The sequence below is a fragment of the Emydura macquarii genome, unplaced genomic scaffold (genome assembly GCF_026122565.2).
Source record: "Emydura macquarii macquarii isolate MOO-44397 ecotype Brisbane River unplaced genomic scaffold, CSIRO-AGI_Emac_v2 contig_302, whole genome shotgun sequence".
Taxonomy (NCBI): Eukaryota; Metazoa; Chordata; order Testudines; family Chelidae; genus Emydura; species Emydura macquarii.
Window position 1 is genome coordinate 1,441,128 of NW_027130439.1, and position 72,089 is coordinate 1,513,216.

Below are 72,089 nucleotides of genomic sequence, written 5' to 3' on the forward strand. Positions count from 1 at the left end.
ATTATTGCCAGTGGAAAAAGAGAAGATATATAAATGGAGAGAATTTGACTCTTTAAATTGCTTTCAACCTAGACAACATTATGGCAAGTTCCTAGCTGAAGTCTGAAGTTGATTACATTACAGAATGCTGTGAGCTTGGGATTTAAGGACAAAAAATACAGCAAAATTGCTCTGAGAATTGCACTAACTGTGTGTTGCACAAGGATAAAATTTAATTAGATGCAAATCATGTGAGAAGGGACTGTTTGAAACCTTTGAATACCAAAGTTTGTAACTCATTGACAAGCATTTGCATCATGGTTTTTTGAATGTTACGACAAATGAAATGTATTTTTCAGTAAAAGACACATTGCAAACAAGCATAAACTGTTTGACCTTGTTTTTGTCCATAAAAATGCAATGATGTTATTTAACATGTAAAATACCAAATAACAGAAGGAAAGTTTATACTGTGTAGCAAGCTCAAAATGTACACCCACACATTCAAAAGCAAATTCAGAACATGATTTTCCTGTCCGAACTCTTCAGTCATTTGAATTAGGGTGTGACTTCACTGTATTAGTTCTCATATTGTGGTTCGTGGGCCACCAGCTGTCTACTTCCCATGTCAACCACAGACTCGGGTATTTTGAGAGTCATATAATTATTGGGGGTATCGGGGAGGTGGGCTCTATTGAAAGGATCATTCTCTTATGAAGTGATTTGCAGGATATATAGGAGAAAATCTGCTTTATAGCAAAGGATCCAGCTTTCCCTATGGACCCGATTCTGCAAGATGCCATTTCTTCCCAGTCTGAGATTCCTTCTGCATTGAAAAAATGTTTTTGTATGGAAAGGATATTTGGTGGGAACAGTAATATTTGGGGCCAGTGATTTTCTATCTAGCCTCACTGACTTTAGAACGGATGTAAGTGATATAAGTCAGGGCAGAATTTGGTCTTTTGAGGCATTTTCTTGGTTTTTGATGTTTAGGATATAAATCAAGTAGAAAATACTGTGGCTTTTATGTATATATGTAATCAGGAGACTAAGAAGGGGCACATCCCTGGTCCCTGTTGAAGTCAATAGCAAAACTCCAATTTACTGCCATTGTGGCTGATCAGGTCTTAAGATAAACTGCTCTATTATAATAGAGTAGGAAAAACACTGACTGACCGCATAAGAAAATCTCTGCCTAGGTTTCCACAGAGCCAACCCAATAAGGTCCTTATCCTGTACCATTAATGTCAGTGGGAACTTTGCCATTGACTTAAATATATACCGGATCAGGCCCTAAATGAGCAGTGAAAAGGCTCTATTTTCTCCTGGGCATCTCAGGACATCTGAGACTCATGCTGTACATCATCAGGAGCCTGATTCAGCTCCCACTGAAGTCAGTGGGCATTTTCCCATTAACTTTCTGGGGCAGGAGATTGAGCTTTAAAGCTGTGTCTACACTGCAATTAAAAATCTGTGGTTTGCCCACGTGGGGCTCAGGCTAAGAAGTTATTTAATTGCGGTGTAGACATTCTGGCTTGGGCTGGAGTCCAGGCTCTGGGATCCAGAGAGCTGGGAGGATCCCAGAGCTCAGGCTGCAGGCCAAGCCCAAATTTCTACACCACAATTAAACCCCTTTATCCCATACCCCTTAGCCCAAGTCAGCTAGCATAGGCTAGCCACAGGGGTCTAATTGCACTGTAGACACACCCAAAATGATCAAAGTCCTCCTTTAAAGATGCTAGAATGTATGATATGCTCTATGGACCCCGTCCTGTGAGGAGTATGTTGGTTTTAATGGACATTCAGGGCACTGGGCACCTTGCAAATTTTGGGGCTTTGTGCATGTTCATGTTTAGCATGCTACATCACCCTTTGTCATGGAGCTATGCTACTCTTCTTTAAACATTTGCCTTTATGGGAGCTTGTGAAGTACCCATGCTTCCTGTCTTGAACTTTTTAAAAACGGATGGGCCTGATGGTCTTCTCCCACCTGTTTTATACCTGTGTAACTTCATTGACATCTACAGAGTTAAACTAGCTGGAAAAGAAATCAGGCCCAAACCTGTTTTTACACATATCAAATAAATTGGGTCTGAATGAGTGTGTGATTGAACAGATGGCAGGCATGTACAGAAGTAGAATGGGGGAGAGTAAGGGACAAAAATTGTGCCTATTTCTACCAAAGGAAAAGCAGCCCATTTGAAAAAAAAAATCCCCGCCTCCCCCACAAATGTCTTTCCTTACCTGATAAATGAAGTATGTTTTGAATTGAGAGAGCAAGAGACAAGATGATGGCCACCTGGCTTTATGCAGGTCACACAGAAGCATATGGTAAATTTAAACAGTTATTAGAAAGTTAGCAATGGAGTTTTAGAAGGTTGCTTTCTCAAGTCGTTTCAGATTAACCATACTACAGTTGAAAAGCAAGTGATTAAAAAACCTCCCCAACCCCGCCCCTAATCCCTTAAATTGTTCTTGATTAAATTTGACATGATTATGGATATCACAAAAGCCATGTCAATTTACCTCTCCACAACATATCCTCTGTGAATACACAGATTAGTGAAGTTCATAATTCTTTTCCAGACGCTCTCTTTGTTGTTGCAGTTGTCTAATGTCGGGCCATGATCACAAGCCATATTGGTTTGCTGGAATATAGTGGTATTGCTTGAATTATCGGTGGGCAAAATCTTCTGCTATTCCCTTGTGTTCATTATATCCCAAAGAAAGCCTGTTTTCCAGTATTGCCAACCCAAAATGTTTAAAAAATCACAAGTCAGGAACCAAAAAAAAAATTAGATTAGTTTAAAAATCATGATACTTTAAAATAAAAAAGTTTCTTTTAATTTTCCTTTTTGTTTTGAGTTTTTAGGATGCACATAGGTCATATTTTTCAAGCTTTTCTTTCAACCATGTGGGCTAGAAACTATTGTTTTAATGAAAGCTGATATTCTCACCTACTCAGTTGTTTCCAAGATCTGGGCATTTGTCAAACACCAAATATTACAAGACACAGTAAAATCATGGAAGATGACAACACTGCTACCCCCCTGCTTGATTCAAATGACCTAAAACTTACTCCTTCCACAAAGCTCACTAATACTAACCTAAAAAGTGTTGTCACCTCCCACATTGAACAAGAAAAAATGGTTCAGTCAAAGACAGAGCCATTTACCTCAGCTTTGCTGTCATCTTAGATTTTAAACTGTTCAGGGCAGAGACCATATAGTCCTTTGTGCCTCTTACAGAAGCATTCAGCACATGATTAACATTTAACAAACAACACACTATAATCATAAGGCTGGAAGGGACCTTGAGAGGTCATCTAGTCCAGTCCCCTGCACTCATGGCAGGACTAAGTAATATCTAGCCCATCCCTGACAGGTGTTTGTCTAACCTGCTCTTAAAAATCTCCAATGATGCAGATTCCACAACCTCTTTAGGTAATTTATTCCAGTGATTAACCACCCTAACAGTTAGGAAGATTTTCTTAATGTCCAACCTAAACTTCCCTTGCTGCAGTTTAAGCCCATTGCTTCTTGTCCTCAGAGGTTAAGAAGAACAATTTTTCTCCCTCCTCCTTGTAACAACCTTTTATGTACTTGAAAGCTGTTATCATGTCCCCTCTCAGTCTTCTCTTCTCCAGGCTAAACAAACCCAGTTCCTTCAGTCTTGCCTCATAGGTCATGTTTTCTAGACATTTAATCATTTTTGTTGCTCTTCTCTGGACTTTCTCCAATTTGTCCACATCTTTCCTGAAATGTGGCACCCAGAACTGGACACAATACTCCAGTTGAGGCCTAGTCAGCGCGGAGTAGAGCGGAAGAATTACTACTTGTGTCTTTCTTACAACACTCCTGCTAATACATCCCAGAATCATGTTTGCTTTTTTTGCAACAGCATTTCACTCATATTTAGCTTGTGGTCCACTATGACCCCCAGATCCCTGTCTGCAGTACTCCTTCCTAGGCAGTCATTTCCCATTTTGTATGTGTGCAACTGATTGTTCCTTCCTAAGTGGAGTACTTTGCAATTGTCCTTATGAATTTCATCCTGTTTACCTCAGACCAATTCTCCAGTTTGTCCAGATCATTCTGAATTATAATCCTATCCTCCAAAGCACTTGTAACCCCTCCCAGCTTGGTATTATCCACAAACTTAATAAGCGTACTCTTTATGCCATTATCTAAATCATTGATGAAAATATTGAACAGAACCAGACCCAGAACTGATCCCTGCGGAGCCCCACTTGTTATGCCCTTTCAGCTTGACTGTGAACCATTGATAACTACTCTTTGGGAACGGTTTTCCAACCAGTTTTGCACCCATCTTCTAGTAGCTCCATCTAGGTTGTATTTTCCTAGTTTGTCTAAGAGAAGGTCATGCGGGACAGTATCAAAAGCTTTACTAACGTCAAGATATACTCACATAATGTCCCATACTTGAATAGAAATGCAGTTTAAGACTCAAAATCCAAAGAACCCAAAATGTGAAAGGCTAATATTTTAATCAACAAGCCACCTAGACCACTAATCGTCATTAAATTGCACTTGTTGCAAGAGAGAATCCCACCAGCAATGGGAAGGAGTTCCAAGCATACAGGGCAGGATGGAAGAAGGTATGAAGATGAAAATGGGAGAAGGATTTGAGGGGCGTGGTGAAGCCAGAGCTATTGAGGGAAGAAAGCACTGAGAGGGGAGTTAAGATGAAAAAGAAATCAGAGCTATAAGCAAATGGAGTCATGCAGAGTGTTGAAGAAGAGAAGCTTGAATTGAATATGGAAAATTAGATGAAGCCAGTGGAGGAATTAAAAAAGGGATGATGTCTAAAAAGCAGCCACAGATGATTATTTTAATACAGCCCTGTGACAGGGTGCTGGGGGGGTGAACCCCCTTGTCAGTCCCCTGTCACATTAGCATAGCTAGCAGAAGGGCAGCAGAGCAGGTAGCTGGGTTGGGGTTGATTGCCTGAGGGGAGGCAGCTGGGCAGAGGCACAGCTTGAGCAGCTTCCCAGGGGAGTAATTAGCCCATGAGCAGCAGCTGTCTGTGAAGCCCTAGATGGCTTATAAGCCAAGCTGGAGGGTTTGGGAAAGGAGTCAGAGGAGGGACAGAGGGATTGCCTGTCTCCCTGACCCTGAGCAGCCTCTGCAAGGACTGACCCAGCCAGAGCACTGTGCAGTGGTGGGTACTTCAGATGCACACTGTAAACAAACCATGGGTGACTGCAAGTCTGTGGGTCCTTGCCTCCTTTTTGGGCCAGAGGAGAGCCAAAAGAGGGAGGTGGCAGGACTGGAACTGTTAAAAGCACCTTGGAGAGAGTGGAGGGTAGGGAGATGAGAATCAGGGCTATGGGGGGGGAGGGGAGGAGATTTCTTTTTCAAGTCTAGTAGATAATCAAGGTGTGGACAAACATTTTATCCAGAGGGACAGAAAGGAAATGTCAGATTTTTGAAATGTGGAGAAATAATCAATGAAATTGGGTGACAACATGGATGTGTAGGGAGGAAAAAGCAGAGTTGTCACCCTGGGTGATGGGGAGAATGGTTTTGTCAGTAGGAAACAAGAATCTCCCACCATCACCAAAATACTCCATTATACACACAATTCTCCCTTTGGAGAGCAAGAAGAAGCCAGATGCGACAGGTTTGTTAGTCTTGTCACTTAATGCACTGGTGCTCAGATGCTATGGTGATGAATGTGGTATAAGGACCTCTATAGAATAGAAAAGTAATGGAGAAGGGAAGGAGAGAGGACCTGGGAAGAAAAAATAGGTCAGTATTAGCCAGCTTGCACTAGATATCCCACAGGATACTGCAGAAAAACAGATAAGTGGCTGGATTGAAGGGGGAAGGTCAGGAGAGAGAGATTTGTGAATCCTTGGTACAGAAATGACTGCTTGAAGCCATGTGAGCCATGTACAAGGTGGCCCAGGGTAATAATATAGGGGGGGGAGGGAGCAAAAAACTTATCTAAACCCTAGTCCCAGTTTTAAGCTCCGCTGTGATCCACTAAACTCCTGACAAACCCTGTAGGCCCCTAAGTTTCTGTCTCTGGGCACATGCACTGCTGCCTTGCTCTAAGCCTCTGAATACCTGTGTCCTGCCTATGCCCCAGAGCAATCCCTGACTTGACAGAAGACAGGTGCTCACCCATAATCTTGCGTGCACTGCCTGATCTGATAGGCATTCTCCCTCTCGCTCTCTGGCCCAATGATGATTTAAATATTTATCCAGAGGGGAGCAGTCATTGGACTAGAAAAAGAGAGACTGACTCAGTGGTTAGGGCTCCCACTTAGGGAGTGGGAGACCCTAGGTCTAGTCCCCCTGTTCAGATCACTCTTTCATTATTTATCTGCAGTGAAACAGCTTTAACAGGAGAGACTAAGGATGCCCCACATAAGAATAACCCATAGCTCAGTGGTTTGAGCACCTCCCTAGGTGTGAGACCCATATTCAAATTCTTTTTCCCTTTCAGGCGAGGGGGGCTGAACCTAGTTTTAGATGCCAGATAATCGCTCTAATCACTGGGCTAGTAGTTACATGGTGGGCATCACCACCTCCTCCAGCCTTTTGTGTGTGGAGTAAGGTCTGTGCCTAACTCATTCCCACAAGAACAGCTTAGGCACCTAAGCTGCATGACTCCAGGAGAAGGGTTCCCATTCATGGATCGCTAAGCAGAGAAAGTGCCTTCCTGTAGCCTGGATTTAGGGAGCTATCTCCATGAGAGTTCTTAACTCACACCCCTTTCATCAGGATCTCCCATTGGCTATCTTAGGTGGCTCCCCACCTAGCATACTGGCTTTGTGGATCCCATTCCCAGGTGCCTGTCTCTCACCAGTCATTGTACAGGCACCCTAAACATCATGACTTTCAGTGTTGTAATGCCTAAGTCCCCTTGTGGTTCCGGGCCAAAGTCCTGTGGGATTCTGACATGGGTTACAAGAAGAGTCACCAGAGGGGAGACAGACAGAATGGCCTGATCTATAGAAGAAGAACCAAGAGAGAATGGAGCCACGGACTCTGCTAAGAAGGAGCAAGTGTGCAGCTGTACAAAGGCACAGACTATTCAGGGATGTTTAGATGGGAGAAGAAATCCCGAGATTTCTCCAGAAGAAAATTACTGGAGACATTAGAGCAATTTCAATGAAAACTGTACAATGCTTTAGTACTCTACTCTGTACCGCATCTCAAAATAATTCTAAATTTAAAACTTTTAAACCATATTTCTGACCTTTCCTTTGTAGAGACTTCATTTTAAAAGAGTTATAAAATATATTGCTTCCAAAACTTCATATAATCTCTTTTTAGCTTTGCCAGAAATTGCTTCTGCTGAACTTGCCGGCTGAAGCAATTTCCTGCAGGCAATTCAGGGGTGTTTAGAGAAATTCTTCAACTTTTGTTCCATCACATTCTATAGGTTTAAGATTCCATGCTGTACAATCTCAGTTGGCTGGAAGATGTGCTCTTTGGGAATGATTGGACGTGCAGGCTCCGATGAAACTTATCTGTGATTTTTAAAGGACTATTAGAGGAAATCCTGAAATCTCTGAATAATCTCTTAACAAATGAAGATGGGGTGAGAGAGAGATTGAGTGACTGAAAACATAGGCGTGTGTTGTACCTATCTGTCCAAAGGGTAAAATGAAAATAGAAATAGGAGACAACTGCCTAATGTCTGTTCCGAGCAAACAATTCAGGCATAGAGTAAGCAAAACAGTATTGTATGTTTTTGGAAGCAATATATTTTATAACCGCCAAAAAATTGGATTATCATAAATAAGAAAATAATTTGTCTGGCAAGGCCTAATCTATCTCTGTCTAATCCACCTAGCTCTAGTATTTCTAAGGCATCTATCACCTAAGTACCAAATTAGGCCCTGATCCTACAATATGTTATGCATGGGCAAATCCCTGTTTTTATTCAGATCAATGGGACAACTCCATGTGCTTAAAGTTTGGTATATGCTTAAATACCTAGCTGAACTGGGGCCTAAATCAGCATTGTTGCTTATTTTACAATCTGTGCATATCCTGTCTTCTAAGATACACAGATCTTGCAATATACATGTAATAATAAGTGTTTATGGATCCTGAAAAGCGTGTGTTGAAGAATTATTTAAAGACCACAGATAGTTTCTCCTCTGCTGCAATCCTTACAAAACAGATATGAACTCTTATTAGATGGTTACAGCAAGTTACAATTGACTTTGTAGGTAGAAATGTATTCCTTGGAAACTTTTGCTAAGTGTTTTTAATAGTTTTTCGCATTGCTACAGGTATGTTAATTCAGATCTTTCACCAACACTAATTAAATTCACTTATATATATAATCTCTCTATATCTATATAATCTCACAGGAAAAAAGTTTTGTGATCCTGCTCCTATCTAACCATAAAGGAAATGGGGATGGTTCTAACACTATCAGGGCCTCTTGCTGATCCCCAGATTGGGAACCTTTTAACTGAAGGGTATTCTGTGCTCACACTATTTTTACACCTACGTAATTCCATTGATTTACACTGTGTAACTCCTGTTTTTAAACTCATGCCAGTGAGGACAGAATTGGGTATTTATACTGTCAGCTCTTTGTGAGAGGGACATCTGTATTGCGCTCTGCATCATTTTGGCACTGTATATACAGTGATTATAACGTTTAGACTTTTGAGAGACTGAAGTTTAAATTCTGCCATCATTTACATCTGTTCAGCCTCACTGAATTCATCTCCCCTCTGAAAACTAATGCTTCTCAGGTTGCGTGGATGCAAAAAAAATTATATTAATTGGCCCTTACTGGGCTAATTAGATCTCTTTTTAAATTCCACTACTCTTTGATGTTTTTCTTTTCAGAGGTGTTGATCACCTACAACTACAACTAGTTTCAGTGGGAGCTGTGATTGGTCAGCACCACTGAAAATCAGACCCTAAATGTCTCAGATTTCAAGGTGGCCAGCTATAATTAGTTCACAGTCTTGAAAATGAAGGGACACTTGTTACATTTATGTAAGCCACATAGTGAATCTATGGCAGAGCCAGGAATAGACCCCACAAGTCTTGACTCCTGACCCCATCACTTGCACTCCCTCTTGTTTCAAATAAGCTTGCACTGCATGACGTTTCCACCCAACAATGCCAGGGAAATTCTAGGATTTCTACTCCTGGGCCAAACACTTGGCTAGAGTAAATTGGCATAGTTTATTGACATCAGTAGTAGAGTTATGCAATTTTATACCGCTTGAAGATCTGGCCCAGTGAAATCCGATCACTGGAGCTATGCTAATTTATATAGTGGAGAATCTGGTCACGAGTCAGTGTCTTAAATGCAGAATTACCGTATTGCCTCAATAAAGAACATTCCTTGAAAAACAATTTTAAAATATATATATATATATAATTTGTTTATATATATATGATATCTTGATGTGACATATACTGAAAAAAATAGCAGATCACTTGATTTTTTTTTAAGCATTTCATCTTTCAAATACCCATTTAATGCAATGTAGAAACAGAGTTTTGTGCCTGTCAAACTAATTGTTTTTTATATTTCACCATGTGTACATGAAGGTACTATTAGGCCTGGTGCAAAAAGCTTTTAAAAAATAGACTAGATAGAATTTTAGGGAGATAAATTTTTTTAAACTATTATTTAATCATGGCTTGTGGAGTCTTTTTTGTTTTTTCCCCCCTGACTTAGCTGCGTTTATAGTGGTCCCACTTTCCTTAACAGGAATTGATACTGCATGCATACAATTCTGCATAAAGGAAAAAATGTATTATTTAACTTCCACAATTTGTCATTTGAAAAAATGATTATTTGTAACTATTTCAAAGGCTTTATAAAAATAAATACATGAAAAAATCTATTAGCCCCAAATTATTTCATAAGTGTAGAAAATGTTTGCTTTGATTGTAACTAAGTATGTTTTTATTTCAAATACAGGCTTAGGCAGTGTATTACTTTCACCTTATTTTTAGAAGATTGTCAGTTTTGTTGTTTCTGTAACTATGGTTTCAATGTAAGTAAGCCATTACCTTCTGTTACCCAGCTGTTGGGCTAAAACCCTTTAGGAATTCCCATTATGTCCAGCTGTTAGGGTAAAATATCTTCAGAAACAAGTGTACTGGAATGATACCATGTAGTATCCATTAGGACATTTATCACTTCTGGAGTAACACTGGCCTCAGAGGCTTTCTTTTGCTGACATTTAATTCAAACGGTCAAAGTTGTTGAAATCTAAAACTTGACCTAGTGGGACAGTTGTCCCATCTCAAAAGAAATATTTTCAATAATGCAGCTACATAGACTTTCTCAATCTATGCTAATGCCAGATGAGTAGTTGTTGTTGGTTTGTTTTTTTCAAATAATCATGGGACTGACCTACTCATGGTAAATAAATGTGTGCACATTCTTCTGACGAAGGATAGAAGAACTTCACATTATTGTATTTTGGGGTCCTTAGCTCCTCCCATTGTGTGGCAATAATTAGGTGATCCTGCACAATTGTAAAACATTTTATTTTAGTGTTCCTGTTTTGTTTTTTTTAAAAGAGGGCATGTGTTATGCTACATTTCCATACAAAGGGCCCAATCTTACAGGCACGTGTAGGCCCCAACTTTGGGCGCGGGAAAAGTTCTTAACAGTTATATATTATAAATTTGAGAGAGAGGGTGGTCTGGTAGTTTAGATCTTGGTCTGGGACATGGAACAACTATTCAGATCTCTGCTGTGTCACAGACATCCTGCATTGAGAAGTCAGTGGTGCTCTAAGTAGATGGTGTTGGCTGCTGTGCTGATCACAATACAGTGGGGTCTTAATCTCTCTGATCTCCATCTGTAAAATGGGGATAATAATCCTTCCCTTCTGCCACCCTTTGTCTTGTCTACTTAGATTTAAGATCTTCAGAATAGGGACTGTCTCTTCATATATATATATATATATATATATATATATATATATATATATATATATATGTAAATGCATAGCACAAGAGTTTTCTGATCTCATTTTTGATCAGTAGGTGTTACAAATACAAATAATAAACAGAGAGAGTGGGTGAGGTAATAGCTTTTATTGGACCTACTTCTGTTGGTGAGAGACAAGTTTTGAGCTTACACGGAGCTCTTCTTCAGACCTGGGAACACCACCACAGCTCCAACACCGCTGACGAATAATAAATGGTAATAATCAGACATAGAAATAAAAAAAGTTATCTAAAAACAACTAAGGTTGCTAATACAGCAGTGTAGTTACCTGACACATCATTTACAAAACCAAAGCATTTAAAACCAGGGACATGAGTACACATCCTAAAACTTACACTGCCCACATAATAAATGCATTATTCTTCTAAAAGAAAAGCATTTCTCATCACAACACAACAGCCTTAACTCTGCCCCCCTAGATTATTGGGGTTTTAATATATTTTTATCTTGATATTGATATCTAAATATTTTCCTTTAGGACAGTGGTTCTCGACCACGGGTACGCGTACCCCTGGGGGTACTCAGAGGTCTTCCAGGGGGTACATCAACTCATCTAGATATTTGTTTAGTTTTACAACAGGCTACATAAGCACTAGTGAAGTCAGTACAAACTAAAATTTCATACAGATGACTTGTTTATACTGCTCTATATACTATACACTGAAATGTAAGTACAATATCTATATTCCAATTGATTTATTTTATAATTATATGGTAAAAATGAGAAAGTAAGCAATTTTTCAGTAATAGTGTTCTGTGACACTAATGTATTTTTATATCTGATTTTGTGAGCAAGTAGTTTTTAACTGAGGTGAAACTTGGGGTACTCAAGACAAATCAGATTATGAAAAGGGTACAGTAGTCAGGAAAGGTTGAGAGCCACTTTATTAGGGGAATACTGTAAATTGGGGAACTATATTGGTTAAGATATTTATCAATTGACAGGACAGTTTTTTGGCAATTAACATTTATAATGATTGTTTCTTGAGAAAATGCTGGAGAGATGATTTAACTGGAAACGTGTCTAATAATAATAATGTCACTGACTTATGGGAAAATGATATATGTCCTGTGTGGATTTGCATTTGAGGCTGATTAAGCTGCATCATGAATATATATATATGTAGTATTCATTTAATTGCTTGGGTTTTGTAAATGACTTGATGGGTAACTTTGTTATATTCATTTAGCAACCTAAACAGGTCCCTGAGCTGAAACTTTATGTTTGGGAATTTATCAGGGGTTTTTAATATCTTTTTTTTTTTTTTGGTAGGACACAAAGAGACCCAGTGTTGTAAATTTCAAGTAAATGGGGATGGATGATTCACCAGATAATTAAGTTCAAGGAGTGAGCAGCACTGGCCATGCTAATAATAGCTCTTGCAGAACCCTGTCTCATTCAATGCATGCCTGTCAAGATATGCTGGTTCACTGTGTAGCTAAGCTAGCTATAAACACACCGCACAGCCAAACTAAACTCAGATTCCTGGTTAAAAGCACTAAAACTTAGAGCAAACTAAGTGTCAGAGTTACCTCCCTTGGTACTGCTACTAATGCCTGCTGCGCTAGGTCCTCAGCCTTTTCCATACTGAGACTCCATTTTACGTTTTGAAGCTTGTTGAGTCCCTCATCTGATCTACCTGGGATCCTCCTCCCCCTTGGCAACATGTGAAGGGCAGGAAGGGTTGTGTTACCCAGGCTGAGAACCCCTGTACCAAATCATAGTCATGGGTGTAATTTTAAGGGAATGACAAGGGACATTTCCACCTCAACTTTGAGCTTGGGAGGAAATGACACGATATTTCTTACAACCAATTTTCAGCTTTAGTTGGAGAGAAGAGAGAGAGGAAGAGGAGGATGTTGTTTAGTGTAGCTCAGAACTCGCACTCCACCTTATCAGCTGGGCAAGCAGGCAGCTACGGCTCTTGCCGTCAGGGGTCGTTCAGTTCCTGCTGGCTCTAGAGAAGACACTAAACCTTAGCAGCAGCTCTTCCCTTCTGAAGGAGGTTCTGGTGTGGTGAGGGAACTGGAACTGTAGCCGAGGGGGGACATTGGAGAGTACATAGTACTAGGGAGAGGATCTTGTGGAGGCACAATATTCATAATTAATACCTAGCTCTTATAGCTGGGGGTGTTTTGGGGCAGGGATCTGATCCCAAGGCGATATTTGGGGAGGGGAGCTGGGTGGGACACAGTAGCTGGGGAAAGGATATAGCCTCGGGATGTTTTGAGTTGGGGGACCTAGATTTGAGGGGAGCCCTTGGGGGGGAATTGTGGGCAGAGACAAACTCAGTGGAGATCTTAGGAGAAGGATCCAGGCTTAAAAGGGATATCTTAGGAGAGGGGAACTGTGGGTGGGACACAGCTTCAGAAGAGACCTTGAAGGGAGAATTGCTGGGAGGAGGGCATTGATTCAAGGAAAGCCTTGAGAAGTGAATCTGTGCTGGGAGACAGCCTTGGACATGGGGGGAGGAGATTTGGGAGTGGGGGTTTGATGTGGGAGAGAGAGACTGTTTGGGGAGAAGTTGTTCAGAACCGTATTGGTAGGGAGTTTCAGTAGAGAAAGAGGGAATTGGTGTGACTGGGGGCCTTTGAGGGGGTCTCATGGTACAGCACGGGTTTGTGTTTCCCCAGCTTTGCTGACATACTCTACTGGCCACAGTCCATGCATAGTACCTTTCATCTCTGTATCTCTAACCACTTTACAAAGGTGAGTGAATACATCTTATTATCCCGATTACACAGCTGGTTGAAGCAATTTGTATAAGGTACTGTGATCTAGTGGATTACGGATAGGTCTGCCACTGTAGAGATAAGGGCTCAGTTTCCAGCACGGCCACAAACTTATAATGTAAAATAGTTTGACAATTTTTTTTAAACTTTCCGGAATCCTCCTCCTCGGCCTTCAGAGTAACAGTGTCAATTTTTAGATCAACTCAATTTTCCAAGCCAAAGATGTAATGGAACTAAAACAGGGCTTTATAATGGAAGCTGATCACAACTTTTATTACAAATACCTGGGGGGGGGAGGGTGATTTTTCCCCTAACTTGACTTTTACTTACAACTTTAAAAAAATGATCATCAGATATGCAGCATGTAGCACAGGAGCGTGATTTGCATCAGTTAAAACTGAGTTCATTCAAGGCAACTTCCAGTTGACATTCGCCTACTGGGAAAAAAACATTCATACCAATCGTAATTGATTCTTCAGGATTTCTCCTGCTGGTGTTGATGATTGTTCCCGTTCACAGACTAGCTCATCTTTCTGTTTGAATCATGAAGGGAAGTTCTTCTTCGAGTGCTTGCTCAGGTTGATTACAAGCAAGTTTTCCCCCAGTGGTACCTGTCGGGTTGGTTAGGCGCCCCCTGGAGTAGCGCCTTTCCAGTTCCTTCTTACCGCCCTTGACGGTCATTTGAGCTTTAGTCTTCTTACTTCTGCAAGCATTCCCCGTGTTGTTCTTAGTGGTTCCTGTAAATAGTTAGATAGTTATGTCACTGTTGTTTGTAGTTATATAGCTATAGATAAGTGTTAAGTAGCGGTAAGTGGTTCCCCCGTTTCTGGGACTCCCTTCCCCCAGGCTTCGGGGTATGCCTCGGGCCCAAAGCTTCAAGCCCTGCGGATCCTGCCACAAGTCTATACTGAAAGGCGACCTGCACAACTCTTGCTTAAAGTGTTTAGAAGAGTCGCACCGGACAGACCGTTGCAGGATCTGTAAAAGCTTTCACCTGAGGAGCTGTAAGGAGAGGAGTGTGCGCCTAAAGCAAATGCTCATGGAGGCAGCTCTTCGGCTGCAACCCCCAGACCCAGCACTGGGCGTGTTGGTGCGCAGTGCCCTGGCGTCCGCTAGAGATCCGGTGCTGAAGAAGACCTCTGTGCAGAGGGAGTCTTGGCACCGACACTCACCGGTGCCAAAGCCAGTTCGGCACCGCTCCACTTCGCCAGTGCCCCATAAAAAGCACAGGGCGGACAGAGGGTGCTCACCTACGGTGCGGCCTATGGACGAGGATGCTAGTCCATTGTGCCCGCAGATGCATTCGGTGCAGAAGTCCCCGGAACTGTTGACAGCGGCTCCACAGAGAGCACACGCGAGCCTGGGGTATGTGGGCGCCCCGGTGAAGAGCTGGACCTCCCCTCCACATCACATACATTTGAGGCGGCGCGGGACCTGATTGCCATGACGGCACTGCTGTCCCCCATCTCGGGAGAGAAGGTGCCAGACCCAAGACCTCTGGCACCACTAGTCGCAGCGTTGTCTAGAGGCAAGCCACCAATGATACGGCACCAGTCGCTGATCACTCGGCACTGGTTGCCAACGCCTTAGCACCAATCACCCTCCCCGTAGCACCGGTCATCTGCATTTTGGCACCAGGAGCTGTCTCCTGGATGCCAACTGCCCTCGCCTTGGTTCCGGTCACCCTCGCCTCAGCGCAGATCATCTGGACCATGGAGCTGCTCAAGGGCCGCAGCTACCTCGGCACCACCCTGATGTCTGCGATCAGAGTCTGGATCATCAGACTGAGAAGTAGATTATGGTACCTCAAGAAGGTGCAGGTCGGAGAGACGGTACCACAAGGAGGATAGGAAGCAAGGACCCCCTGCTGGACCTTGGCCTATGCAGTGGCAGGTGCCCTAGCAATGTCCCTTCTGGACCCCATGGGCATACCACCAAGCCCGAGAGTCTCAGCCTAGGGGCCCCTATTCGATCGCCTAGGAGAGCCAGACACCTGGCACCTTGGAGGACAGAACCATGCTGTGCAGCACCGAGGCCAGTTGACGCAGGGAAGTGGTGCTGTTGGGGGAGGTTGGTGTAGCGCATGGTGCCGAAGAGGAAGATCCTGGCACCAAGGTGGGCCCCAACACCCGGAGAGAGGTCCCGGGTAGGGAGAACCCTTCGGGCCAGGACATCCTCAAGGCTGAGTTGGGACCCAGGGCCTTGTCTTCTTCCTCCCCTGACAAAGCACTAGTGGGGACGTCGACCACCACTATCCCTATGGACAATAGGGCCCACCAGGAGCTGTTAATAAGGGTGGCGCTAAACTTGGGTCTACAGGCAGAGGAGGTCCGTGAGTCTGTAGACCCAGTGGTGGACATTCTGGCTCTGGAAGGTCCCTCAAGGGTAGCCCTGCCTCTGATTAAGATGGTCCAGTCCACAACACAAAGACATTGTGGCAAACACCAGCCTCTTTCCCACCTACCGCAAAAGGGATAGAGAGGAAATATTTTGCTCCGTCTGAGTACCTTTTCACTCACCCTCAGCCTGGTTTTCTCATTGTGTCTGCGGTGAACGAAAAGGAAAGGCAGGAGGAGCAGGGTCCGACACCTAAAGTGAAGGAGCCTAAGACACAGGACCTATATGGGAGGAAGGTCTACTCCACTGGGGGCCTGCAGCTGCGAAGTACCAGCCAGATTCTCAGCAGATACAACTTCAACTCGTGGGACATACAGACCACCTTCTGGACAAGTCCGAGGCAGAGTTTGGAGCCATGGTGGAGGAGGGAAAAGTGGTAGCCAGGACATTGCTACGGGCTGCATTAGATGCAGCTGATTATGAAGCAAGAACTATCGCTTCGGGCCTGGCCATGAGAAGACATTCCTGGCTGCAGGTGTCAGGCCTGCCTCCTGAGGTCCAGTCCACCATCCAGGACCTCCCCTTTGAAGAAGTGGGGCTATTCTCGGAGCAAACAGACTCTAAGCTCCACAGCCTCAAGGACTCTAGGGTGACCTTGAAATCCTTGGGTCTGCATACGCCTTCCACAGAGGAAGCACTTCAAGCCCCAGTCCAGCCAGAGGTTTTGTCCACCGCATCCTCGGCAGGACTTCTCCAGGAGAAGGGGTAGGAATCACAGGTATAGAATGCCCTAGCCGCCCAACCCTGGCAAAGACTCAGGAAAACAGCCGCCAGGGCCAAAACAAAATTTTCGAGGGTGCACCTGAGGGCGACACTCCAGGACAGTTATTGGATCCTGTCCCTCCTTTCTGCAACCAATTATCCCACATTTACCGTGCTTGGGCCTGAATAACATCGGACAGATGGATGTTGCGCAGTTTTGTTCTGCCCCTCCTTCCCACCCCCGTTCCTTTCAGGGACCCCCCTTATGTGCAACTTCTCATAGGAGTGGTGCAAGAGCTGCTTCACACTGGAGCGGTAGAAGAGGTCCCTCAGGAGCTAAGAGGAAAGGGTTCTACTCCAGATATTTCCTAATCCCAAAGGCAAAAGGGGAGCTGAGGCTTATCCTTGATCTGTGGAATCTCAACAAGTTCATAAAAAAGCTGAAATTCCGCAAGGTCTCCCTAGCCTCGATCATTCCCTCTATGGATCTGGGGGACTGGTATGCCGCCCTTGATCTAAAAGATGCTTACTTCCATATCTCAATAATACCCTCCCACAGGAGGTTTCTCAGGTTCATAGTAGGACACAATCACTACCAATTCGCTGTCCTCCTGTTCGGCCTACTGGCAGCGCTGAGAATTTTTACCAAATGCATGGCTGTGGTTGCGGCATTCCTGAGGAAGCACGGTGTCCAAGTATACCCAAATCTGGGCGATTGGCTAGTCATAGGCCACTCCAGGGAGCAGGTAGACGCCCAAGTCATCCTAATATGGGCAACCTTCCTCAATTTGGGTATGCAGCTGAATGTGAGCAAATCAACATTATTGCCCACGCAAAGAATAGAATTCATAGGGGCAGTTCTGGACTCAATACAAGCCAGAGTTCTGCTGCCTACTTCCCTACCATGAGAGCTCGAAGTTGCCTAACGCTTCTAGGCCACATGGCCTCCTGCACGTACAGGGTCCAGACCTCTCCAGTTGTAGCTGATGTCAGTTTACTTGCCCCCACAGGGACAGTCTGGACAGAGTGGTCTCTCTCGCACCACAGGTTGTAGAGTCCTTTCAGTGGTGGCTCAGCCCGACGTGTATGAAGGGGTCCTATTTGCCAGGCCACAGCCATCGTTGGTGCTGGTTACAGACGCTTCAGCCTTGGGGTGGGGAGTGCATCTCGGCAAACTGACGACTCAAGGCCTTTGGTCCCCAGAGGAACTGTCACTCCACATAAATGTCAGGGAACTGCGGGCGGTCAGGTTGGCCTTCCAGGTGTTCCAGTCTCACCTGGCAGGGAAGGAGGTATCATTGTTGACAGACAACACCACAGCAATGTTTTATATGAACAGATGGGGGAGCACGGTCCTCTCCTCTGTGCCAGGAAGCCATCAAACTCTGGGACTTCTGCATCTCCTGCTCCATCCACCTGGAAGTGTCCTACCTGCCTGCCTCCCAGAACGAGCTGGCGGACCCTCTCAAGCCACTCCTTCAACACCCACGAGTAAACTCTCCACGCGGATATCATCAGAAACGTTTTCCAGAGGTGGGTGTTTCTCCAAGTAGACCTCTTTGCGATGCGGTCCAACAGGAAGTGTCACCAGTTTTGCTCCTACTGGGGGCACAGCCTGGGTTCCATGGCAGATGCATTTCTCCTTCCTTGGGTTCACCACCTGCTCTATGCATTCCCACCCTTCCCTCTTGTTCACAAAGTCCTCCTGAAAATCAGGAGAGACAGAGCCTCGGTTACACTTATAGTCCCAGCGTGGCCCAGGCAACACTGGTACACAACGCTGTAGATATCTGTAGACACCCCGATTGCCCTGCCATTGGTTTCAGACCTGATCACGCAGACCCACGGTCAGCTGCATCACCCCAGCCTAGAGTTGCTTCATTTTACAGTGTGGAAGCTGTGTGGTTGAACCTAAGGGAGGCAGAGCGTTCGGAGCAAGTGCAGGAGGTTCTCCTTGGTGGTAGAAAGCCATCCACCAGAGCGTCATACTTAGAAGAGGTTCTCAGTATGGTCGCTACAAAAGGGCACTCCTTCAACGCAGGCTCTGCTGCCACTTTACGCTGGATTACCTACTGCACTTGAAGCAGTTGGGTTTGGTGGTTGCATCCGTGAAGGTGCACTTGGCAGCTATTTCCGCTTTCCACCCAGGAGAAGGAGGCTGTTCAATATTTGCCAACCCTATGGTGTCCTGTTTCCTCAAGGGCCTAGAAAGATTTTACCCTCCAGTAGGTCGTCCAGTTCCAGCATAGGATCTTAACCTGGTGCTCAATAAATTGATTGGCCCCCATTCAAGCCCTTAGCTTCATGTTCCTTATTGTACTTCATGTGGAAAGTAGCCTTCCTTGTCGCTATTACCTCGGCAAGGAGAGTGTCTGAACTCAGAGCCCCCGTATACAGTATTCTATAAGGACAAGGTGCAGCTGCACCTGTACCCGGCTTTCCTGACCCAGGTGGTCTCTCAATTTCACACTAGTCAGGAGATTTTCTTGCCAGTGTTCTTTCCAAAGCCGCATGCCAGCAGCAGGAAGTGTAGTCTCCACTCCTTGGATGTCAAACGGGCATTGGCATTCTGTATAGAGCGAACAAACCTTTTCGTAAATCGAATCAGCTTTTCATCGCTGTAGCAGATAGGATGAGAGGACTCCCAGTATCCTCTCAGAGGATTTCGTCCTGGATTACCTCTTGTATAAGAGGTGCCAGGCCCGGCTCTAGCAGCGCATTCCACAAGGGCTCTGGCCTCGTCAGCAGCGTTCCTGGCTCATATTCCCACATGGGATCTGTAGAGCTGCAACATGGTCTTTTATACACACATTTACTTCACATTATGCCATTACCCAGTATGCCAGGGACGATGTGGCATTTGGTAGAGCAGTGCTCCAGTCGGCAATCTCGTGAGCTCCAACCCCTCCTCCGTTGGTCTGCTTGTAAGTCACCTGCTTGGAATCGACATGAGGAAGCACTTAAAGAAGAAAAAATGGTTACTTAGCTTCTGTAACTGTTGCTCTTTGAGATGTGTCGTTCATGTCCATTCCAAGACCCACCTGCCTACCCCTCTTGTCAGAGCCAATCGGCAAGAAGGAACTGGAGAGGTGGCGGGTCAGCGGGCCCCTATACACGGCACCATGGAGGCGCCATTCCTGGAGGCGCCTAAACCGACCTGCCAGGTACCGCTGGAGGAAAACCTTCCGACGACTGTGCATGCGGCGTGCGCACACCTGCTTGGAATGGACATGAGCAACACATCTCAAAGAACAGTTACAGAAGGTAAGTAACTGGTTTTTATCTCTGTCTTTACAGTGTGACATTATCACTATGACAATAGCTGTGACATCAAAATATAAGCATTATAATTTCTTTGCCTGTAAGGAGTGAAGAGAGGTTTTCAGCATGCTGCAGCCACTGGAGAGGGACGATTCCCCACCCCCAGAATATAGTGTAGTGGATCTTGTAGCATGTAGTGTATAGCAGAGTCTGTGGCTGTGTAAGAAGTCCAAATGGCTTCTGTGGAGGGTGAAAGAGGATTTTGGTTGGATTATCTCTTAGATGGAGAGTTGAGCTCCATGTATGGAGTGTACGTTTCTTATTTGCCCTTCCTCCTCCAATCCTGCTCCTCCTTTGCATCATGGAACCTCACCAGTTCCACTGCAGGGAAAGACTACTTGGCTATGGACAAAAGAGCAGCATTTATCCTGTGATGGGATGCACCTGCCCTTCGTGGACTCCTGCAGGAGGCCCCATGGTCCTACTACATCCCATGCCAGGAAAGGAGCAGTGAAGGTGGGTCCTCCAGGCCTGCCTAGAGAAGCCTCATAGAAGAGCAACCAATCAGAGCCCCCAGGCTGAGATAAAAGGAGCTGCAGGGCTGTCAGTTCCTGCCTGGGACCAGAAGGGTGGGGAAGGGTGTTTGTCTCTGGCCAAAAGAGCTTGAAGAATAACCAGAATTTGGTTCTGGCTGCATTTGCTTAGGCTGGGAGACAAAGGACCTGAGAACTTTAACCTTGAGGTGAGGGGTGAAGATAAAGGGGCCAGATGGGAAGAGGCCCAGGGAAGTAGAAGCAAGTAATTGAAGTGAGTGGTATGTGGCTGCTATTTATAGGGTCCCTGGATTGGAACCAGGAATAGTGGGCATTCCCGTGAAAGGAATAAGGCTCATTTGGAAGCCTGATTGAAGGGCTGAATTTGAAGGGCCAAGAGTTGGGGCTGAAGACGCTGGTGAGAGTAGAAAAATGATTGTGGTGTAGTCTGCTACCCTGGAAGGGGTGCATTTTGATTGTGATCTGGCCAGAGGGCTGAGCCACTGGAGACCAGCCAAGCAAGATTGACAATGGACAGGGTGTGCCAGGAGCAGGAAAAGGCATGCGGCAGCAGGAGGCACTCAAGAGGTGAGATTACCCAGATTACATCCTCTTAGAGAATAAAACTACCCAAACCACAAAAATAACAAACAACCAAGATTGGAAGATGGGTTTTTGTTTTTTCATTTTATTTTGCCCCATTTATTTTTAGGTCCTGGCAGGAAATGTGCTATAGCATCAGATGGTATATTTGGGAAATACAGTAATCAGCCCATTAGTTCCCGTTTGATAGTTCTAAAAGGAACAGCTTAGTTGTTTGCATTGAACAGCCTGATAGTTTTGAGCCCAACGCTTACACTAAACACCTTGTCCTATGGAATTATAAATAATAAGGATGACTTGAGGGAGCAAGAGACTGGGAAAGTAGTGTGTTCTGTGTTGGGACAGATTTGTTTCTTCATTTATTAAATTGTAATAACTGCAAAATGATTGACAAATACAGTATGGTTGTTCAGCCAACATTGGTCCTGATCCAGTAAAAGCCCCTAGTCACATGAATTATCCTTACTGCTCTGAGAAGTACTATTGACTTCAGTGGAACTACTTGTGTGAGTAATGATAATTTAGGCTGCTCTTTTAGTCTAAATGAACAATCTCCCATAGAGGGGAATAGTAGAATTTTCTCTCTCCTTACAGGACCTGCTAGATGGTGCAGTCACAACTCATTTTCAAGTCCTTAAAATTAATCATATTTCACACTGTTGCTACAGTGAGTGCTCATTTCTAGAAATGTACCTGCTCTGATGCCTCACAGTTACATGAAGTTTCAGAGTGGGATCTTCAAAAATTATCAGCATTGCTTCCATTTCCATTCAATAGGCATTCCTCAGTTTACATCAGTGGGAGAAAAGATAGGTCAATGCTGAGTGATCTTGAAAATTTTGTCTTAAATTTTAAATCAAATATGTCTAACCATAGCACTCCATTAAAAAAAAGATAGATAATACTTATGAGACTAAGGCTCTAAATAAATTGTAAAAATACACCCTGCTTTTGATTAAACACACAGGCAGCAGTAAGCGACCAAGAATTAATGGTTCTTTTTAGGAAGATGCTGCTGTGTATTTGAATGAGAACTGGTGAGTTTGTTTTTTTTTTAACAAATGGCTGCCTCTAAATGTATGTATAAATAATAGTTCTTTTTACAGCATAATTGTTCTTACTGCAAATCAGAAGCATGGGCTTCTATACTCCCACCTTCAGAAAAATATGAATGTCTTTCTACTTTTGAAAAAAAAATTGCAAATCATACTTCCTCAGGAGGAGTGTATGGATTGCCTCCAAACTGTTGTTTGCTTGTTTTTGTTTTTTTCTTAGCTTTTTACAAAAGTCTTAAATATATGTAAATATGTAAACACTATGCACATACTAAGAGTTTGATCCTAGGCCTGTAGGAAGTCAATGGCAAACTTCCCATTGATTTCAACAGTGCAGGATCAGGCGCTGAGCTAGTACAGTACAAACACGCCTAAGTCACTCAGGGAGCCATGGATTCAGTAAAATGAAAGAACAGGTGCCCGTTTCAAAACCAGCTGTCGGAGGCATCAGACTGAGTGCTGAAAACCTTCCTGCACATATTGGAGTTCTCTTGATGGAGAGGGTATTCAGAACCTGCAAGCAGTTTGACTTTTCCTTTCCGAGAGGTGTACCGTTTGCCAGATGGCAGGCTTTCATATTTAGTCACATATTGCCTGCAAAGACACAACATTGTTATCTAGTATAACCAAACTGATATAAAATCTGTACCCTACATATGAATCTATGTAAGGGCATGCCACATGCATGCCAGACTGATTGGTTTCAATATGATTAATGGGGTGTATATATAATCAGCATACAGATCTATCAGTACAACTAGTACCATGTTTTCAGAGAGATGGGATTCCTGGGAGAGCTTCAGGAAATTCCCATCTATTTGGCCCATCACTGTACACGTTATCCTCTAGCCAAGGAGGACGGAATGGAAGCCTTTCGCACAGGGACAGAGAATGCTGCCACCAGACCATTCTCAATTCTTGGCAAATATGGAGCAAGACAGAGAAGCAAACCCAGGCCTCTTACATGGCAATGCAGTGCTACCACTTAGCCATTGAAAACACCTTTTACTCTATTGTATAGTTATTTTCAGTTTCCAAGTGGAAAACTGCTGTAGTTAAAAAAAACAAAAAACTTCCAAACACATTGAAGTACAGTATCTATTACAGAGCCTGATTGAGCAAAAGCACTACATATTCTGGCATATCAGTAAGCAGTATGTCATAAAGGCAGCCTTGCAGGCTCAAGTCCTGTATGGCTAAGCACTTGCATCACTGTCAATGGCCTAATGAACAGATCACAGATAGGTGCTGTTGGTGGTGCTTCTTTGTTTGACTCTCAGGTCTTTTTACCATTTATAATGATGACAATTTAGGGTAATGTAGTGGGCTTATTTCACTTGGTTTTTACTTCTGAGTGGAAAATTTGACAAAAGTGAGAAATCAAAGCAAGTGCAGTGGTCTTGTCAGAGTCCCTACTGAACGTTTATCCAAATTCCTGGCATGTCGTAGGCCAGGGATGAACTGCATTAGCAGAGACGTTTGCGTGTGGGAGTGATTTTGCACAACACCTCCTTGTATCATGCTTAAATCTAGTCTCGGTCACAAACATGGAGGGTTAAAAACAATCAAACATATGGAGGGGGAAAAGTTCTGGAGTCCCCAGATGGTTAATTGGAAATCTCATATAGTATTTTTATTTCTTACCTGAATGGCGATTCAATTTTGTCCATCTGCATGCAAACTAAAAATGGATACTCTGAAAACTGCACTGTGGAGATGAAGTCTAGTGTTGTCTCTGTTTCAAAACTGGTTTCCATACCAGCCTTTACAAAGAAGGAATCCACTATGATATTACCAACTACCACCAGGGCCCCCCTACAAGTAAATTCAAATATTAGAATTTATCATTAACAGATATCAGATTAACAGATTATCAGAAACAAACAGGAGGTTAAATTGCACATAGTCCTAACACTGGAGCAGCATAATATTGACTGCTCTCTTGGAGTTTGATCTTACACGAGTATATCTGGAGAACTCCAGTTGACGCCAGTGGGGATTGTATACACACACGCAGAAAGGAGAAAAGAACCATTAATGCTGAGTGAAACATACACTTTTTGGAACATACACCCTTTACCATTGGAGCCTGCTGAAAAAGCATGGTGTGTATGCTGTTGTGACGTCCAGGATTGATTCCTCAAAGGGCCTCCTTTAGCTATCTATCTGAGTAAAAGAGGGATGTAAAATACTACCATGTTGATTTGGTAGTATTTTATACTCACTTTGCACTGGTGCAAATGACTACAGAACGTGTCTGGCTAATCAAACACAAAGTCTTTGCTCACTGACATTTTTGAAAAATCTGTTCAATATTTGCAGAACTTATAAAATATTGTTGTCGGGGAATGAAACTCAGATCTGGTGTAAATGGGACCAGTAGAGTTGCACCCACTTACACTGGGATTGAATTTGGTTCAGAGGATGTACTCTCTCTGTTTCATGGTTATCTTCAAGAGCACTGACATCTATTTTGTAATTGCTTTATTGGTCTCCTATCAAGAACTGTACTATATGGATGGGTAAGCGTCACTCACTATCCAGGAGAGGGATCCTTGCCACTCAAAGCTGGTAAAAGCCAGGAAGGAGAGCCTAAATCTATTATTGATGACAGACATTGATGCCTCTCTTCATTAGTGCAAAATGCACTACCCTAAAGCAAGTAGTGTTTAGGTCTTTTCCAAGAAATCATAAGTTAACGTTAACAGCCTTGGCCATTTCCCCCATTATTTCAACCACCACCCTGTTGGGGTTTCATCATGCTTTTCCTGCACATCCAAAATGCCCGTTGAATTCAACAGAATTTGAGGGTGTTCAGCATCCTACCAGGGATGCTCAGCACCTTGCACGGGCAGCCACCTTCCCCGCCCTCTATGGAGATCAGCATCTCATAATTCCACTTCCCATTCAGAGAGCAAAAGATGTAATTCACCCAAGAGAGACCACATCCCTACTTCTGGTCAGGATTGAGTGAGTAAACTTCTGCAATGCTGCCTCAAGCTAGAGATCCAATAATATTAAATTCACTCTCAAATTCTAAAGAGGCAGCATAATCGATCATTTTAGACATGAGTCTGGAAATAAGGGGTTCCTGCATTTTAATCCTTATTCTGACACTGATTTGCTGTATATCCTTGGGTAATTACTTGATCTCTCTGCCTCTGTTTCTCCCACTTTACAGTGATGGTAATTATTTCACAGGTGAGGATTAGCTAGTTAATTAGTGGGTAACGTTTTCAAAAGTGATTTAGGCACCTAAGGGCCTAAGTCCCACTGACTTTCAATGAAGCTTACATTCCTAAGTCATTTTTGGAAATGGATGTAGGTTCCCAAATCACTTAGGCACTTTGCAAAAAAATAACCCAGCGTATTTAAAGCACTTTGAAGATTTGGCTCAAGTTCAGTTCTCACATCCACTGATACAATCTCATTGAGGCTGGTGGAGCTGTCTTAGTCTAGGAGAGGGCAAAATGTAGCCTTTGAAGCACTAAAGTTCATTCTGATTTCCTAAAACAAAGCCTTTAAACAGATTAAAGGTGATTCATTTTTATATCTTTTCTTCCCCTGGTATTTTCAGACAGACCACATACTTACTGCCGCATTATTTTTTCCCTGAAATAAGAATCGAATTTTAAAAGGTGTTTAATATAACTGTCCCTTCTTTTAATGAAAATGCAAGGTTGCTTCTGTTTTAAAATTCTCAAAATAGACCAGCTCATTTGACATTTTTCGTATATCAGAATATAAGGTTACAGCAGGGAGTGGAAGTATCTCACCGATTCTTAACACTCGTTTTGGATTCTCTGTACCAAAGACTGAACTCCATTCCACCTGAAATGTCAATGGAGAGACCACCCTGGAAACCTGCACTGGCCTGCAGCCCAGACTGTAACTGAAGGACCTGAAAGCATAAAAGAGCACAGATAACCCTCCATTTTGCTCAATGCAGATTAAAAATGGTGTTCGTTTTCTTGTTTCTTTGAGGACTCGATCCCACCTTTGTGGGGAGAAAGTACATAGAGCGCCCCTCTTTCCTCTTGCATTTTTGTGCAGGGGATGGACAGAACTTCACAGGGAGTAGCCTCTGTTCTTGCCCAGCACCCTCATGAAAAGGAGTGGGATGAGGGTGGGACCATGAGCCTGTCCTTCCTTCCTCCCACCCCATACACCATCCAGCATAGCTGGTCAGGCACAGAACATGGAGCATCCTGCCTCCTTCTCTCAAAGTGTGACACAGCTACCGCACCGGCATGCAGGAAAACCACAGTGGAATGAATGCTGGCTTACTCCGAGTTTCTCTCGGAAGAGCCTGCCACCTGAGAGCACCCAGTGCAGAATCTTGTCCCCTAGTGGCAGTAAAATACCCACTGGTGCCCAACAGGCAGGACCATGATATGGCACCACCACAGTGGACAGATTTGATGTGAACAATCAGGTGGCAGCCACCAATACAAATTGCCTGTAATATTTTGCTATCAATGCACTCTTTGCCAGCATTGGACATTCTGCTTGAAACCTTTACAGCTGGACTGGAAATGCATTGCATGGAGTTGGTTTCGGAAGTGATAATAGCTCAGCCTCCCAGCAGTTTGTTACTTTTGAATTTTGACAGCCAGCCAAGTTTTTAAAGTTCAAGCCGCTTGGTAATATGATTTGCCTTATATAACTGCCCTGCTTGCTTTAAAACTAGATAGACTAATTCATTTTTTTAAAAGAACATTTCATTTTGAAAAAGTTGATTTTGGCCACTAAACCCCGCCCTGCCCCAACTTTACAATGTAAATGACTGGCACTAATCAGTAAAGTCAAACTAATTGCTGAGGTCCATGGAACACCATTGGTGGAGGGAGATGTACAGCACAGTGCCCTGAGCACAGGCCATGGAATCAGGAACTCCCCACTTCTAATCATGGCTCTGACACCGACTCCCTCTGTGGCCTTGGTCAAGTCCTTTAGGGCATGATCTAGAGCCCACTGAAGTCAATAAAGAGACTCCAGCTGACTTCAGTGGGCTTTGGAGAAGATTTGTAATCTCTCTGCCTCAGTTCACCTTCTGTTGATTAGAGCTGTGCAGAGGGTAACTCCATTTCACGAAGGTTTCCTAAATTTGGCTTCATTTTGAATTGGAATGAAACTCACAAAATTCTCCAATGATGTAAATTCAGGAGAAGATGGAGAGGGTGGATCAATCAAAATGTTGGTTTCCACAAAATTAAACATTTTGTTTCACTTTATACTTTTTAAAAATAATACAACATTTAAAAATATTTCCCAACAAAAATTGAACGATTTATTCTGAACATGTCAAAACAGGCCATTTTGATATTGTCAAATTGTTTGTTTGTTTGTTTGTTTGTTTTTCTCCAAAGCAAAATGGTAAAATCAAAAGTGATTTTGAAAAGCATTTTGATGGGCCTGCATTTTCCAGTGAAAAATCATTTTGTTGATCTTCTGAATTTTGAGTGACTCTAAAAATGATGATTTCTCTACTTGAAATAGAATTAGTTAATTAAAGTAGCACTCTGAACCTCACTTTGTAGAAGGTAGTTATTGCCCAGTAAGCTTTTATATTTAAAAAACGGAGTGGCTGTATGGGCCCTGGGAGCTCCTCTTCCCAAGGAAGAATTTGTCTCCCCTGCTAGTGACGTCTGTGAGGCAGCTTGGGTGTCCCTTGTGACAACAGCAGGAAGCAGCCAGGCATCTGAGGGTCTGTCTGCACTGCAATATACCACCTGTGGCTGGCCTACATCAGCTGACTTGGGCTTTGGCTGCGGAGCTATGAAATTGCAGCCCGGAAATCTACACAGTGTTACAGCCCTGCAGTCCGAGCCTCGCAGGCTTGAGTCAGCTAACAGGGGCTAGCCGCAGGTGTTGCGTTCACACAGTGTAGACATGCTCTCACAAGCCAGTGGGTAGAAAGACCGTAGGTGCCTCCATTCCTTCTGGGGCTTGAAGAAGCAGGATCAAGCTACACCCCCTTCCATAAACGCCAGCAGTAATGGAGCTTTGAAGGAAATAGCAGGTGTGGGGCGTAGGGAATGGGCACTCTGCCTGGAGAGCAGTCACAGGAGAAATGAGAATAGGAGCAGCCACTTTCTATTCAGTGGAAAGTGGCTTTTAATTCCCCTACATGCAGGCAGCGGCTATCTCCCCTCGCTGTTGAGGAAAGGGGGGCCTGTTGCTGGCCAGCCCATCTTTCACGCCAGTTGTCCTGGCGAGATGAATTCCCCACACTGAGCAGGGTTAGCACAGTGTAAGGGGCCAGACGTATGGCCCTGCCTGTGGGGCACAAGTACACAAGCTGTTGTCTACTCTCGGTGAAATCTGCTGCTCTCTTTCTCCTTTTCTCCTGTCATCATGTCTCTTCGGGGTGGGGATACTTGTCCTCCCTATACCCAGTGGGTCCCTCCCCGTGCCAGTATCTCTGTTCCTGTGTTTTTCCCTGTATCACTGCAGCTGTTTGCAGGAGTGCTTGATTCTGCCCCCTTCCACTTCTCCGCTGGACAAAGGGTCGCGCTATGGTCCTTTCTTTGCTCGCTGCTCAGCAGCCCTGCTGTCTCCTGTGGAAGCTGTCTTGAGAAAGACCTAGGCTCCCACTCAAACTCAGTCAGCAGGGTTTGGTGTTTAGCGAGGTTGGTTGTGGGAGAAGGGCCTTAAAACCTTCCTCTCATGGTGTCTGGAGCCTGGAGAAATGTGGTGACTGTATATGGTTACTTCACCTTTTAAGGTCTGAAACATTCTGTGTTGCAGAGTTCAATAGGCTTGTCACTGGGCAGTCAGTTGCTACTGGAGTGGGCTGAACATTTAACCTAAGAATGCAGTGGGCTGGATGTAGTTTATAAACAAGGATACCCTCACTAGCTTGAGCACATGTTGTCCAGTTTTCTTGTTATTCTTATCTAATTAAAGTCTTTGGGTGAAATCCTGGCCACAATGAAGTCAAAGGAAGTTTTGCCATTGATTTCAATAGGCCCAGTATTTCACGCCTTGTAGCTAATTAAAAATGCTTGGCTTATCTGAATCTGGAGACGTTCCATATCTCTTTTTTAAACATTAGAACCAGACTGGGCTATAACTCCATGTACGTGAGCACATAATAGCATACATTCTGAAAGTCATTTGTGCACAAGCGGGAGCAAATTTTTGGAGATGCATGTCAAATTGCACGTATTTGAGTGTAGGGTCGATTTGTGAAGGCTGCATTATTAAATGTAACAGTTACTGTGGATGTGATTATGTAGGGCTTCAAAGGCTGCAATAGCTAAGTTAAATTTGCCTTTAAAGCTCAAAGAACATGTCGTGAACACCTGTATCTTTTTGTTTAATGTTTTTATGAGTCTTGACAACAAGGTTGGCCTGATCATCGATTTCCTGCTCTAGGGCTGAATTCTGTCCTCAGTTACATCTGTGCAAATCCCATTAAAGTCAATGGGCATTGACCTTTTAGAGGTGCTGTTTTCCTTTGCCTTTCTACTTAAAGCTTAACAGCATCCTTTGTAACAGAAGACGGGATATTAAAAGTTGGGATCAATGTCTTGGTACTGATTCAAAATGCTGAAGTAGACCAAATTTCTACAAGAGCTCCACTACATACTGTACTGGGTTTACTACTGGAATGGAATGCAAATGGAATTGCTGAAAAAGGCACTTCTTTGGGAACTGGTTACCCTCCCATAGGGTCTGGTTTTCAAATGGCTGCTTTGACCTACTCATAAAATATTTGGTTTCTCTGTTGTTCTGGTAGGTGTGATGCTGAGAAGAAATATTGTTCTTACACCCAGGAGCGTTAATGTATGTGTCTTCATAGGCTTAAAATAATTCTAGGAGAATGGTTTCTTTTATGACTGGGATTATGATTTGCCACATTCATTCTTAACCCTTGAACAGTGTTGTGAAAGATGGTGATAGCTGCATTGTGTACCCTGATGATTTTTGTTTGTGGATTTTTGGAATACCGTCTCTCACAAAAACACTGCATCATGGGTAGTGGGCAGGAGCATGAGTTTAAAGGGACATTGTCAACATGGAATTCACATCTGTCTGAGCATGCTTTCTGCTATAATCATGACTACTGCAGCTGAAAGGAGTAGTGAAAGTAAACTATTTTTCCAGGTTTTTTTACCTTGTATATTTGACAGCACTTTGTGTATTGTCAATGCCATTTTTCACTTGTTTACTCAGTTAGCAGTGGAACAACCATGACCTAAAGTGATCCATATAAAGACGAACAAAAAAGCAGAAAAACCTTTATAACGGTTCTAAGGGACATTTAAAAAAAAAATCAGAATATACTGTTTCAAAAGTCCCTGTAAAATAGACTATTCTGAAATTAGTTTTCAAAAATTCAGTTGGCCCATTTTAAATTCCTCCTTTCAGCTTTCAAGTCATCCTCCTATAAATAGGATAGCAACTGTGCTATCTACATCCTTTGCACATTTGTTCCTGTCTGTGCTGAAACCACATTGTCCCAAGCTGTGACTCACTGTGGATCTTGCTAACAGGTAGCTGACCACCGGGCATTGTAGAGAAGGATGAACAATGTTATAAACGCTTTAGTTTACAGGGGTTGTTGGCACTCCATGCTGGCCAAGGAAAACTGAATTAGTTTCCTGGTCCCAAGAACCAGGGGCAGGAAGCTACGTTAAGCATGGCTATTGGTGAAATGGCTTCAACACAAGTGTAGGGAGGGACTCTTTTTCTCTCTCTGAACTAGATTCTTAAATGCCAGTCTTCCTATTCAACTAAGGCTCCATCTGCACTTCTGTTTAAACTTCTGTTCCTGATACAGTTCTAATCAGTTTAAAGGCGCTTCAGGTGAAAATATTTCCAACACAGTGTAGTGGGCTTATATGGAAGTGGCAAACCAATGTTAAGGCTGTTTCTAATCTTAAACGTGATTGTTAAAAATAGTCTCAATCAGCCCCCATACACACTGACCAGCTGTATTGTGGGAAAAAAAGGTTCAGTCTGAAGCTGTTTTAAACAGTGTTGTAAACCAGTTCAGATCCCTGTGTGGATGGAGCTTAAAAGGAACCAGTGTTTTCCTGGCTAGGAAGGATCAACTGAGGTCTCTGCTACCTGGATCCCAGCTAGTTTGTGCAGCAACTGTGCTATCAGTGACACAGAAGAGAAAGCAGAGAGTGATCCCATCTGCTCACTGTGCTTTTACAGAACTTCCATTGCCAAGGCTTCCTGAATTTCAGTGACTGACCTAAAATAATATGCCCTGCTGTTGTTAGGCATGGCATGCAGTTCCAACACTGGTGTGCCCCGCACTCTCTTACTAGGTTCTCTGAAGTTAAGGAGTCCAAATCCACTGGCTGGCAGAGTTCTTGAGGTGCCTGGCCAAGTGATTCTGCCAGAATATTTATGGAGCTTTGTGCATGCATGATAGTTGGAAATATTTAGTTCTGGAAACACCATGCTTCTGTGATCTGAGCTGGAGAATGTAAAGGTCTGATCGTGTTTCCACCTGCCTGATTTGTTTGTAAAATAGATTACTGCCACGCTATCTGTTAGCTGGACCTCTTGCATGTAATCTTCTTCTTAGAACCCAACAGCTTTTATCAGTGAACTTCAGTTCACAGTTTGTGTACCGTATATGAAACTCTGAACTGACAGAACCATTTAAAAGTGGCTGTGTTTGATTGCAAATGTGAATGCCAATCCTCAGGCACAGAAGAGTTGGTGCTCCAGATCACTTTTGGTTGGTAAAGTCAAGGGTACAATGTTAGTCAGATTGCATTCTGTCTTTGAACAGTTTGACATTCTCCTCCACCAAAATGTAGGGGAGATTAATGAGATTCTGTGAGGTAAGAAGTTACACTACTGGTGCCTCTATGAAATTTTGCAATGGGAGCAGCTTGCACCATGCTTGCCCAGTAACCCAATGCTACTTTGGGGCTAAAACTGGTCTTCTGTAGGCTGATTTCTACCATTAGATTTCCCAGTTCCACACATCTGAATTTGGGCAGAACAGAAAAATCAATCCAAATGCTGCCTCTTTGCTCTAGCTTAAGTGTCTAGATTTGTACTACTCAGATAGATGGCTGTTCCACATCTGAAGCTAGATTAGAGCATATGGTGTTGCTTAAAGATGAAAAGATTATCTGTAGCACTATAAATGGCACAGTAGTGACAACTACATATAAAGTTGTATAATAGTTTCAATTTTAAATCCCTGTTTTCTGATGGCTATAATTGTCTGAATCCTTCACCTTTGGTGATTTCCACCTAGAGAGGAATTGTTTGAGAAAGTTTGACTAAATATAATTCAGTAGGTTGGCAATACAAAGACAGTGAAAAATACTTTCTTCATCACACAAAAAGAAAAAATCTTGTAACTTTTTTTTGAGCATCTCTGGTGCCAATTTGGTTGAGGGAAGAATGTTTACTAAGAAGAGCCTTTAGGCTTTCAATGACAGATCATTTCAATGTCACTCTGTTATGAGTCCTTGAAAACTGCACTCTCTGCATTCGCAGTAAATTCTGAACAATGCTAGCACGAAGCTTGTAAAGTGAGGAGTTAAGGACGATCACATGGTGCATACAACCCTGGGTAACTCAGCTGAGCATTTGACAAGATGCACAAGATGGGTGTCAGATCACTGGATAACTCCTGAGATATAAAAACAGATGGCTATTGGTGGCACCACCACCTTAATAGGAACTGTACAATATAAAATAACTGGCTAGGGAGGAGGCTATTTCTGCCAGTAATATGCTGCATATCAGGAGGGTTTTTCCATGGGGGACTGGTTTGGTTTTTACAGTATATGTATTTGCAGCTTTTATCTTAACTTTTTCTGTTCTCCAGGCTGATTTCCTGTCTTCTGGTTTCATACAATATATAATTTCCCTTTTGATGGAACAGTCAACAAAGCCCTATAGTTTCCCCAGTGTAAAATAAGTGGAGCAGACCGTCACATTAATGTAATGTGGTTGGAGGAGCAAGAGTAGGGGGGGGGAGAGAGAGAGTGTGTGCTTGAGACAGAAAAAGTTTAGAGTACCTGTGAGTAATCTGTCAGGAGGATAAGTCCTTTCACCACATTTATGGGCTCTCCAGTTGCTGAGAACATTTTAGACATTAAATCTCCATATCCTTGGAAAAAGGTAACAGGCCTGAGCTGAACGTCAAACAAGATTGCCGACATGCCAGCAAAGGACTCCAGGTTTTCCTCGCCTTCATCAGCAGATGCAGCTATTATGGATTCTAGGCCTTGAGCTTCAATCACAACCTTAAAAGGCAACAGTGAGACACTATCCATGACAAAGTCCCTGATCTGGAGTTTTAAACACTACCAGTATTTCTAGCACACAAGAGTTGCACTTTAAAGTTAACTTATTTTTTTATTGTATAAAATGTATTATTGTATGTGAACAAGCATCTGATCAAAATGAAAATGAAACAGTGTTTAGAAGCAAAAAAAATAGCACCTGGAGAATAAATAGCAGCAGGAGAAACAGACAGTAAAGTAGTCTCATAGCAACTATTGCCATTTAATTACTTGTGGGTGAAATTTGCACTTAGCCTTTACCTAGTCTTTATATAGATAGTCTTTCCCTAGAAGTAAAGCTTTGGATCTGTTATATAAGAAACTACCTTTCTTTTGTATAATACATTTGCCTCATTGTCAGCAGTTTTTTCTGTTATTGGCATATTCTCTGCCTGACCCAATAGTCTTTAAATGCACAGACTTCCATGGTTTTCAATAGGGGATACGTTGGCTTAAAGGTGCAGGAACAGGCCCATATGCTAGCTTAGTGTTTACGTAATGCATGGCAGTTACCTGGCTGGCATGAAGTTGAGCTTTTTTATTGAAAAGAAAGATGTTCAAGTTACTTCTTCTTAAAATTCCAGAGCCGGAGTAGAGGATGTCAAGGCTGTATGTGGATGATACATCAGGACCACCTAAATCGACAAAGACACCAGATATTAATCATGCCTGTGACTAAGTCAAGTAACCTGGAATATAAACTGGCTTAAAAAGCTATTTTTGGGGAGTTACATACGTGTCACATAGCCAGAATAGGCAGAGGAAGACCCAGTCTTGGAGAAGCGATCATAGTTATGAACAACCATGTCCTTCAGAACTTCACGAATCATTTTGCTGTAGTATTAGAAAAAGAAGACCAGTTTGTTACTGCACTGTCTTCCATGAGAACATTAGCAATGTTGGCCTGCTGGGAAAGAGAAGATTTAACTTCGCGCACACTACTCTCACTACTGTGCCTGACTCAAAACCTATTGAAGTCCATGGGAGTCAGTGACTTCACTGGGCTTTTGATGATTAGTTCCTAAAACCTGAAGATAAATAGATAAGGAATAATAGATGGTATTTCAGAACCGCCTCAGAGGATTAGGAGCACAAGGCCCATTGAGTCACTTAGGCACTTTTGAAAATCCCACCCAATGTTATTTATTTCAAGAAAGAAAAGAAATAACTGTTTAAGCAAATTTATCGTTTGTGAAAGGTTCTAGATGGACCTAGCCACAGAACAGGTATTATCTGACCTTTTGGTGCATCAAACTTTGCAATGTTAATGTTCTTTTGAATGTAAAATTTTTAAACTGTTTATATAAATTGATATTTCAATAACAGAAATGAAAAAGATTACTAATGAAAATTTTTTTAAGTACCTGGCTTAATTGTTGAGATACTTTTTACAGGTCTTGGCCACAGATCTGAGTTTGGTTGTAGGAAGGTTACCAATTAAAACCGTTTTATTTGAAAATTAAGTCTCTAGAATGAAAAGATATTTCAATGATGTTCTTTTAATGCTGCAACTTTTCCAATAGCCTCACTTTTTGGAAACATAAAATGTAGGCTCCATCGAACATCAGGAATGAGGACCAGGTGGGGAAGATTTTCAAAGGCACAAATGGCAGCAAAGCACCTAATTAATTGAAAATCAGGAGGAGGTAGGCACCTCACTGCCATTTGTGCCTTTGAAAATCTCCTGTCAGGTGTTCAGTATCTGCTACCGGAATATATGGATTTATTTTAAAAATGTCAATACCCAAAAATGGAGGGATGAGCATGTGCCCGCTTATGATCTCTTAAAAGCTACGTATGTTACTTAGCTATTAACTGTATACCCTTTGATTTTATCCCATGCCATCCCAGAGAGCAATAAATGAAAGGCTGTTTGTTTATATCTGTGTCTGCCTGTACATGTGTGCGTTATGTGTGTGTGTATATACATATATTAAACATAATGTACCTTGCAGGCATTTCAAAATGAAGTATATCTTGGACTAATGATAGCATGTACTTGTTCATTTCCAGTGGCAATTCTCCAATAGAAAGCAAAAGGTTTTTCACTTCCATGTAGGATGGATTACTGCTGAAGATGATGGCAGCTGCAGTGGTTCTGATGGTTTTTTCATAAATTTTATCATTCTGGTGATAAATCCTGTTCATTGTTTCCTTCACCTAATAAGAAAACAGAATAGTCACTTAATAAGTCACATATATCCAGAGAAAATGCACAGCTTGGAATCATACTAATTCATAACGTCAGCGATACAAACACATATCCTGACTCCTGTCTAGTCTAGGTCCATAGCTAATGCATTCGAGTATGTTTTTAATATAGTACTTTTTATGCTCCCTGTGTCTTAAAACACGTTAAAATGGAACATGTTAAACACTAGTCATACAGTGATTGTGCAAACAAATGGAGCAGCCATTATGCTCTCAACAACAGCTCACATGCAACCTTGCACATTAGCACAGATAGCAAGATTGTTGGCCAGAGCACTAGTGGATGAGAATTGATACAATGCTATCAATGGCTAAAGAGATTTCTTTAAACGGTTAAAAGAAGAGGTATCTTAAAAAATAATCTTACATTTCCCACAAGCTAAGAATTGTCAGCTACTAGGGTATCTTACCATGAAGGGCTGCAGAGCTACTTCATAACAAAGGGAGTTACGGAGAGCCAAGCAGTAATGGCCTGCTGATGAACTGAGATGTTTGCATTGTGAAATTTCACCATGGCAATGCAAGGCCATCCGTGGTTGGTGCATAACAGCAACAGAAGCACATAGTGCAATGATGTCAGGACCTCGCTCTATGATTATCTTACGTTTCTCTGCAGTTCCATTTGCCATAATCTCTCAGTATTTCTCTTGACCTATCCCTTTCCTAGATGCTGGGAGGGAAGACAGAGGTATCTCTGTCTCCTCCTTTCCACCCATTCTCCTTTGCTACCTGGGGGGCTAGGAAGGATTCTGTTTATTCTGGTTCACGTTTCCCATTCTGTCCAATGTCTCTTGTGTGTCACACAGCAAAATGAGCACATCTGTGAATGTAGCTGAGATCTGAGCAATGATCTCCACATGCTGTACCTTAATTGTTGCATGTGACTGTAGAGCCATAGATTAACTCTAGCATTCTAGACACTGGTGTGTGGGAAAAGAGAAATGCGTGGAGATCGTCTTCAAAACTTCCATGAACAGTTTTCTGGCTTCCCCGAGGGAGGGTATAAAGGACAATTTATTGAAAGAAAAAATATCTAGTGCAAATTTAAATGGGGTGGGACTTGAAGAGTGGGTTCCATTTAATTAGCATTTGATTTTAAATGTCCTCTCTTGTACTTTTTTCCTTGCAGTAAATCTTCTCACCTCACTGGTGATGAAAGAAATGTCATATCTCTGCAGAGCAGTGGCAGCAATGTTACTGATGGGCCCGTCTCCTGACTCAGCATATTTTAGCAGCAGCGGAATTGCTTCAGGCAGAAGCGCATTCTTCACAGCCATCAGGTACATCTTCACCTCTTCTTCTTTCTTTGCCTTGCCTAATCCTTCTAGGATCAGCTTCTGAGCTCGCACAACAGCCTGAAAAGAAAATTTATGCCACACTTAACCTTGATCATCCAAGGTGCTGAGTGCTTTCCACAAGGAACGAAGCATGCTCAACTCCCATATGAGTAGGAGCAGCAGGATTGGGTCCTAATACCTTAGGCTGCTTTAAAACATAATTGATCAGATTTAGCAAAGGTATGACTTTTAAATTGCATACCGAAAACTTCCTGACATCTACAGGCATGCAGTGATGCATGAGCCCTAAATACGCCTCTCACTTAGCATGTGCATGTTGGTTCAAGGAACTTACAAAGTCCGCTGCTGAGTCCAACAGACACAATTTAAATAATTGAAGAACTTATGACAGAAAGAAATGACACGGGAAATGTTCCTTCGTGCTTATTCAGATGGTGCTATAGGAATGCATGGCACTTAACAGAAAAATAAAAGGTAAATCCTTGGGTGCTATCTGGATGTTCTGAGACTCTTCAGCAGTGCAAAGCAGTCATAAATGCAGCAGATATGGCCAGTTGAGGATTCCTTGTTCCTCAGGTTGCTACACTTTTTGTCATGACCCATAGAATGGCATAAAATCAACCCTAGGAGTTCCACTCCTAAACTGCACCAAGCACAGATTAGACACAGGCCAGCATTTGGACCAATATTCCTGCTCCAGTGAATTTATAATCTAGGTTGTTTCCAATAATCTAATCTAATTTATAATCTAAATTGTTTTAGGTAGATCCTGATTGCACAAAGTTCTCAGGGGACACCAAAAACTTCTGTAAAACCAGACAAAAGTACCATTTCTACTGTCAAGCTAGGAACATGCAGGCATTTGGGATTAGAGAGAGAGATCTGATGTTAGTTACACCAGCGTAAATCAGAAGTTGGTAGCGTTATCTGCACGCAGATGTTACTGAGATCAGAATCAGGCACCAAGGGCACAAAATAAAACCTGTTATAAAGAAAGTCTCTCCATCATATGAAAGATAAATGTCTGTAAGCAAAGTTTAAAACATGAGGGCAAATTCTGCCCATGGATGCTTGCACGAGTCTCCTGATACTTTCAACGGGTTGTGCATGTGCCGAATTTGGCCAGTAGTGGAAAACAGCAAATACTTACTGGAAGTTTGCAGCCTCCTCTGTCACACAGCTTTTTGATGAGTGCACCAATGATGATGGTAACAGTTTCTCTGATTTCACTATTTCCAATCTGGCCTTGGAGTCTGTTCTGTTATTTAAAGGGAACACCGTTAGCCTTCACATCTAAATACAATGGCACAAATCCTGCAATGTGATGAGTGCCCTCCACTCCTGTTGACTTCCCTGGGAGATAAGAGTGCTCATTGCCTCTCAGGATCGCGCTCATATTCTGCAGAATACTGTTCTGCCATCGGGTGTAATAACCAAATGTAATTTTTTCCTTTGAATTTCATTCAGAATATCTGGCCCAGCAGTTGCTTACGAAGTTGATGTTTAAATCCTGATGTCAAGTGGTAATAGAAATACTCAGCACTTATCTTTTCATCTCTAAATTGCTATGCTAACCAGAACAATTTGTGACATGTTGTTTGGTCTGGTAGTCTCTAGGAAAACAGGATGTACTTAGATACTGTTCTGTAATAGGTTTTGTATGTTGTAAGCATAGGTGATGTTTTACAAAGTAAATATAGGTTCTACATCTGAAATCCTATGCACTGTAGGTACTGCATGAGCTGCAACATGCAGCAGAATGTGCACACCTCAAAGCTGTTTTGAGGAGCATGGACTCAGTCCCTTCTCCCCCCACCCCTTATCCTCCCAGCATGGTTTAGGCTCATTGGGCAATAAATCAGCTTGTGGGGTTTTTCTTTTTTTTGCCATTTTGACTTACAATTAAAGATTTCAGTAGCAATTCATTGGGGTGGGAAGCAAATCCACAGGCATATAGGAATCGCTCCTGTAGGACTGAGCTGCTTCCATTCTTAAAGTCCAGGAACTCCAGCACGGCCTCCAGTGAGGCTGGGGTCTGAGCAGAGGTTACAGCATCCACCAGCTGAGGACTGTAGAAGGAGGCGTGGAAATTAACAAGGTATTGTAATGTGCTAGGCTAAGTATTGAAAAGACACTGCTACTTACAGAAACAAAGGTAGGTAGAATTTATCACTCTTTTTGGCCAGTACTGCTTTCAGCATTTACATTTTAGCAAAAACAGTGCACCTGAAATCTTCCAGGGCAAGATAGCTGAAGGACTGCATGGGATATTCATACACATGGTGGATGATATTTTGTTTTATGCCAGTACAGAGGAAGAGCATGACAAAAGGCTTAGAAGTGTTCTGAGTGTTTTAAATTCCACAGGACTAAATCTGAAAAAGGAAAAGTGTCTGTAGAAAGAAAACAGCTATGACTGCAGATGAAGGGCTTTCCACTCAGCTTGAGTTCCAGCTTTGGCTCTGTTCTTTACCAGAGACCACACTGTCTGGGATGCTATACAGTTGTCAGAGGCATCTAGAGGCTGAATAATAAACTGCAAAAACATATTCTGCAGAAGCAAACACTACCATAGAAAACCTTCCCCTTCCCTGTAGATAGAAGAGTGTTAACTATTACAGATCCAGCATATTATCAATATGACTACACATGTATGTGTATGAGTTACTCCCTCCCATGCATCCACCCCCACATTTATGTGTGTTGTAAACCCTTTGTTACAACATAAAAATTTGCTCTTGGTGACTTACAGTACTGCATTTCTTTCACTTCTAAGAATTTGAAGTATTTCCTCTTTCGTAGCTTTCCTGAGGTTCTGAATAAAGGACAAAAAACTTCTTGTTGCTTCAGCTTTTGAAAGGTTTTCAGGTTCCAGTTGTTTCCTGATAGCCTGCCAGTGCTCAGAAATCTGCAAAATAATTAAACACATTGATGTCAAACCTTATGCACTGGTTTCAATTCTCAGAAATCAGTCCCACGATAGATATGCTGAGTATAGTTCATACTAGTTGAAATGTCATATACTGGAGATCCCTTAGGTAGATATCATTTAATATGCTTATAGTACCTCAATCCATGTGTTCCTTAACCTTTTCGAGGTCTCAGCAATTACATACTGCAGTGAAACTGAAATTGAGTGTCTCATTAAAGTCTACAGTATCACTTGAGTACTACATAATATCTGAAATGTGATACATTTTGGTCCAAAACATGATTACCCAGGATCTGAAAGGAACAGAGAAGAAACCCCATTCTTTCAGGTAAATATAGTGTTCTCATGATGTGGCTCTAGTTTTCTTGAAACTTCATTATTGAAAGAAATGCAAAATGCCCCACTGGACATTTTTTTAGAAGATGACACTTTTGTAAGAAGCCTTTGCAGATGCCCCCATAAGACTTTCCCATTTCTGTTTTCTACAGTTGTGTATGGTGGGGAGAGGTAGTAATTTGTGACTGTTTTATAAATTGGTAGTTAACAGAGTATTGGAAACCAGATGCGTTTGCATTCCTTCAGTTGCTGAATCATTAATAATATTTTACATGTATATAGCACATCATCCTAAGTATCTTCAAAGTGCTCCACAAACTATACCACTGAAATACAGCTATCTCTACCATGGTGGATTGCAGTTAAATGGGGCACAGCATGCTGCGTTTTGCACTGTTTTAGTTGTGGAAGGAAAAAGAGGTGAAATTTAAGCCAAGATAAAGTCAGTCAAAAGTGATGCACCTTGACCAGCATTACAGAAACACAAGAATTGCCATACTAAATCAGACCAATGGTTTGTCTAGGTCCAGCATCCTGTGCACAGTGGTGAGAAGTACAAGATATTTCAGAGGGAGGTGTAAGAAACTCAGCAGTAGGCAGTTATGGGATAATATGTCCAAAAGGAAAGTTTCTTCCCTCTTCTGTGGTTAGAGATTGGTTTGTGTCCTGAATTCTGAGGATTTATGTCCCATCTAAATGTCATGGTCCTCCCTCCCTCTCTCTCTTTTATTTATTTATTTATTTTTTTAATCCTTACTATTGTACCTCTGGATGTTCCTGTTAGTGATATAAATGTCCAATCCCTTTTTTCAATTCAGCTAAACTCTTGGCATCAATTTTATACATTTCCAGACTTCCCACTGCAATATTTTAGAAGCCTATGTTCCATGTTAAGAAATTTAAAAGTTGAGAGGGCTACTTTCTTTCAGATACCATTTGGTAAGAAATCTGTACAGATATTTTGACCTTTTCTCTGTTTTATCACCTGCCTCCACTTTTGTTATCTAGTATTATCTAGGACATTCCTTGATGAAAACTTATCTGTTCATTGCAATGGTGTTTATTGTAGTTCTCCGAAGTGGGAAATCACATCAACACTAGCTCAACCTTTGCTAAAATATTCTACTTTCATAGGGTTTGTATTAAGCTTATAGCTCTTGAACCGGCTGCAAACAGAAATGTCATTTTAGTGGTACAGAGTGTAATTTCCATGAACTGTAACAGACTGTAATTGGGCAACAATAATAGAGACACGGTATTTCCTGAGGATTAATGACAATCTGGGAGGAATTGATGGCCTGGGGCAGAGATGAGGGCTGTTAATCTCAGCTGGACACTGATGCTCAGCATCAAGGTCAATATTGCTATTGTAAGCTGAAAATGAATAAATACGTGTTGTAGAGAGATGGATTTTTGTGGTGAGTGATGCACTTCAGTTGGTATGTCCTAGACAATAGGTGTCCTTTGCATTACCCTAGATTACTCAAAATCATCTCTGAACATTCATTCAGCTATCATGATCCTTGTGCAGTTTCTGACCAGTTTGAGGATGCTAGAGCCCAAGGAGAAGCTTGGGTCTCAAATTCACCTGGTCATTAATTGCCAGGAAATGCTTCACCTGTTGCTGTTGGCAATCATGTAAAATGGATAAAAGAAAATTTATAATGCAGCTACTGTTTTTATATGTTGACAAGTTAATAGTTGAACTACATGAGAAGCAGCTTCAAATCTCAACAGTGACTCTGGGTACGTCTTCACTCAGATCGATCTGTCTGGATCGAGTGAGCAGTCAGTGAAGACCCGCTCAATCGATCCGGAAGTCGACCCACTAAAACCACCCCCTCAAGTGGCACAGTGCAGTGGAGACGTCGCATAGAAGATGAGTTACGAAGTCGATGGGAGTTCCACAAGCTCTGCGTAGCTTGAAGGTAAGTGTAGACCAGGCCTTTGATTTACTCTTTAGCTTGGGGAAAGTGACTTAAGCCAAAGTTTTCAAATGTGCGTGACTGAAGTAGCCATCTTAATAAATGGCTTGATTCCCAGAAACGTTAAGCACCCGTTTAAATAAAAACAATGAATACTCAGCACTTCTGAAAATCAAGTGACTTATGTGCAATGCCTGAATATGGATTTATATGCCTTACTTTAAGCTTCCAAGTTTAAAAATGTTGACCTTCCTTTCTCTGTATCTAGGTTTCCTCCTTGTAAAATGGGGATAATAATGGTTACTTTAACTAATCCTAACCATACCTAAGTGAGAGAGGTAATGTTTGTGAAGGCCTTTGAAAATGTAAAGCTGTGTGGCATTAATGTATATTATGACATGGAAGTGCTAAATATTATGATGTTGCTGTTTTGAATAGTGTTCTGTTTATAGACCCAGTCAATGCATAGCAATTGCAGTAAAATACAGTAGGAAAGTGGGACTCCATTGTCCGCATTATAATGAGAACGCCATGCTTCATTCTTCATGCTCTGTAAATATACCCCATGGTTTTTAATTTGGCCTGGAAATTATCTCTACAACTATTATGACAAATTTAGATCCAAATGTTTTTACCTCAGCTGACAGCTATAACAATAAGAAGTGAGAAACTGTTCAATACCCAACCCCAGGGGGAAAGAAGGCACCTCCCTTTCTCAGCCTTTTTTTCCCCATTGATGTGCCCCCCCCTTCTTGAGAACTTCTTCACTGCTCATGCAATATCCCCTCTGTTTCAGCTTTCCCCAGCTTGTGGTTGTTGGTTTTTTTTTACTTCCATGCAGCTATACAAACTCTAGAAAAAACACATTATACCAAATAACTAGCATAGGTGCCAGGACAGCAAGGTATTTTAAATGCATGAGTAGATCCACTGAAGGCTTAAAATTATGCACATGCTTAAGTATCTTGCTGATCTGGAGTCATACCTTCCACATCAAAAAGCTATTTAGAATCATAACTTCTAAATTACAGGGTATCTGTTCACCAAAAAACCATTCAATTATCGTAATAGCAGTTAAATATTTGTTGACAGTATCAGGAGGAAATACATGTTGTTGACCAATAGCGTTAGTAACTTAAAAATTAACACATCAATACACTTTTAAAAAGTAGCTTTTACCTTACATTTTGCTAAGTCAAATCTCAAATCTCAAAAATCGAGATTGTTTTGCTAGAGGGAGTGGGAAGAAAGATTAGAGTTTCAAAAAATTATATATAAAAAGCCCATTTTATTTTAAAGTGATTATAATTAAAAATGTATTAATTTACTTGTAAATTCTCAGAAACTTCATTCTGTATTCTTAAGAATATGTGATGTAATTTTGGAGGGGGATGCATCATATTATTCATAGAAAACAAAAAGGGTTAATTCCACTTCAAGTGCAAAACTCAACTCAGCTTTGATTGTTGACTCACTACAGCACCACTGTAATGTTCAGAAGTTTTGGGGAATTCCTGTGGAATTTATAACGGTATATTAGAAATCTTTCTTTGGCATATTTGTTGGATAAAAATGTCTTTTTCAAACCTATTCTACTCACCTCCTTCAATTTAAGTCTAATAGTGTGTTTACTTACAGAAGGACAGTTTTTGCATTCAGTCTTGACTGGTTCCGCCACTAGTGGAACTGCTACATAACTAGAGTCCAAAGTCTTGATAACACTGGCAACCTGCTTCCCAGCAATCACTCTAGGGCCAGCTTCTGTTGATTTCAGTTCCAGTTTCTGCCTGCATATCCACACATTGAAAAAAACTGTTAAGTCTGAATGTGTTTTGAAGAAATAAATGAAACACATGGGGAAAGAAATGTATTATCCCATTGAAGTGAATCATAGAATCAATAAATTTCTCATTTGAGAAGTCACAGGAAAACACTGTAAATCTTTTTTCCATTTTAAGCTATCAGGAGGATTTAACACTAGTGAGTTGTTGCTGGAGGGAAATGGAGGAAATCTATCTGTCTAAATTATTAAGATGCCCCTTAGGCTGTCTAGGGTCCAGATCCATAACATATGGTAAACAGCCTTCCAAAATGTGTAGGTATAAATATACCTTACTGCCAGATTATCTAAAACTGCGTTTTCAGTCGGAAATATTTCATGTACTTTATAAGAAACTTCTGTCTACTGAAACAGCAAATGCCCTGCTTTCTTGAAACCATGCTATGCTTATACCATAAAGCTATGGACTTGTCTACATGGAGACTTAGTGCACTGCAAGATGGGATATAAATCTATAGCACACTAACTTGTTGTGCACTAACTGGCCCTGCTACCCAAATAGCAGTACATCAGCCCTCACTTTGGAACTTTCAGTGCCTGGTGTAGTGTCCATGTGGTGACTTTATGTGCAGCAGGCTAGGGAGCTGCACATTCGCATCGTGGTTTGCTGCGCACTAAGTCTTAGTAGACAAACCCTAAGAATGTGCCTGAACCAATTCCCTGGATATGAATAACTCCAAACTTTGGGGGAGTGGAGGGAACACTAGAGTCGGGACTCAGACATAGTTCCAAATTTCGCAGTTGGTCCCTATCTGTATAACAGGCCGTAATCCAAACACCTCTGAACTTTCAAGTGTTGGAAGTCTAGATCTGTATTTGAATCTTACAGCTTCGGCCTATCTCTGTTTAAAATTCTATTAAGAAATGAGAGGAGGCAGAAATAGAATAACAACGAAACAAGAGTGTTGTTATGATTTAATATTTCCATTAAGAATGTGATAAAAACTGGAAAAAAATCTTTAGCAAAAAAATCAGCAATTTTTTTTTAACCCTTTTTCATGGATACTTTGAACTTTTCAAATTGGTTTGACCAGCTCTAACTATTATTATTTCATTATTTATTACTTGCATTATGATAGTACATTTGCGCCCCATTGTGCTAGGTACTCTACAAACATATAGGTAGACAGAGATCCTTTCTGAAGAGTTTACGGTCTTAGGCCATGATGGTGCAGACACATGTAACTTTACTCACACAAGCTGTGTCATTGCAATCAATAGCACTGCTTTCATGAATAAAATATACGTGCTTAACTGTGTGCAGTTTTTTAAGACAGGACTCCAGAAGTGTGTATAACAAACAATAGGAAATAATGAGGAAGGGGGAATAATGACAGAAGTGACGGCAAAGTACAGTTACATAAACTAATTATATACACTACTGGATTGTTTTTTATATATTAATTATAAGGTTAAATAAACACATAAAATACATATAATTAATGATTCCTACTGCCATTATTAGTTGGATTTAACAGTTAAATATTTTTAAAAAATCAAATTAGCCAGCCTTACTTGGAAACTATTTTGGCATCTGTTGTTTGCCGGAAATTCAGAGACAAAACATGATTCTCCTCTGCCCTCACGGATGTAATGAAACTGTCTTCTAGCACATAAATTGTAGCAGATGTGGCTTTTGTACTGACATCTAAAAGCTGAAAAATAATAACAAACACGAAAATAGGGCTGGATCCGATAGTCCAAACACAAGGCAAAACTCTTCCTGAACTAAGGCCCTGTTGGGCAGTGTGGGACTGGGCCTATCCCCTGGTGTAATACTCCGAAGCCCAGGATTGGGAACCAGGATTTCCAGAGTTCCAATTTTATTTCTGACATGAACTCCTTCTGTGACCATAACCCAGTCACTACCACATTATGTTTGTCTCATTTTTCATTGGCAAACTGCAGCAATGTTTACCTACCTCATGAAGGTTGGTGGGGTGAGAAAAAGGGGGCTAGAGAATTGAATATTGCTGAAAAGACACCCAATAATGTGTAGATCAAGGTTTTTTTCTTTTCTTTTTCTTTTTAAAAAGGCAACCATCAGAAAAGAAGATTCTCAAGAAAATTAGTAGGACTACTCCTAGGAACCTAATTTGCTCATGTGAGTAAGTGTTGCAGGATCTGGCCCAACACTGTTGGCCTGCCATCTCTAGAACATATTGTGGAAGCTATCGACTCTAATGACCTGTTCACAAACAATTTGTTTATGGTAAGCTTGAAATGCTAGGTGCCCAGTGCTTAGGGTCCAGCCAGACTGCACTCAGTGTAGGAGTCAAGAAGGAGCAGGGCAAAGGTGGCTGTATACCAGCTTTGTACTTTATGAATCTCTGCAGCTGCGAAGGACTAGTTTGGCTTCTCAGGTTAGTTCGAGTATCCTCAGCATAGCTCTAATTTGCACAAGTTAGTAATAACCCAAAGGGGGCACTTGTGCTCGCCATGGATCACTAGAGCACAGCCACTTTGTGGCCGCATCCACAACATACCTCCTATGTCATGCCAGGGGAATCAGCTGTGCAGTTAGGCCAAATTTACTACCTCTCTACACCACCAAAGTGGCACAAAAGGGCTGTGTCAGATCTGGCCCTATATCTGCAGTGTGTACTAAACACTTACATAATAGCTGGAGAAAGGTTTACAATTATTACTAGCACTGCAAATATACAGAAGCTTTACTCACATAGAACGAAACATATATGAATTAACAAAACACAAACATTAAAATGAATAAAACACATATTAACGAAACAAAATCACAAAGAAGTCTCCATTGACACTGCAAGTAAAATATATCCTGAGTCAGATCACCAACTGGTATAACATGTCATAATTCCACTGACTTCAGTTGAACTATGACATTTTACACAGGTTGAGGATCTATCCCCGTGTTCTCATTTGCTGGTAATGCACATTGTATTTATGGATAAAGCATTTACTAGGAAGTGTCCTGTGTGAAACATGCAGCTATCGCGTGCGCTCTGCAATGCAAGGAAGGCAGTAATGAAAGCAAGGACTAGAGGATATAATAAGAATGTATTTTAAGGTAAAACAAATAATGTACATTAAAATGACTTCCAATGTTCTCATATATCTACCACTCCATATGGGCAAACATCAAATAAAAAAAGTTGACAACTGTCTATTTTAATTTGAGACCTCCTATCTGACATGCTGATTCTTGTACTTATTTTTCAAAAGTGAACCATATTGTACCTCATTATGGCTGGTAAATGCTGTCTTTTCTATTTCACAAGTTCCCAGGGCTTTAATTTTAGTCACTTGACTTTTTCGAGCATTGTAAGTAACATTGCATTTCCCAGAGACGTCCACCTTGAAAAAGAGAAGGGAAAAAAAAGTATTTTCAGTGTCACCCGTTTCTCATTTGTTATTTTTGTTTCTTTTTCTCTCCTACACACACATGCCCACTTGGCTCGATGGCCGGCTTGCAGTCTTTGAAACTAGGTAGGCACCTACAGGAGTCTTAACAACACATCCATAGGCAATTATCCGAATTCATCTGTTGTGTTGTAGAGCGCACTCCAAAGATCAGGGGCGACCCTAGACCAAAGGCGTCACAGGGGAGGAGCATCTTTGGTACCCTCCCATTTGTTAAACTCTTTAATACCTTATTTTTTATTGCATTTGTAGCCCATTTCATGACTTGGATTCATGATTTGCATGCATGATGTATCCACATACGGAACACCTGAAACATTTTGCTTCAAACATTCTATTTTGCATTTTGTTGCTAACAACAAAAAACAGCATCCCAAGCCAGCACCCCCTAAACCTGGCATATCAGGTGGTTGCCTGGGTCACCTGCCTCTAAATCCAGCCCTGCCAAAGATCATCTATTTTCTCAGCTCTTGGGTGCTTGTATGTGAGATGGTGCACTGTTTGAGGTTGATTTTCATTTTGTATTCATTATTTTCTAGTCTGGGGGGATAAAAGAGTCCACTGGTTTTACTTTTGTTTGTACAATTGTGTTTTTAATTTATGCAATGAGTTCTTCCTCTTGGCTGGGCAGAGATTATTTTGAATAAAATCCATGTGTAGCAAAGTAAACAATCAAATGTGAGTTCATAAAAAGCTGACTATAATGGCACTGCACTTGCCAGTGCTGGACTGAATTTGGGCAAGACTCTGGCCTTGTCCACGTTCAAAGTTTCATGAGCTTAGCTAAACGTATTATTTAAACCGACGTACTTAAACCATTGCTAACTCTGTGTGGACACTCTTAATTCTATTTAGTTTAAGTTGATTCTTTACTGAATTAAACTAAATTGAAACAATTTAGGACTTTTAAATAAAATTAAGTGTGTCCACACAGTGTTAGCTCTGGTTTCACTAAATTAGTTTTTAACCCATATAAAGTTGAACTTCTGCAACTTAGAATGTAGCCAAACACAGTGTAACCAAATGCTCCCCCAATAAATTTTCAATCACAAGTTCAAATATAAAGAAAAGGTCAAATTCTGTCCTGGGCTTTAAATACTTCTGAAGTCAATGGGAGCCACATATATGCATTGTAGGACTGAACCGGACTCTGACCATTGATCTGATTATCTCTATATTGCTGATGTAGTACAGTACCTCCTTGGCAGCACCAGAGTGCAGCTGTATCTGAAATAGGCTAGCCAGACCTCTCTTGAGATTTTGAATTACGGCAGGTTCATTTTTATAGGAGTAGAAGTTTTTAACCTGTGGATACAAAAACAAACAGTAAATCTATACATCTGATTAAATCAGAGAAACACTGTGTGATCCCATGTAAACTTCCTTCCGGTTTCCAGAGTTCAGCTCAAGAAACTGAACTTTGTGCACATTATTGGACCTCATCCTGTAGTTCTTACTTAAGCAAAACCCCACTGACTGCAGGATCCAGCCCATAACCGAAGGGGGTGATGATGTTTCAAGCCTCTGGCAATAACTAAATAAGGCCTCATTTCAGAGGACATCCTTCCCATGTGCTAATGAGATAGAATTTAGAAGGGAAATGGAAAACTAAATATAAGATCACAAGTGGTTCACTCTTACATGCAGATTAAAATGGGCCCCTAAAGCATTATTCTTTTTAAAGATGTAGGTTAAACCATCACATGGCTTCACATCCCATAGTAATCCCTTCATATCCCATTCCTTCACAACATACATCTAGTACCTATTGTACTTTAACCACAGGTTACAATAAGTCAGAATGAATCATAACTAAATCAGAGTTGGAGAGACTTAAATGACGTGTCCAGCATGCTTCCACCTTTGAACCAGAAAGGATGACTGTTGCATCCGAGCTTTTACTTTAGTAACAAAAGACTTTGCACCGTCAGTCTGCATTCAAGGAGTTGTTACACTGTCCTTTTTTCTAGAAACTGTAAGCGTAATCAATATGTTATCTCTGTGTTAATACTGCAACATTGAAGGGAACATGTGGAAGAGGAGATCCTATCATTGTGATGGGATAGAGTAGTTGGCAAGAAAAAGAGTTTATAGAAAGCGCTATATGGAAAACTACATCTCAGTACGAGAGCCGCATCTGCCAACATATTTGCAGTGTATGGAGAGCAGATGTGTTTACATTGTATTATTTTGATGCTTTAATCCTGATTCAGAGAGATGTACAGTTGAAAACCAGTGCCATCCTCTTTCTTTTTACATTTTGTAAAACTGATGACAAGACTAAGTTTGAAACTTACTGAGCAGGCCTGATGGCCTCTGCAACTGGGCAGGTCAAACTGACAGCCCGTGTGTGTGCTAGAACCTATTTACAGCAATAAGATCTTTCAGATAGTCACTGGCTGCAGATGCGAGAGCAAGTGCTGCTCTGCTGTGACCCAGTGGATGGGCGTAACCTTGGCTTTACCCTCCCCACTCATTGGCCAGAGTAGCTGGCTGGGCACACTGGGGAGAATAAGATGCTCCATGAAAGGGGGTGAAGTAATTTATTCCTTCCCCTGAACAAACAGGAGCATTATGACACACTGAGTCACAATGGGTTCTTTGAGCTGTTCTTGTGGCAGTGTAGCTCTGTCCTGTCCTTTTCTCGGGCCAGGTTGTAAAATGACAATCCAGCCCATTGCCAGTGGAAGAGAAAACATGTTTTTTTTCTGATTCTTGATGAAAATTCCATAGTACAGGACAAAACAGAAGATTTCAGATTTTCGATATGAGGATATTTTATGTAATTATTTTGTAACCAGTGGAGCTCTGCATGATAATCTGAAGTGAGTGCTGTGTTGCATGGTGATCTCAGATAAACTTTTCATAAACGCCTAAGTAACTTAGAGCCTACACATTTTCAAAAGTGAATTAGGCACTCAGCAGCCTATCTCATTGAATATTCAGAGATTTGCCTATCCTACCTAATTAACTTATCTGATGATGATAATTTGCACTAACACTGCTGTAGCCAGTAATGATATACTCAAGTACATATATCACCTGAGTGATTAGCACTGCTCCAGACTAGACTCAGTATTGTCTGCCTTCATGGTAAATAATATCGGCTTTTCTCCCTCTATATCTTGGCTGAAATCCTGGCCACAGTGAAATCAGTCACAAAACTCCCACTGACTTCAATAGAACTAGGATTTTATCCCTTATCATTGGATGGTATCATTCATTTTTGCAGCTTTGGGTACCCCCTTTACACTGATGACTTCCAATCCACCTCCTCCTCTCTGTTCCTCTGGGATGCTGTGGCCTGCTTTCTCTGCTGTGCCTAGCAGGCTCTGTGGGCTGGAGTTTTATTGGTCCTAGCTAGGAACTAAGCTACATATTCATGAACGCCATCTACTGGCACTTTATCCATTAACTATTTACATATATACAGACACAGAGCACTCTCCTAACACAAGAAGCCAGCAGTCGAGGAGGCACCTTATGTTCTCCCCACAATGCACCCAAATAAGGGTAAGTCACAGTCTAGCTCAAAATGGATATATTTTATGTACAAAAATAAGACACCATCATGCATTATTAACTCTAAAAAGACAACACATTACTAAATCTTTTCATGCCAACAAGAAATTACTGGTTCAAAGTTTCCCCAAGGAATATGCATGAACTTTAAAAGGCAGGGACTTACCTTTCCACGGCTCCACTGGAGAACTATCGGCCTTTGTAAAGCTGACAGATATTCTTTTCCAATTATATTCTCTGTGTGTTTCCCTTTAAATATGTTTTTTGCTGCTGGCCGTTCATTCACATTTTCAATCTTAACATCTTTTATCTAGAAAAGTGAAAAAGAATAATAATGTAGGGTGCAGTCTTGCATTGGCAGGGCAATGGATGGACAAAATCACCTAATAGGTCTTTTCATTCTGTTATTCGCCTTCCCTTGTATCTATGTAACAGAAGTAGGTCCAGATTTTCAAGAGAGAGTCAGAACCCACCATTGAAGAGAGGTTTTTCAAAGCAGCTCAGCTCACATGTAGGCACCTATGTGAAGTGGTGAGATTTTCAGAAGTACCTAACAAATCTCATTGCTCTCAGCAAGAGCTGCTGGATGCTGAGCACTTCTGAAAATCTGGTCACCTCATGTTGGTGCCTAAATGGAAGGTTTTGGGTGCTGAGCTGTTTTGAAAATCTGGCCTATAATGTACGACATAGTGAACTTATATTCTGTAGACAGCTACTGAATCTAAGAAACTAATTTTAGTTGGTGAGACTCCGACAGGATGACAGACTTAGTTGGTGATATGCTCATCTTCTAAAAAGAATCGTACCCCAACAGGAAACATTTCTTCAAGATCTGTCTGCCTATACAGTCGATTAAACAGAACTTCCTAGAATATCTGTGATTCCTAATATTGTTTATAACAGGGTCAGACATAATGACAGTTTGATAAGGCAGTCAGAGCTTTTTTGTATAGACTGATCTCGGAAAACTGCTTATTTTTAGTTTGGATGGAGTTTTGTTTAGAATCTGAGCATCACCCCAGCAAAGTATAACCACTCCAGTAAACAAAACATTACATGGTGTCAAAATATTACATATGTTACACAGACACAATGGAGGACATGTCATAGAATCAAAACTTAGAGATGGAAAGAACCTATTCAATTACCTTGTTCACCTGGGGATGTCTCCTACAACAATAGGAGGTGCTCACAACCTTGCGGGACCTGGTCTTTGCCCCCCACATATCTTGTTTCAGCAACTGCTAGTTTTCTCACTTGTAGATGTGCAACAATCTTTGTTTGAGTAATTCCAATTTTGATAAACACTCTAATTTACCATACATGGCACAAAGCAGCACACAATGGGAATTAGACTACTGAATAAAGGGGGGAGGGTTAAGTAATTTGTCTGCTTTTATATGCTGTAGTTTGAAAACTTACTGTAATTTTGATCAACTGGTCATCATCATTGTTGGGGTTTCTCCATACTAGGTTGACATCCACACCGGATGAAATCCGGTAGCCCGCACTATCCTCTGGTGAGCCTTTAACCCTATTGATAAGCACTTCAGTGGAATAGGCAAATTTGTATAGCTTGTCATTATTTATTCTTGGTCCTGTATTGTGCCCTGTTTGGAAAGAGAGAGACAAAAAATGCACATGGCATCATTTTAGTAATCACCACAGGCCCAAATAATCTATCATTTTCTCTCTCAAACATGTAGAATCAGCTTTAGAAGAACTAAAGACCTTTTCTCTAAAAAAGGATTCAAGGTCTAATCCTGCAATCTTTATTGATTTGCATGACTTTGATTAGATATCTTTTGTGAGTAAAACAATTAGGATTTGTCTTTCATCTTTCAGACTAGAATGTCCATAAAAATCTTTGTTGTAACTTTACACAGAGATATAAAAAGATTTGGCTTAGATTCAAATTCTTCCCTTTGGCTAGGTTTTTAGAACAATGAACTCAAAGTGAGCTGAGAATATAAAGAATTTTCTGTTGCTAGAAAGCACTTTGTTTGGCAACCTGAGAAGTGCTGAGTGCCCTGATCTCTCATGGGAATTAATGGAAGTTGAAGGCACTCAGCCTATATTAGGAATCACTCCTCATCTTTCAGGATCTTGCCTGTAGTCACTGTAGTGAGACTCCATCCAAGGGATAACACAAAGGAAAGTAATGAAGAGGAGTAGAAAACAATGTTGTTGCTTTCTCATTCAGAACAGTAAATCCATGTTCTTCAAATAAAATATCTCTTGGACTTGTTACTCAATATTGTTACATTTGACCACACAATATATTTTAAAAGACACACACCCCAAAAATAAATAAATAAAGGGACTCACAGACCCAGCTTTCAAATTAGGCATCTAATTTAGGACACCCGCTTCCATATATATGCTCCTATTGACACTTACTGTGCTTCTGCACTGGCAGAAATTGCACACATTATTCCCAGCATTTCAGCTCCACTATTGCTAATGTACGTGGACGCTGGAGTGTGTAGGCAAGGCTCAAGGGTTTTTTTATCAGCTAATCCTGCTCAGTGCCCCATGCCCTGTCCTCTCCTCCCTTCTCCTCTGCATGGCAATGTCAGGGGTACACATCACACCCCAGTTCCACTGTCAAGGATCCCTCCACAGCCTCAGAAGTAGGAGCCAGCTTTCCCTCTATAGGCCTGAGAGGACAGCCACTCTGCATGGAATTTTCACTCACTTTAATTGCAGCATGTGGAAAGGTTGCACTGTTTGACCCTTACGATGTCTTGAGGAAAGTGTTTGTTGTTAAAGGGATGCTATCCATTGGAATTTTTTTAACTGACTAGTTGTGTTTTTTTTAAATTCAGTGTCTGGTAGCACACCTTTTAAATAGTATGCCCTGAAATAAATGTAAAATTCCCTTTAAATATTTTCTGTGGTTTTTCTCCTCTCTTGCTGATGGCTATAAACGTCTCTTCTGCAAGGAGGAATTGACTAATTCACTCATCACATAGAGAGTGGGGATGGGGTTGGGGACAAGTATTTGACTGACTACATACAAAGAACTGCCAAAGGCACAAAGTAAACTAACTGGACAAAAATGAGATTCCCCCTTGCCCTCCAGACAGCTTTCAGTTATAATGATTTGATGTTCTACTTGTAACTAAAGAGGGCTGACTCCTAGGGGACTCTAATCCTACACCAATGGGAGCTTCGGCATGGACTTCAGTGAGTGCAGGATCAGACCCTTACTGCCGAAGCTGCATTCAAAACTCTGCAACGGAGTTAAACCAGCAAAGGTAGTATTGTTTTCTACAGGAGGGATGAGTAAGTCTCCTGGCAAACAGAAAAGGAAAATCCACCAGACAGATTCGCAAACAAACTGGAACTCAGTCACTGTGTTCTAGGGTCCTGTCGGAGAATTGACAGTGCCAGGGTTTCCTAATTTGTGTAATGTCTTGCACCATTTGATATGACTTGGCTACATAAAAGTTTCAATACATCTAATCAAGAAAAAATGCAAAGTATTTGTTTATTCAGATGGCAGATAGGTAAAAGTTTAAATTCTTTCTTTGATTATTAGATACAGGTTGAAGATCCATCATGACAGGATAGATTTCTTTTAAAGAAATCAAGTGTTCAGCGGTAGAAAAAATCTCTCAAGGCACTTTACACTCCCATTTTTTGGTCAAATGTTTTCAGATGTGATAGTCAATAGCTTGTTAAGGTAGGGAAGTGAAACATACTTCTCTAAGGCAGACTGTACCCACAAAGAGCCAGATTTTCAATCAGTGTAAACTGGCTTAGTGCCATAGAAGTTCAATAGAACTATACTGATTTGCACCATCTCCGGATCTGGCCCTGAAGCAGCCTCTTTGTTCTGTATATTGTGAACTACTACCCTAGAGCTGAAAGTTGGGTCTGTTGTTTCCTTTTCTTGCTATGGTGTTGCTGGTAAGCACTCCCTTGTGGACGAGGTTTTCCTTTGAAAATCAGAGCTTTAAAAAAAAAGGGCCTGCTCCGCTAAAGATCCATAAGTGCTTCCTGTCAAGTGCTGAGCACCCTCTGCTCCCATCAACTTCAGTGGCAGCTGCAGGTGCTCAGCAATGTAGAAGAGGCTGTCAACGCCTATCGGGAACAGACCCCAATTCCTTGAAATACATCTTTGCTGAAGTCTTGTTGCTTGTTTTAAGTGTACTCTAACTTCGTACAAATTACACTGTTGAGTATTTAATATTTGTTGAGATTGTGGCAGTGAAGTGTGCTACGTGATTTCTAACCACAGAAGATGATACTGTCCTTGCCCGGGAGAGCATACAGTCTAAAAAGGCAAAGACAGATGAAGGGTGGGGGAAAAGACATACAAGTAAAACGATCAGGGCGATGCTGGACATTGTCTTATTAGTTACAGTATATGTTTGTTTGTTCTCTTTAAATTTTCCTTAAATTTAAGCTCACTGCATTCCCTTTTCCCCACCCTTCCTCCACAATTCAGCCCATGTGTATTTTTCTACAGTAGTTCTCATTTAATATTTCCTTCGTGCCCTTCCCGTCCAACGCTGGATCCCCTCTACCCGCAGAGGAGCGATTCACTCATGGAATAAACAGATCAGCAAATGACTTCATCAGCTAGTTTCTTGTGGTAGTCATGGAAGCAATGAGTGTCCAGGAGGGGTTTAAATGAGGGAAGAATAGTGGCTCTGTGCACCACCTCAGCAAGGGCATTCTATGCATCGGAGGCACCACGGAAGAGAGTACAGACACACTGGGTGACAAGGCTGAAGAGGGGATGTGGTGGGAAGACATGATAAGAGGCTAGGGAGGGTAAGTAGGGAAAGGGGCAATCACAAGAAGCATGAACTCACTGCAATAGAAAAGGGCAAGCCAGGGGAGATTAAGGAGGCAGTAGGGTAACATGGTTAGATAAACAGGCGGAGAAGATATTAGAAGCTGTGTTTTATGTGGCCGGGTGATGTTATAGACAAAACCAATACCCAAGATAGTATGTGTATTTTGTAAAGCTATTTCCATCATAAAGAAAACAACAACACTGTTTAGGTAAATAATTAAATCATTATAGTGTGTAATACAAAACGTTACACGGCATTTCTATACCTTGCCAATAGAAACCTCTCTCAAAAATCAGACACTTAGTATTATGCTGCCTTTAGGAGATCTGGGCTGTCAATCCTACCTAATGTTGTGATGTTTATTCCTTTGATCATGTTTCCATTGCAGTCAATGGCAAAACCCTGACTGGCTCAAAGGGGAACAGGACTGGACCCAGATACTGCATTCTGCTATCCTGACTTGGGCTCAGAAATGCCTTCATGGACTATGTCGCTTTCAAGGTGGAGTGCATAACACATAGTTTGACTAGTAGTGTTAAGTGTCTGTCATGAAGGGTAACATGCCAATTCTATAATTAAATCATGATAGTGTATAATACAGAAGGTTACACTCTATGAGCAGAGACAGCTGTTAAATCCTGTGCCTTTTATTAATACATTTGGCACGCACAACATATGCATCTCTAACCACTAGCTGGCTCTAAGACCATAAATTACATTTGCCAGTTCTTATGACATTGGATACCTTTAAAAAACGAAAGCCATCTATTTATCTGAAAACATTTTAAAATGTAACTAAAGCTAGAAACATATCGTGCCCAATTATCTGACTGACTTGAATGTAAAGAATACTCCTTAAGTATTTTTAAGAGGCAGCATGGTCTGGTGGATTGAAAGCCAAGAACTGAATTCTAATCCAAGCTCTGCCATTGACTCACGCTCTAGTCTTGGACAAATCACTTAACCTCTCTGAGTTTCAGCTTCCCCCTCTGTACAATGGAAATAATGATATTTCACAGAGCTGTTCTGATAATTATTTAATGAGTTAATGTTTGTACAGCACACTGGAGATGTAAAGTGCTAAATAGTTTTATTCCAGATTACTTTGTCAGGGAAGAGCTTGGCTAAAATAATGTTATCTAGAAGCTGAGAATAGCAAATACTAGCAGTTCAGCATGTCAGTGAGTAGTTATATATATATATATATATATATATATATATATAAGAAGATGGTTATGGCAGCATAGTGAAATTCACCTACTGGTAGAGGAATTGTATAATGAGCCCTGTGCTTTGCTACTCCTGTGAGGGAAAAGGTGAGCAGAGAAGATGCACAGGAGGCCTCTGCACCCATTGCAAACTGAGGAGGTGGACTCTGGGCTGGCTCCACATACACTGGTGTGGAGGAGAGCAATGGGGCCCAAGTGGCAGTGAGATGGAGGAGCAACTACTTTTGCTGTGCTTACACAGACCAATGGCCTGGATTCTTTACAAGAGGGACAGGAAAGGACAGTAATAACTAGCCCACCGCACAGGCTGCCCCACCACCTGGCCCCATATTGGAGAGAGAACTAATATGGATTTAGGCCACCTGCATAAAACTATACTGATTGCCATTTATTTGAGTTTTCAGACTGTTGCTCTCAGTGCATAGATTTGTGGCACAGAATGCTCTTACATCATTTTCACCCAAAATGTTGATTGATTTGGCCTAAAAGTCTTGTATGTTTACTCCATCGTTTACGAACAGTGGCAGAGTATCCCCACACAGGCATTGTGGAAGGACAGCTTCTACCATAGGCTGGTGACACTGAAGTGTGCGGAGGGACTGCAGTGGAGTCCTGTGTGTGGATTTTATACCCCTGACTCCTGTGCAGAGACCTGCGGAAAGCCATTTTATGTGGGCATCCAGAATTTCACCCTTACAGCTGATCCAACTCCCAATGAAATGAATAGGAATCTTTTAACTGATTTTAATGAGAGCTGGAACAAGCGCATAGGGCTTAGTTCTGCAGAGCTCAGCGCTCTGATCCATCAAAGCTCTTAAACAAGTGCTTTAACTTTAAGCATGTGAGTAGTGCCACTGCCTTTGAAGTCCAAGGAACTGCTTTTGTGTGCTCTGCCCATTTGCAACCCCTTGCAGGACTGAACCTAAAATGGAAATTGTAATAGGACTTTGCTCTTTGATGGCCTTTTTTAATCTGTAGATCTCAAAGTGCTTTACAAAGGAGGATCAGTAGCTTTAGCCCCATTTTACAATAAGGTGAAGTGATTTGCCCAGGGTCACTGGCAGAGCCAAGCCTAGAGTCTTCTGACTCCAAGGCCACTATCCCATGCACTTGCCCCTTTTGCCTTTTCTACAAACTGTGCTGAAACCAACGTTACAAGGGTTTGTGCTGTGTATTTATTTTCATTTAGTAAATACATTTAAAAATCATGCTCCCTGAGAACCATTTAGTATAAGAACTTCCTTTCTTAAGTAAAAAATATACCATTGTACATTCCCCACTGCTACCACCAAGAGATTAACCAAACATAGCATAGACCTACCTTTAACAGAGGCGGAGTATGTGGAAATGATGCAGAGGAAAAGCACAGTAAGAAGAATCATGTTTGACTCTTCTGAGCTCTTGACTACATTAGATGTTAAAGCTACCAAGAAGTGAACTTTTCAGATTGGAGTGAAGTTTGCAAAGAGAGCTTCTGAATCTCCACAGTGTTTATCTAGATGTAATAAAGGTCAGAATCCAAATTCCACACTCAGGTACTAAGTTCATTGATGGTCTTCCAGTTAATCATTAACAACTGAGGTAACTTTTATTGTTCACCTCAGCTTTCATTTTTGAATACTAATCTGATTCAGCCTGGAGGCTGGTAGAGGGGCCCTATCCAATTCCTTAAGAAATCAATGAGAGATTTTCCCCCACTGTTTTTAATGGGAGATGGTTTGAGCACCCAATGGCAGGGGTCCAGATTCTACCACTCTTTTCATTGGGACTCTTTTCACAGGGTCTGGTACTATGCACTGTAGGTCATGATGGCAGAATCTGGCCCAGAGGTAGTAGTACAAGGTATTTTGAGGGCTTTGTTGACAGCAGAAGTACCCCACAATTATAAATGCCTTTGAATAAACAAATGACATTTATTACAGACCTACTCAGACAAAACATCAGTTACTTCTATATTTTATCAAAGAGATTCTATTATAGTTTTTAGAAGCCTCAGCTAGATATTAGTCATCATTAAAATGATAAAAGCTAGAGATTGAAAAGATCTATTATTCTGTTCACTCTGTCCCCCTGCCAGTGAGGTTGTTCCCTACTGTATATTGTTTGTGTGTTTTTTCAAGCCAGTTTTAAACATCTCAAGAAATTAGATTTCCACCACTTCCTTTGGGAAACTCTCCCACAGACCAGTAGGTAGTTTCCCTCTTATATTCAGCATACATTTTTCTTTTCTCAAATTCATTCCATCACACTTCATTATAAATCCCTTTGTACTACCCTAAATATTTCCCCTTCTTCCTTGAGAGTAAATCCTCCCCAAAACTCAGAGGTCATGTCTACACTACACAATTATGTAGACCTAACTTACGTCGACTTAGAGCCAACGCAATCATAAATCGCTTGCGTATGTGCACACTTGGCTCTTTGTGTTGGTGATGCGTGTCCTGACCAGGAGCACTTGTATTGATTGTATTGTCAGTGTGGGACATTCTGGGACAGCTCCTGAAAGCTGGTATCAGTTGACATACGCAACACCGTGTCTACATTGAAATGGCGTTGATCTAGTTCCATTGACAGTGAATCTACACCGCTTGGGGAGGTTGTGTTACTAAAGAGGCTTATAGAGGCACTTCTGTCAGTGGGAACCAAATTTAAGTGAAAACACTTCCACAACTAGGTCAACACAAGGCAGGTTACATCGACCTAACCATGTAGTGTAGACTAGGTCAGAATCCTACAGACATGATGAACAGAAACTTTACTCTCCTACCCTAGGTAATGGAGTGGCAGCGGATCCATTTCACAGCCCCTAAAATAGCCTCAGAGCAATGGTAGCCTCTGCAGTACTTTCATCCCCCACATATGAATGAGGTGAATGGCTAGTGGATGTGTAAATAGGCCCCGTCACCATGTGTCCTTTCTGCATCTCCCCTCACCTCCTTTGTGCACTGGGGTGCATCTGTGCAAGGAGCCTTGAGAAAGCAAAGCTCCATGGCACACACTGAGCATGGCCCCCTCTGCAGGTCTCCAAATCTATGTCTGAGGCACGCTATAGCTGCAAAGGAGGGAGAAGGATTTGTCCCTAAATGTTTATATAGTGAGATACTTGTGCACAATTATCATGCTTCCCCTCCCCACCCATATCAGTGAATTTTTTCACTAGAGAAGAAGCCAGAGGAAATTCCCCTCCTTCCCCAATTATGTTCTGTAAATAACTTCCCTCTCTCAGAACATTTCCCTCAATATATCCTTTCTTGCTAATGTATTGTGACACTTTGCCTTAGTCCATAGCTTGGAGGCCTTGGTGTGGTGCCTTCTTCCTAGGAATGTCCCAAATAAATTGCTGCCCCCAAACTGTATTTAAATCATAGTGAGAAGGCAATTGAACTGTTTCTATTGCCCACTATTCTGTAATAATAGTGGGCCCACATCCTGTTTGGGCCTTCACCCTGTGATGTTATAAATGCCTTCTAAAACAGGTCCATAATATGTTCCTGGCCTTCCACCACAGCCTGTAGAAGCTCCACTTCTCCAAGTCTGCAAACTTAATGCTCTGTTTTGGAGAGGGTGAGTGGAATGAGCCTGACAGATGGCCATTGCTTCCCTTTAAACCACCTGGCATATAACAATACCAGATGATGGCCCTGTCAACATGACCTTATGCTGCCTCCACATCTATGGTGTGACACACTCCTCAACTCGAATGCCAGGGTGGGGAAGCTGAGGCAGAGGCTTATATGGAGACCATAACAACACATTTCCTTGAGGAACATGGGGCCAGAGAGTAGTGCAAAGGACTGATTCTCCTTACAAGAGCTCAAATGTTCTATAGATTTCCCAAGATCACAGATTTCCCTAAAGGTCTCAGTACACCAGTGGCTTTGGAGGGTCAAGCCCACTTCACATTCTGCAAGAAGACAACCATTCATCTCATCTTAGAAGATAGGAGGAAACTGATTTTCAGCTTATGTTTCCTACCACCTACATGGGATTTTTTCTTGTAGTAAATATAATCCATTATTTTGATGTTTAGGATATATTCTGCCTTTAGTTACACCTGAGCAAACACAGTGCAGTCAACAATATTTCATGTGTGTAACTGAAGGCAGAAATTGTCTCTTACGGTATAAATTTGAAATAGGTTTAAATGGAGCTTTCTTTGCAACAGTCTGGTCTAATACAGGCTGCCAGCTGGTAACATTTTCCTGTGGTAGTTTTAATTTTTATTATATTTTCTATGTGATATACTGTTGTATTACAAGAGTTGCATAATATATGTGTGTATACTTATTTCTGGATGGCAGTTGATACTCCCACTGTGTTCTTTATCGCTTAGAAAGCATAGAACTTTGCAAACTGCTGTACTCTTTGAAAACTGAATAATCTGTCACCTTGCACAGGTAATTTTCTGGTTGGTGAGAGCCTGGAGATGTAGATTCTGGGCTGGAAATGTTGATGTATGGAATTTTGTCTATAAGGGAGAGTTATGTCTGTTTTACTCTGTGGAAATGCCTTAGCAGCATTTTGTATATTTTTACACCTTTGGAATTTAATCAAGAAATATATTTCATATATCTCGTTCATCCTTGAAACAAAGTCAAGAAGAGTGTCTTTTAAATGCTTAAAACTTTAGCAGCCAGATCCTCAGCTGGTGTACTTCACTTTATATCCTTTGAAGTCAATGGAGCTATGGCAATTTACAGAAGCCAAGGATCTGGACGCTATGTATCTTTATTGATAGATATTGTGTGTTTCTGTTCTACTTAAAAACCGAGTTCTTAATTTTAATCTCAATTATATGATGTATAAATCGGGAATAAATCTGCTGAGGTCAAGGGAGTTACAGCAATGTAAAATCAGTGTAAAAGTCATCAGAATTGACTTTTAGGGGTGAATCCTGCACCCCCTGAAGTCAGTGGAAGTATTTATCATTGAATTCAGTGGGTGCAGGACTAGGCCTTTAGTGTACACCTCAGTTAAGCCATGCTGGCATGTGTTCCAGGGTTAAAGTACTACCATTGTCACTATATTCCAGAGTCCAAACAATAAACTTATCATTACCTAATAAAACTAATTATGCTCCTTTTGCTCATTTGAGTTCAATAAAATATTCTTGCTGTTCTTCACAAAAGATGGAGTGACATTTTAATTTTTCCTAATCTATCCCAGTCAAACCTTAAAAGAAGGGGGTCATTCTAAAATCTGTCTGCATTAAGTAAATTACTTGTTGGTCATAATAATGAACTAGTTTGACTGAACATATTGTAATTGCAAAGGTAGTTGCACATTGATTTAGCTGCATATCTTGCTGATAAAGGCTGCTATAATGGGTAATTTTGTAGTGTAGACAAGGCTTTAGAGAAGAAGCAGGAGGTTATGCCAACCAGAATCCAGGGCAGGAAACTTTGAGGAAATATGGCTGATTTGTACTTTTCTGTTTTGTTGTTCTCAATGTGGAATAACCCAGAAGAACCCCAGCAATCAAACCTTACCCAGAAATTGATTTCTGTGTACAAACCTGAGCCTCCAATTAAGTTTGTTTCTCCTTCATTGTTCTGCAACTTGCCCTGCCACATCATCTTTTCTATAGATGTTCTTATTAAATAAAATTATCATTGGGTTGCTGATTTTTCACTGCTCGTGTTTGTTTGATTTTCCTCTTATGTTTTTCTTAATTTGTCTTTTTATTATGTTTGTTGTGGTACATTTTGTATTCAGTGTACTTTTGTTCATGCAAACTCACGTTTTAAATGAACATCATCAAGTTTCAGTTGGACTATATCAGAATACTTAGTCTAGTACTGTTTTTGAGCTATTTGCAACTGTTTGGGCCATCAGTTTATGCTGTCATCGCTTGGTGTTGTGACAGATTTTAGATCAAACAGTTGCATTGCTCCACTACTGCCATTTAAAGAAACATAGGTTTGGATCCACAATGCTACCACCCTGGAAAGTTGGAAAGTAAAAACCAAAACAAAAAAACCTATTATGCTAATCAAAAGATTTGAAGATATTCACACTCTTCAGAAAAAAACAAGGTTGAATGATTTTTGCCTTTTTTTTTTTTTTTTTTTTTAAACAAAAGAAAGCAATCTTTGGTCAGCAATCCTCTAATGACCAAGTGAAAATGAAGGTTTCTTTTCTGGGCTTGTCATGCAATTGAACTTGTGTGATTCCAGTAGGTAAATCTAGATATTAATAGACACTTGGAGGTATAAAACAGACACTATAGCATAACCAATTGTAAATCCAGATTTTGTAAATTAATCTGGATATATGGGACCCTGAGGAAATCAAATATTAAAATTTCTACATATGGAGGAATTTGTGTACTAGTTAAAGGTAAATGTCGTACCATGGAGACACCATACAGTTTTGTGACGTTACTATAGCAGAAGTAAATCTGAAATCAACATTAGGGCTGAAACACAGTGTATATCTGGAACCAATTAAACTTGAGATAAGCATTAACATATATGAAAATAATATGGTACCACAGACTGATGTGTTTGCTGACTTCACATGTCTCAGTAACAGAGCTGGGCAAGTATCACTATCTTTATTTTCATGAAAGTGTATTTGTCGCATTTCACACACTCTGAACTCCAGAATAAACTCCAGTTCTATTGCAGCATTCTTCCGGCAGATTGTCTGTTTGGGAAAGATAAGAATTGCATAGTGTACTTCAACTCCAATTGAGCAATGGCACTGCAGTCTTAGGAAGTAAGTGATAATGTCAATTGAATGTGAAATGTGAATACTGTAACACTTTTTAAAAGGGGTGAAATGCATATGGAATCAGTTTTTTAAACCATGGTTCTTCTCTGAAGAAAGTGACTTGTAAATATAGCACCTTCTTACCCCCTGTATGCACTCAGTCATGTCACTGAAACCAACAGATAAAAATAAAGTATTCCTACTTTTCACTCCTCCTAAGCCTGTAAAGCCAACACAGCTAAGGGTGAGTAAACTGAATTCTATTACTTCTTGCCCATTCTCAACAGAATTGTTAACTCTTCCAAACACTTAGTTTGTGAGTTGTCCCCTTGACTTCAGTGGGACTACTCATTTGCATATGTGTTTGCAGAGAGTGGGACCTAAATTGCAATAGCAAAGTCCAGTTCTGGCCTTAGGCCTGGTCTACACTACAGTTATGTCAACATAAGGTGCCTTGCATCGATCTAGTCATACATGTGTCTACACTTAAATATGTCTTCCATGGATGTAAGTGCCTCATTATGCCAACATAATGCCTGAATGACATTGAGCCATGGTTGATGTACTAAGGTCAACACAGCATGAGCGTAGACACTGTTACCTATGTTGACCCTAATAGTCCTCTAGCAACTGTCCCACAATAACCCAAACCGACTGCTGCAGTCACTGTTGTGAACTCCACTGCCCAGAGGTCGTGTGAACCAGAAGCTCCCTCTCCCACCTTTAAAGCCCTGTGAATGTTTTTAATTCCTTTTCCTGATTGCCTAGCTTGGCAAGCCCACCTAGCAGCTCTCCATTGGTGAGTTCAACCACCCAGTTGATCATGCTGCTGAATACATGCTCCAGACACACTCATGCCTGATGTACACAGGAGATACTGGATCTCCTGATGTGTGGAGACAAGACGCTGTGCAGGTACAGCTCTGAACAAGCTGTAGAAATGTGGACATCTGTGAGCAGAACGCTTTGGGGATGCAGAAGGAGCAGGACCAGCAGCAACACTGCATGAAAGCCACAGTGCTGCAACAGGCAAGCCAGGGACGCCAACAATTGATCCGGTGCAGAGCTGCAGACCGGCTGCTCTTACAATAAGCTGTATGCCATGTTGGTGGAGACCCCACTACCACCCCACACATCACTGCCCATACTTTTGAGGACCCCAAGTCCCAGGCTCCTGCCATGATCAGTGAGGAGGAAGATGGGGGCCAGGCAACTAGGGGGATCAGGCTGCATGGCAAGCCAGGATTTGTTTTTGACTCCAGTGCAGTCCCACCAGTCAAGCACGGGTGAACCAGAGGCAAAAAAGGAACCTTGGGTAAGGGTGTAGATAAATTTTCCGTTACATGGATGGCACCTGCAAAACAGCAGAACATTGCTTTTGACTTTTCAGTAATTTACTGATGCTAGAAGAGGCAGTGATAGCAACTCTCTTGGTTGTATCTTCTTTTCATTCTCTTCTAGAGTTAGCCAGTGGACCACGCAGAACAGTTTGTTTATGTACAGAGGAATATCGTGACAGATTTCAATGAAGCTTTTATGAAGTCCTCTGCTAAACGTTTCAATCGATGGCTGTCTTCTTTCTTCCTCCACAGCAGGACACTTTCCCACACCAGTCAGTGACAACTTCAGCAGGCACTGAAGATGGCAGACAGCAAGGAGGGCCGTGTGGGGTTGTAGGATTTTGAAAAAAGGTGCAAAAATTATGGGATACCACTGACATGATGGATGGAGACAGCTGCAAACTGGGACGTTGACCCCATATCATTATTATTGCGGGCCCATCATTGCATTGCCAAAACTTCCCAAAAGACAGTGTGCTGGCTGGTTGCAAGTTGCATAGTGGGATGCCTACCCATGTTGCGCTGCACCGTGCATCAATACAAACACTCCTGGTGAGTAGGTGCACCGCCAACACAAGGAGCCAAGTATACATGCATACAAGCATATATTAATTGTGGTGGCTTTATGCCAATGTAATTTGCATCAGCATAATTTTGTAGTGTAGACATGGCCTTAGTAACACCTCTATGATCCCAGTGATGACAAAAGGGCTGCAAAGGCATAACCCAAGGCAGAATTTAGCCTGCCCAACATTTATGATGAGTGATGATGCATGAGCCTGACTTTCAGCTTACAGCATGGGTTTGTAGTTAGGAAATATATATATATATATATATGTATATATATATATATATATATTCAAGTTCAGTAGCACTAAGTGCAATTCAATAAATATGAAACCTCCGGTGTACTTCTTAGACCAGAACCGCACGTCAAATGACTAGCATGAAGGAAATGTCAGTGACAAAACTACCATTTGAAAATCTCCAACTATCCACAAAACAGTTACAGCCTAGACTGTGGCAGGATGAATTCCCCCAAGGCAGTATTACACTTACACCATCCAACAGCCATTAGAAGGAAATTCTTTGGTTTGGTATTTTTCTACCAGATTAAAAAGGTGACCTATATAGTAAATGTGAAATGCTTCATGTCCAGTTACTAAGCTCCTGACCCAGCAGTCCCCACTGCTTTACAGGACAGCTGATTATGGCTTTCTCTACAGTAGGAAAAGGAGTGGTATTGTACAACACGCTCATTTATGCAATGTTCCCAGTATACATATAAACTGAATGATCAGTACCTCTCTCATGTTTCCAGCTGTCATTTTAAATATGTTTTTAAAAGTTTGCCAATAAAAATAGCAAGATATTCTTAGACTCCCCCCACTCGTGTTGCGGGAAGGGCGGGGAAAGAAGGGTGAGTTTCATAAAACGTGGTTTCCGAAGCACTCTGTGCTCAAGAAAACTCACGGTGTGAGACCCAAGGACGTGAACCCCCGGAACAGAACAGCCCCAAGGCAGGGAGTGGTTTGTGCGAACACAAACAGCTGAGATGAGCTGAGCTGAGCCCCCCCGCAGCCAGGACACCACGGCAGTGTCTTGCTGGCGCTCTATGTTCCCTCGGGCTGCCCCTGGTGCTGACAGGCCCCGGGCCCTGCCTGCCACTGGGCTGCAGGTGAGTTCAAGCGCCTCACGTCCGTGCCCGAGCCGGTTCAAGTGCAGGGGCGCTCGCTGTGCCCGGCAGCGTCCCGCGGGGCGAGGGCGGCCGCTAGAACACCGGACTTGCTGCGCTGCGCTGCGAGCGAGGAGGAGGCGGCTGGTTTCCGCTCGGGACTGGGCCGGTGTGGGCCGGCTGCCGCCTGTGGCAAAGCAGACACAGGCCAGGGCAGAACCAGTCACCCTGGGCCGTGCACAAGCCAACCTACTCCGCTCCCTGTCCCTGTCCCTGTAACCACCCCGCATAGCCCGGGCGGGGCCGCACCGCACCGCACCCCGTGCGCGCGAGGCGGGCCATCGCTCGGCGGGGCGGGGCGGGGCGGGGCAGCGCAGGGCGGCGCGGACTGGCTGCCCCGATCCTCCTGACCGTTGGGCGGCAGCCTGGCCACGCGTCCGCCCCGCCCCCTTTGATTCAGCAGCGAGCACGGCCCGGGCGTGGGATGCTCCCGACCGAGCCCCCCCTCCCAATCCCAGCACCGAAGGCTGTGACGCGAGTCGGTGACGTCAGACGGCGGAGTGACGCGCTTCCGGTTACTGCAGCCGGCTGCAGGGGTTGCTGCTGTCGCTGCCGCTCGCGGCGGGGGGGATCTTGGAAGCTTGGCGGCAGTGCCGGCCGGTGGGGGCGGGCTCGGGACGGGAGCCCCCCCCCAGCGGCGCCGCCCCTCCAGTCGCGCGCCGCCCTCACCGGGACCGGAGCCGCGCGTAGGTAGGTGCGGGTGCACCCGGCCGGGGGGTGGGGACTGGGGAGTCCTGGTGCCCCCTGGGCCGCGCGCCAAGGCAGGGGCCTCCCCGGGGCGGGGCGCGCGCGCTCTCCGTAGCCGGACCCTGAGGCTCCCGCCAGCGCCTGTGTCCCCCCCCCAGTCGAGTTGCAAGAGCTCACCTCGGTGGCGCCTTTTTTACCCTCGCGCGCTCCCATGGCCTGGGGCTCAGCTGCTCCTTGCGCCAGCACCGTGTGCAGCTGTGTGTACGCTTAAATCTTCAATCCGAAACAGCTGGGGGCGCCCTCTCCCCCTTTTTAATTACCCCCACCCCGCAAACCCGCACACACACCCCCTGTAACACCCAGCGGGCCCCATTCCTGGCGTGCATCACTGTTCTTCCAGTGCTTGCTATCGCCAGAGCAGAAATGGCCAGTTGCACTGGATAGTTGAGAGATGTGGGTAAATAAATGCAGCTACAGATAAAGGGGGAAATAGCAGCTAGACTCCCAGTTATTCAGCCTCCCACTAGCTGAAAGTCTGTTATATCCCTTAACAGCACTTCATTCTGTGTGTTATAAACAGACGTGTTTATCTAAAGTAGCAGGTTTTGAGAATATTAAAGCTTTCTAACACGTTAGGGAGGTACTGTTAACTGACTTTTTTCTGTGACCTCAAAAGTTATCCAAATGTACGGCTCTAGAAAGAAAATGTACTGCCTTTAAGGCCAATTTTTTAAACTGACAATATCACTTTTTGTGGAGATGTGGAAAAATGTAATATCGTCTTTCACAGTCAAGATTTCCCCAACTATTTTGCAAAAGAATACATCAAATACTGTTATTACAACAGTTGCATAAGCAAACGCAGAGGAGCAATTGAACAATGATGAATCATACAGCTTGATTTCTCCATTTTTTAGGTCTGTATTTCAAGATCCATACCTGTGAAATAGATGTAGGTAATGTTAGGTATCTGATGAAACAAAGACTTTGATCTCCATGTTTTTCTGCAATTGCAGTTGTAGGGGAAGAAAAAAATATTTTTCCTCTCTGCCAACCCTATGCCCTGATTCTGCAAATATGTTGTGCTTTGCTAAAGCATCTTGCTTTAGAAAATTACAAATCAGCATTTGAACAAAGGCTAAAATGATACTAGTACAAATTATACTAATGCTAAATAACCCTTCAGTCATAGTTCTCATAGACTTTAAGGTCAGAAGGGACCATAATGATCATCTATTCTGACCTCCTGTATGATGCAGGCCACAGAACCTCACCCACCCCCTTCTGTAATAGACTCTCAACCTATGACTGAGTTATTGAAGTCCTCAAATCATGGTTTAAAGACTTCAAGGTACAAAGAATCCACCAGCAAGTGATCTGTACCCCGTGCTGCAGAGGAAGGCGAAAAACCTTCAGGGCCTCTGCCAAATCTGCCCTCGGGGAAAATTCCTTACTGAACTCAAATATGGTTATCAGCTAAACCCTGAGTATTTGGGCAAGACTCACCAGCCAGACACCCAGGAAAGAATTCTCTGTAGTAACTCAGAACCCATCCCATCACAGGCCATTGGGCATATTTACTGCTAATAATCATTTAAGAACAAGAGAGGCAATAACTAGAGCAAATAAAGTTAGTTTGTATCCAGAGCATTCTGCTAAATAAGGAGTTATTCCCTTCCTCCCCCTGCTTGCCCCATTTTTCCCCAAGAGCAGGCTTTTTGACTTATAGTTGACACTACAACATAAAGTTGTGAGGTACAAAGATTGGTTTTAAAGGGATGCTATGTATCGTCTAAAACATCACATCTGTTTCTGTTTTTATTATTAACCTCTAAAATTACTATAATCGAAAGTTTAGAAAAATGTTCTCTAATTTGTTCTGTTTTACTTTGTGCATTTGAGGGTACTGTGTGTGCCTGGTAGTTAATTTCACTATTTTCCCTATGCAGTTGATCAAATCCTCTGTCTGCAGCATTTACACAGCAACAGGGCAAGGAAAGAGAAAAACATTTAGAAAAATTAGGTTAATGTGATTGGAAAACCGCAAAAAATGGTGAGAGACTTCCAACTAAGTATTATATGCAACTACATTTAAAAATAAATGAAAGGGTAAAACTGTTCATTGAGAGTGATAGCTTTGGGAAACCTTCAGTAAGTAGGCTGTCTAAACAGCAAAGAACTTTGTATAAAAACAAATATATGAGCCATGCTTTTAGAATTCTGTCCTGATATTCTTTCTCCTGCACATGCATTTGGGAATCATTTTGAACTCATTTTGACTCTGATGGTCACATAATTTAAATGAGTCTAGTCATAACACAGCATAGGCTGTCCCCTGGAGGGTTTAAAATAAGCCATTAAATAGGTACAGATGGCATACCACACTGAGAGCTGAAATTTTAGAAAAGTATTGAATACTACAGTTATATTTGTTACTACTTGCTCTTATGCATTAGTTGCTTGTAGAGGCACAGACCAAGGTTTAGAACTGAGAAAGCCTGTCTACAATTCTTGTTTGTTTTTTCATATTTAAAGTGATATTCATCTGATACCTCTTGTGGTATTTTTGTACTATTCAGTCTTCCGTTTCTTGCAGAAATAGCCTTGGGGGAAAAAAAAGACTTGCTTTTTATGAAATGCCTACTCTACAAATTCAAGCTGCTTTAGACAAGAGTCAGTAAAGCCATCAGAAAGCAAATGTCATCAGAAATGCCAACAGAAAATCCATCACCCGCAGAGGTTCCTGATGTGGAAGAAAATGTGAACTCAAATGACAATGAAGTCAAGAGAGGGGAGCCAGGATCAGGCAAAGCAGAGAGTGCTGGAGTTATGTCAAAGAGGCAAATGAAGAAGCTAATGAAGCAGAAACAATGGGAAGAACAAAGAGATGTACGCAGGTGTGATTTGAATTATGAATCTCCCTATGTGCTGATTCCAATCCAGTATTTAATTTTAACAGTGGTGTATGTGACCAAATTTCTAACCAATTGTACACCAAATGCTTATTTTTTAACTTGTAATTTTTTAGGCAGAAACGAAAAGAGAAACGCCAGAAAAGAAAACTGGAGCGTCAGCATCAGCTGGAGCCCAGCAACGAAGGGAGCTCCAGGAAGCGTATACGTAGGGATGTTGTTCCTAGTACACTTCGCCTCATTATAGACTGCAGTTTTGACAACTTGATGGTATTAAAGGTAAATTAAACTTTGCTACTGGAAACAAATGGATTCTCTGATACTAATATGACATGGTCTGAGAGTGGAAGAATTCATGGGCAAATGAAATAATCTGTTTGTCTTGGTTTATGAGGAATAGCTTGTATGTTAGCTTCTTAAATTGGTCAGATTTCAAAAGATTACCTTTGTACAAACTTGCCAAAAATAGCATTCATCTTTCTGGAGAACTGTTCTTGTACATTGACTTGATCCCAGAATAGAAAATAGAACCTTGTCCCTGGTATCAGCTGTTAAGTTTTGGGCCGCTCTCATGCTCCGAGAGCACTCTGCTGGGGGTACTGCAGAGGTCCTTCCTCTTCTCCCCCTCCTCCCTTTCTGTTCCAGGTATGTTTGAGACGCCTGGGAGAGTTAGTGAGAGCCCATACCATACAGCGTGTTCAGCTTTATGATGATACTCAGCTCTGTTTCAGTCACATCAGAGCTGAATGGTCTAATAGAATAAGTAATTTAGAGTCTTTATGAAATCTCAGGATAGATGAGAATGGGCTGACTTCTGGTTAATAAAGAAAAGATTGCAGTGATTTTGGTGTGTAGTGGTATGTAATAGGGAGAATTAGAAAGGGCAACCTCCGTACTCCAAGGTTGTGTTTCCACCATTAGTAAGCCAGGTGCTGTCTTAGTTTAACTATACTTCTGGCAACTGTAGCCAAAAAGGCAATTTGTTTCACCTACATCTGGCTAGAAGAGTGTGCCCTTTTCTTTTTGATGCAAGCCTTCCTACCTTCATCTATGTATTTGCTGTTTATATTACTATAACACTTAGGAGCCATAATCCATCAACCAGGACCCTATTGTACTTGGCGCTGTACAAATACAGACCACAAAGACGGTCTGTGCCATGAAGAACTTGCAGTCTGAGCAGTGCCCCAAGACTAGACCACTGTATTACACTGTGTGTGAGGCTGCATGTTGAGACACTCAAATTCAAACTAGTGTGGAATGCACTGACAGCTAGAGTGTAACACAGGGAGCATATAACACTAGTACTCAGTGACACTATTGTCTAGTAAGTTACGGGTAGAGTTCAAAGTGGTTGTCTTAATCTATTTAAAGTCCTAAATGGTTTGGGACCCAGTTCCCGAGGTACTTCTTTATGCCATACTGTCACAATTGAGAGCAGAGATGCTCCTTTGAGATACATGAGAGGGAGCTGCTGACAGGGCATTTTCCATAAAGTTTCCTTGACTCTCGATTGCACTTCCCTCCGTGGTGTATCAGAGCCCAAATTTAATGTGTTTTCTCAGGTATTTAGGGAGGCTGAAGGATTATAGGTGGAGGGGCTAGAGATTTAAGGGATTGTCTGATCGTACAGTTGGTTAGAGGGAGGCTGTTGTGGTTTGTGTGTTTTTTGTTTGTCC

General features: G+C 42.0%; 3 protein-coding genes across 7 annotated transcripts in view; 2 read left to right on the forward strand and 1 right to left on the reverse strand.

Annotated features, from left to right (window-relative positions):
* Positions 1-647, forward strand: part of CUNH4orf54 (chromosome unknown C4orf54 homolog) — a 17,048-nt gene extending 16,401 nt beyond the window's left edge. Inside the window, 1 exon segment of the mRNA XM_067553742.1 lies at positions 73-647. The gene's annotated coding sequence lies outside the window, so the exon portion shown is untranslated.
* A 10,387-nt stretch (positions 648-11,034) lies between these two features.
* MTTP (microsomal triglyceride transfer protein) lies at positions 11,035-58,587 on the reverse strand. 3 transcript variants are annotated; one of them, XM_067553754.1, is made up of 20 exons: positions 58,344-58,587; positions 52,405-52,592; positions 51,149-51,292; positions 48,658-48,765; positions 47,278-47,394; positions 45,580-45,719; positions 43,861-44,011; positions 39,782-39,939; positions 38,932-39,100; positions 38,182-38,289; positions 36,876-37,088; positions 35,471-35,682; positions 34,259-34,356; positions 34,036-34,157; positions 33,256-33,483; positions 26,023-26,147; positions 23,891-24,061; positions 22,761-22,840; positions 19,629-19,753; positions 11,162-14,432 (listed from the first exon to the last, which is right to left on the reverse strand). In XM_067553754.1, the coding sequence occupies exons 1-20, from the start codon at positions 58,402-58,404 to the stop codon at positions 14,373-14,375; spliced, it is 2,778 nt and encodes a 925-aa protein (XP_067409855.1). In that variant the 5' UTR covers positions 58,405-58,587; the 3' UTR covers positions 11,162-14,372. The 3 variants fall into 3 exon arrangements, with proteins under 3 accessions (XP_067409875.1, XP_067409855.1, XP_067409865.1); XM_067553774.1 differs by lacking the exons at positions 11,162-14,432; positions 19,629-19,753 and adding an exon at positions 11,035-11,140 and having other exon boundaries at positions 58,344-58,586; XM_067553764.1 differs by lacking the exons at positions 11,162-14,432; positions 19,629-19,753 and having other exon boundaries at positions 21,263-22,840; positions 58,344-58,584.
* Positions 58,588-67,165: 8,578 nt separating this feature from the next.
* Positions 67,166-72,089, forward strand: part of TRMT10A (tRNA methyltransferase 10A) — a 13,753-nt gene continuing 8,829 nt past the window's right edge. The window contains exons 1-3 of one of the 3 annotated variants that reach the window (XM_067553832.1): positions 67,166-67,501; positions 70,095-70,395; positions 70,527-70,689. In XM_067553832.1, coding sequence (XP_067409933.1) covers positions 70,196-70,395; positions 70,527-70,689 — 363 coding nt within the window. In that variant the 5' untranslated portion in view covers positions 67,166-67,501; positions 70,095-70,195. Of the gene's footprint in view, positions 67,502-70,094; positions 70,396-70,526; positions 70,690-72,089 lie in introns of those variants that run through there. The other 2 variants (XM_067553836.1, XM_067553838.1) reach the window with 2 other exon arrangements.

Bases quoted from the DNA above. Each gene is read 5' to 3' on its own strand.
- MTTP (XM_067553754.1), bottom strand. From the start codon at position 58,404: ATGATTCTTCTTACTGTGCTTTTCCTCTGCATCATTTCCACATACTCC. The intron at 34,158-34,258 runs GTATGTAACTCC...TTGTCGATTTAG, and splicing joins CTATTCTGGCTATGTGACAC to GTGGTCCTGATGTATCATCC. The intron at 22,841-23,890 runs GTAAGAAATAAA...GTGTCTTTGCAG, and splicing joins AAAATTGAATCGCCATTCAG to GCAATATGTGACTAAATATG.